The sequence below is a fragment of the Rattus norvegicus genome, chromosome 13 (genome assembly GCF_036323735.1).
Source record: "Rattus norvegicus strain BN/NHsdMcwi chromosome 13, GRCr8, whole genome shotgun sequence".
Classification (NCBI taxonomy): domain Eukaryota; kingdom Metazoa; phylum Chordata; class Mammalia; order Rodentia; family Muridae; genus Rattus; species Rattus norvegicus.
Genome location: NC_086031.1, coordinates 103,164,249 through 103,236,337, shown reverse-complemented (window position 1 = coordinate 103,236,337; position 72,089 = coordinate 103,164,249). Strand labels below are relative to the sequence as shown.

General features: G+C 42.2%; 1 protein-coding gene and 1 long non-coding RNA gene across 3 annotated transcripts; one reads left to right on the top strand and one right to left on the bottom strand.

Annotated features, from left to right (window-relative positions):
• Nucleotides 1–13,095: 13,095 nt before the first annotated feature.
• Nucleotides 13,096–58,586, top strand: LOC102548648 (uncharacterized). 2 transcript variants are annotated; one of them, XR_359199.5, is made up of 3 exons: nt 13,096–14,194; nt 14,799–14,908; nt 56,874–58,586. It is a non-coding gene; the product is annotated as an uncharacterized LOC102548648 (long non-coding RNA). The 2 variants fall into 2 exon arrangements; XR_005492737.2 differs by lacking the exon at nt 56,874–58,586 and adding an exon at nt 18,619–19,019.
• Tmem14cl1 (transmembrane protein 14C like 1) lies at nt 47,895–49,007 on the bottom strand. Its single transcript, XM_039091500.2, has one exon. The coding sequence runs from the start codon at nt 48,365–48,367 to the stop codon at nt 48,023–48,025; it is 345 nt and encodes a 114-aa protein (XP_038947428.1). The 5' UTR covers nt 48,368–49,007; the 3' UTR covers nt 47,895–48,022.
• Nucleotides 58,587–72,089: the final 13,503 nt, after the last annotated feature.

Here is a 72,089-nt window from a genome sequence, read left to right as displayed (position 1 = left end):
TCCTCTGTCTGGGTCCCATAGCTGACATGGTGGGTATGGAAGCTATCAAATGGGGCAGGGAAAACATTTGCTGGAAATCTTACTACATTGGCATCTTCTGATTGGCAGTATTGAGTGGGGGTGTGCCTGCAGTCTCAGGCGTAGGAGGCCAGCACCCTACCTTGGAGTTACAGATCCCACCCTCGACAATTATACGTCTATAAATAAATCCAAAATAGTGATGAAAAGCAGGGAAGGATATTAAACTGCATGGAGAGAGAGGGGAGGGAGGTGAGGGAGGGCAAGGTCCAGCTAGACTCATAGTTTTATGGTTCAAAGGCCCAGGAGCCTCTTCTACTTCTTACCTGCATACTTTTTCGAAACAAGTTCATTCCATGTTGCGTGCATCCTCTTCTCTCAGTTCCCCTCTCGTGAAGAACTTTTGTGTGGCTGAAAAAGCACCTGAACATGAACGTTCCTTTTCAAAAGGCATGCATACTGTGATGCCTGTCATTTCAAGGCACGTCAAAGGGCTGTATACCAATACTTGGTTGCTAAGAACAATCACACACACACACACACACACACACACACACACACACACACAGAGTCACAGTCACAGTCACAGGGAAGAGGCTTGGTTGCCTGCTCAGAGAGCACATCGGCATGTGCGTGCTTACTAACGTCCAGCCAGCCGCATGGGTCAAATGGGGACTGGAGGCAGGCTGTGAGCAGCCCTGTACACGCACACCACGTTATTTATATGTGCGCTTAATAACTCCGCGCTCCTCCAAAAGAGACCTAAGGCATCATCTTTATAAATTGTTATTGTCGAGATGAAAATTCCAATCTGCGAGACGAAAAAATAAAACATCCTTTCCAAATCCATCCATCTCTGAAATAGCTGAGAGGGTAGCAGCTGCTAGGGGGATGAGAATCATTTGGGTTTGGGATCAGCTATTGTGTTTCGGGGCCGACATTATCTCCTATCAATGGCTGTGGCAAAATTAGTTTTATTAGCCAGATAATGAGCCCAGAGGCAGACACTGAAGCAGTCTCGGAGAGGGTGCTCTTCTGCTTCGGGGACTATGGCTACGGAGGAGGGTTTTGTCCCGGGGCGAGGTCAACGTAGGGCACAAAATAGCTTTCTGTCTGTTCTTGTCTGGAAAGCACACTCCAAGTCTACGGCTAGGCAGGCTCGCTGTGTGACGTTCTCAAGGGGAAAAAGACAGGTATGTTCAGAGAAGCTACTTTAAGAAACAAACAACACGTGAACTGCTGTGAAGTCAGGAGACTAATGCCAGCATCACCTTTTGAATTCTTTACTGCTAGTAATTCAATTAATTGTATAGTTACCACTGTTTGGGCCTCAGAAGAATTCTGTCCAGTGTGATGTGGTTGGGTAAGTCCATTTCCCACTGTTAGCCCAATGGCCTTTCTTACCTGAGTTATTTGTGGAATCAAAGCTACCTGAAATACGCACAGAGGCCAACTGAAAGTGAATAAATAAAATTAACGGGCTATTTCACAGAAATTCATCTTTAACATAAAGCATGTCTTTTTTTTTCCCAGTTGTGCTGAATCACAGAACTCAGCGATTAACTTAGTGATGGATCCACAGTCACATGGGAGGGCTTTCTTCCTAAGTATAAGTGGGTGCCTCTTTTTTTTTTGTTGAAATGTTTATCTTTTTGACAAAAAAATGTGGTTGCACACCCATTGACAATTGTGCTGACAGTCTTGTAATAAAAAAGTTATTTGATTATCAATATATCTGCATTTAATAAATATATTGATAGCTAGAAAGGTAATGTGCTGAGGTAAATTTGGGACTGCAGCGCAGGTCACTTAACGCCTGCTCAACCCAGACTCTTTTTCCTTATTGGTCACTGGTTCCTACCAAGGTTGACTATCATTGGTTTTAATGGGATACAATTATGTAGGGAATACAATTATGAGATTTTATATCCGGCTGGAACAGAATAGTGTGAGAATTTGAACCGGCAAGCAAACAAGCTTAAAGAAGGAATTTTCAGTGGCAAAGGACGCTGCTCGAGAGCAGGGTTCAACCCTCAGCACTTATGACATCTCAGAACCATCTGTACCTCCAAACCAAGGGATCTGCTACCTTCTCCCCATATCCACAGGCACCAGGCAAACCATTCCTTCACTCAAAATGATAAAAATAACCTGTAAGATTAAAAAAGAAACACAAGACAATAAAAATAAGAAACGTTTTTAAAAAGAAAAATCTTACTTATTTTTGAAAGAAGGCAATTTTGGATGAATATAGCTACATTGAAAATTTAGCAAGCCAATAACAAGCCAGTGGGGTAGGGAATGTCTTAAGGAAGGACACTGAGGGATCTGGTTTTAAATAGTTAAGAACAAGGAAGTCCTCCCTGAAGAAATGTTTATGTGACTGGTCTGTTTAAATTAACTGGTAATATGGTTCATTGTATACGGAGATGACAGAGAAACAGGCAGTGGAGAAGGAAGACAGAAGTGCTGGGTGTTTGTCATGGCCTGAGTCTTCACTGCTTTCCAGCTGGGATGCCCAAGACTCAGTGTTGGGCTGCAGACCTTGAGAGGTAATAGCAGCACGAAGGCTTGCTAATCTCCCAGTCAAGGATAAGACCACTTCCACAATTTAAATCCAAATTCGAAGCAAACTTAAATTAAATACTGGCCAGGTGGATGTCTGACCAGGTCCACCCCTGGGTTCCCCGGATAATAGTCACGAGTCATGTTTTGCAGTGGCTTAAAGAGCCAGACCTACAAATCCCACACTTCTCATCAGATCCAATCAGGGGCAAGCTCATCCTGACGTAATTCCTCCCACCCACAGGTCATCCAGTGCAACCTGTTCAGGGGATCCAACAAACATAGGACACAGGGACTTATTCTCAACTGCAAACAGAACCCTTAAACCTGCAAGGTCTCACGGGATGTGACCTCAGCAGCGCAGTCCTCTAGTCGAGGGCTCAGAGCTGAAGGTGACTGGCACATGGAGGACACTTTTGAAAGTGGCCCTAGCTGATGGACATAGGACACTGGGGCGAGCCTTTAAAGGGCATATTTGGTCCCCAGACTTCTTGAAGGATGTACTTTGTATATTATTTTTCCCTAGTGGAATAGTCTCCCTCCTTTCCTTTCCTCCTCTCTCTCTCCCTTCCTAGTTGCTTTCTGGCCAATGTAAAGAGAAGCTACAATCCAAACACACCCCTCCTCCACAGAGTGTTGCTCATGTCTTTTGTCACAACAACGAAGTGAAATGCTGGCTACAACAGAATCCTATGTGGAAACAGTTATCTTTTGTTTTGTTATTTTAAAGTCTCCATTTTGGTTCCAAAAGAGGCATATTCAGAGGAAAGAGTATTGACAAAAGACAAAAGGAGACCACACACACATACACGAAGATGTGACTGCTCTCCACACTGAACGGTGAGAATATGTTTGCCCATTTCACAATTACATCTTAAGGGGAACTCCAAGGACTGACGTAGAACACTGTACCAAAGAGATTCTCTGTAACCCAAAATGGAGATGAACTTTTCTTCATCGTGGGGTTTTCAGGCAAAGAACCAAAGTTCTCCAAATAAATTGTTTGTTTCCTTTTAGCTGATTTCTAAATCTTGTAAAACAAATCAGAGTTATAACCTCAGAGTCAGGGACGACCATCGATTCTTCCAGGAGGCTCTGCTTGCAAAACAGACAAAACAAAACAAAAGTCCAGGTAAATGTTTCAAAGGAGAGCCCACCCGAACCTGTTCTGTAAGCTGTAACTGGAAAAATAAAGACATTGACATTTCCTACCTACATTTCACCAACACTAGAACTGAAGGGGTTTGTGCTAGTGTTCCTTACGCTAACAGTCAAATACGCACATTAATTATCTCCCAAATGAGTCACTTTGACTTTAAAATTTTGTAGACACTGGAACTGTTCCCACTGGGAGTAACAATAAAAGGTTTCCAGATTTAATATTTTAAAGGATTTTATTTATCTGTATTGTATGAGACTGGGTGTTTTGCCTGCATTTATGTCCATGCAGCACATGTGTGCTAGCTGTTCTTAATCACGCAGCCACCTTTAAACACACAAGTCTATTTTAAAAAAAAAAATCTATTACCATTATATATGTGAAATTAAAAAAAAAAAAAGAGGGATACAGGGTAGCAAAGTCCAGTAGAGTTTCTATAGAAGAGTTCCTTAAACAAGTTAAAACTCAGCCCTAGAACTAAATGTCGAGAGATTATATGTTATAGAAATGATAGGCACGTTAGTGTCAAAGGGCAGAGTCTGGCACCAGAAAGCATCAAAGGAGAATTCTTGGATAGAATCCAAGGCTATTTTCCTGAGACAGTCGCATGTAGCCTAGGCTGGTCTTAAACTCCCTATAGAGTGGAGGGCGACCTTCCTGCCTCCGCCTCCCAAGTGCTGGGATGACGGGTGTGTGCGTTACCACACCCAGCTAGGACTCTGATCTTTCGATGGAATCTTTGATGACTATACCTAGTGTTCAAAGATGTTTAGAAAATGGCTTCATTCTCCTGTCCTATCTGCTACTTGCCCTCTGGTCCCCGCTGTGTTTTGTCTCTAACTTTACTCCCGTCCCACACTACCCCCACCCTCACCCACACCCCCTGCTGAGGTTCCCCACCTGTCTCTGAGGACACTGAATGCTGGTGGATTTTATTCCTGACTGAGCTGCTGATCACCTTGGAGCTTCACTGAGTACAAGAGCCCCAGTCTTATTCTCAGAGACTTTGGTATAATTTCTCTAGGGAGGAGACCTGATGTGGGTATTTTTAAAACTCTCTAGGATATTCTAATTAAAGCACAGGCAAGTCTGAGATGTGATCTTTAAAATTAGTGTGGCGCTTTCGATGCATGTCTCTTGTTTCTTGCTTTCTTGTATGAAACCTGGTGTGATCTCAATGATATGAAGCACAAATCCTGTTCGGTGTTGTTAATCTTGGGTTAAAGATCTAAAACAGAAACACACGCAAGAAAACCAAGCTGCATAAATAGGCTCTGTTTCAGTTTGGAGAGATTATTTAAGAGTGACTTGGCCTTGCGTTTTTGTGTTAGACAGGGTTAGATCTCAGTGTGAGGAAGACAGGATTCTGCCACTCCTGACAGGATGCTCTAACTAGTGGGTCAATCAGTAAAGGGAAAATCATATTATTGGAGCGTCCACACTGAGAAGTACTAGGGAAATAATTAACACCCTCTCTCTGCGTGGCATTGGTCCAAACATTAGCCAAAGGTCTCCAGGTTTCCAGACAGTGTTCGAGGAAACAGAAAAGTAAACTCATTTTTCTAAGCGTGGGAGGAATAAAGGCTTGGAGTCACAATTCAGTGAACCCTACTAAGCATGCCCAGAGTGAGGCTGAAATCCAGTTGTAACGCATTAAGTAGCCATACTAAGTAATTTGTTAAAAATAAATGTCCTGATTGAACAAAGGCAAACTAAAAGCCTCTACCCGGCACAGGAAAGAAAAAAAAAAGGTTCAATATTCTTGAAAAGTTTAAGGGCAGCTTAGATAAACCCAGCACAAGAGTCTCCACCTCCAGGGCTCTGCTATTCCTTTGCCTGAGAAAAGCAGCCATGGATTTCCTCCATGACAGCAGCCAGTCCCCTCCACCAACAAAGTTAGAGAAAAGAAAGGAAAGGAAAGGAAAGGAAAGGAAAGGAAAGGAAAGGAAAGGAAAGGAAAGGAAAGGAAAGGAAAGGAAAGAATAAGGGACACCCAAAATCAAACCACAAGAAAGCTAAGCATCAACAGACGTAGGAAAAACTAGAGACAAAGAAAAACTCATCACCCGAGTAGAGTCATGCTAGCATGCTAGTGAACACGCGTGGTCCCTGACCTGGAGGCTGAGTCGGGAAGACCTTGAGGTTGAGGCCAGTCTGTGCTGCATTCAAGACCCCACCTCAAAGCAAACAGAAAAATGGAGTCAGTTGCGCAGATCCACTGTTGACAAAAATGCATGAAGTCAAGGATTCACAGAAGAGGTCCTCCTGGGTGGTAACATGACCCTAGCCAAATGTCCTAACCTTTGCTCTGACTTGTATCCTGCTTACACTTCAAAGGTGTGTGTGTGTTTGTGTGTGTGTGTGTGTGTGTGTGTGTGTGTATGTATATATATGTGTGTATATGTGCACATGCATGTGTGCATGTGTGTATGTGTGTACATGTGAGCATGTGTATGTGTGTGTATATGTGTGTGTATGTTTAATCAATCCACCAATAGACAGCCCAACATACAAAATCACTCAAACTGAGAAATAGGCAAGAAAGATGGGGTAACAAAGACCCTCCAAAAATGGACCATAAAGAATTAAAACTGCTCCAGGAAACACTTTGGGGAGGGAAGTGTTTAGTTAAAATCTGTTGCTGAGGAACAGGGACTGAAGGTCCTTTGACAATTGATGTCACAGCAGAATCTGAGTTTGCATAGCCCCAGCTTTTTCCCTTCCATGTTTCTTTCTTTTTTTTTTTCTTTTTTTTTTTATAAACTCAGTATGCCCCAGCAGGAAAACCTGCTAAGACCAAAAACTTTTATACCCCTCCTCCCAATCCTAGCCCAATTTAAATGAATTTATTTTCACTTGCTAGAATAAGTCCTAAAGTTGAATCACTGAGAAAGTGCTCCCAGTAGCCCTATTAAGATATAGTTAATAAAAAAAAAATAATCACAATAATCACGGGTAACATGGTTAGAGTCAGTGATCTTAGGGTTCTAGGAGTGAAAGTCAGCTGTGACCTTGAGTGCTGGTCTTCTCAGCAATCTTCAGACTATAAACTTACGTTTCCAGGTTATCCTCATACTCTTCACAAGCCACAATGATCCTGAGCTCGCTCCCTGATCCTTGCAAGCTGCAACAGTCCACAGTCCCAGCAGCCAGAACTCTGGAAGCCACTGAGGGTCAGAGTAAGGGCAGAGCTCCCTGGGGAGCCATTTCCAGGTAATTGCCATAATCTAACGTTCCCTTTCATTCCCCAGAAGAGCCAAGCCTCCTCCTGGGCACTGTCTGTATTTGATTTGTCTTGGGGGCTCCTGATTGGAAGGGGTTTTTCCCTGGGGCATTTGTGGACGGAGAGAATTGAGCATCGATGCCAACTGGCCTGGCAGATAGACAGTGAAAAGGGAAACCGTCTATAAGGGAAGACATAACGAGCTGCCCACACAGGGCTCTTAAGAGTCCTGGGACTCTAGAGGGCCTTAACTGTCCCTGACAATCAGTCTGAGGCTCTGTGTTGGTTGGCAAGAAGTGAAGACTTGGGCAGAAAACTTCCGGGGGTTATTTTGTTGTGACAGTGGTGGTAGGGTATGGGGTGAGTGGATTTCAATTTACTTTAGGTTTTCTAAATTGAAGTGTGTGTGTGTGTGTGTGTGTGTGTGTGTGTGTGTGTGTGTGTGTCTATGTGTGTGCATCTATTATGTTGTCTCTGTGTGTGTCTATGTGTGCATGGGCACATTTGTGTGTGTGTGTGTATGTGTATGTGTCTCTGCATGTGTGTGCGCACATGTGTGTCTACATGTGGTGCTCAAGGACACACATGAGTGTGCATTACAAATTGTATTAGTAGCTAGAGAATGTGCTGATATCCCGTACCATTAGCATCCCTTGGTAGTACAGCATCTTTGTCACTAATATTGGTAATTACCATAATCTAAAACCTGTGGCTTCACATTTTCTCACTTCTCACCTTATATTCCTTTGGGAAACCCTCGATAAACATAGTCAACATGTGACCTTAGCACTTCCCAGTTATGACTTGTGATGCCCTTGATGGTTTTAGGGATATAACAGATGCCATAGACCATGCCTCACTTTAGCGCTTTGGAAGTTCTGAGTTTGGAGGAGGACGGTGCTGGAGACACAGACGACCCCATCACATCCAGGGAACACACAGTCAGGGGGAAGCTTCATTGCTGGTGCTTATACTGACATAAGGGCCTCCACACATTTCTACCGTGGGTCCCCGTTTTCTCCCTTTCCAGATAGTTCCCAAGCAAAGAAGCAACAGCATGCTGGGCATACTCATTATTTGGGGAGCAACCTTCCTTGTCCCCCACATGAGTCCTCCTCTTCTGCACAGGGGACATGTCTACTGCTCCTCACATAGTTTCTCACAGCCATTAGTTGGTATCAGCATGCTTCATGCATATTTTATTTTATACTCTTATTTTCCTGTATGACTTTATTGTTCCGAATCATCCCAACTTTTAATACTGATAACTGTGTTGATTTTTTTTTTGACCCTTTGAGGTATCTCAATATTGTGCTTTTGTTTGTTTTGGAACATTTCCTGCCTTCTGGCAACATCCTGTACTCCAGGGACCGTCTCACAAGCTTCTGTCTAGAAGCAGCCATTTCTCCCAAGAAAGCAGTGTTCAAAGATTTAAACACTCACGATGGAGCTCCTGCTCCTCACCCTCCTGCTTCTGATGCTTTCCTCATGGTCTTATGACTAAGACTGAAGGCTGCACACAGTAGGAGGTTCTGACAGTAACCAGGTACACACAGTAGGAGGTCCTGGCAGTGAACAGGTGCACACAGTAGGAGGTCCTGGCAGTGAACAGGTGCACACAGTAGGAGGTCCTGACAGTGAATGGGTACACACAGTAGGGGGTCTTGGAAATGAACTTGGTGCAGAAACCAGACTCCATGCTACCATCCCTGGCAGCTCCAGATGGGCTCTGGAGGATGTCTGTCTTTCATAGTTTTTCCTCTTAGCTTATGCTGTTGAAAAGAATTGCAGATATGAGAAGTGACTTTGTGCTGTCTTCATGCTAGACTGCCATGTTTTGTCGTCCAGACACATTTTGTAGCGTTGCTTCTTTGTATGGTCCACTGTGAACAAGTCGGTTTAAGGTACACCAATGAGAAAAAAGATTAATCTCATCATAGGCATTCCTCAAGTGGACATCAATCCTTTGGGAGGCTACGTCATGTAGTCCCTTGGCCTGGATTGTGTGGGACTGTTGGACAGGCCACAGGTGCATTTCTTCATGCCCTGGCTGCATGCAGCTTGATCTCATCCAACAGCATCTTCTATCCTCTCCAGTTCTTCCGCAGGCTTCCGTTAGGGTGTATGTGAGTCTTAGGACATAGGCTGTCATCTTGTTCCCAAAAAGGGTATTTAAGGCCGCTGGCACGAAGAACACTGCATCCCAGAGCCTCCCATCCTCGGCAGGAGGCCATCCTCTGCTGGTGTAGGTGTGTGTTCTTTCTGAGTAAGGATTCTAGAGGTTGCGTTCTGTTTCCTTTCTCAGAGGGGTCTCGTGGACTCTGAATCAAGCTGGTGGTCCTCTGTGTCCCTGCGCCCAGTAGGACCAAATATCAGTGAATTCTATCCTCAGGTTCATTTTCTCTTTTATTCCTTCATTAATTGTAGAAAAATGCACTGTGTTTTATATAAAGACAGCCTAGTGGTTTATGTCCTTTCTGAAGTGCGGTCCAAGCATTAGATAAATATTATCAGATGGTCTTGGATTTATTTGGAAATATAGTAAACCCCACATAATGGTCCGTCAGGCCTTCCTTTCTCCAGCTCTGTTCTATCTTCCTTATAGTGAATCCTCCTCATTCATGCATATTATTCTCATTGACAATGAATCATGGGAAGTCTGGTGTTTAGTGGTGTATATACTTAGAGCTCATTTTCCCACTGAATCATGGGAAGTCTGGTATTTAGTGATGTATATACTTAGAGCTCATTTTCCCACTGAATCATGGGAAGTCTGGTATTTAGTGGTGTATACACTTAGAGCTCATTTTCCCAATGAATCATGGGAAGTCTGGTATTTAGTGATGTATACACTTAGAGCTCATTTTCCCAATGAATCATGGGAAGTCTGGTATTTAGTGATGTATACACTTAGAGCTCATTTTCCCAATGAATCATGGGAAGTCTAGTGTTTAGCCATGTGTATCCTTAGTGCTCATTTTCCTTCTTTGTTTTGTTCATCAGGGCTCTGAAATACAGGAACTACATTCTCTCAAGCAATGAAACATTTTCCTCCCTCTCACTAACCCGGGGGTACCATCAATTTCCCTGTTAGAGTTTTTCCTTGAATTTCATTTCAAGCCAATTTAAAATCTCTCTTATATTTCAATGAGAATAAATGACTAGAAAGCCCAGAATCCAAAGGTCAGCAGATGGAGGTTTACTTCCAACGTTGAACCAATATCACAGTGTATAGCATTATATCTGATTTCTGCCTATGGGCAGCCACACTCCTTTCCATTGCTAGTCATAATCCGCACTAATCATCGATCCGTGTTCTCAGTCCCAATTGTTTTAAATCAATTGATTTAGTCTCAAAAGTAGATATTGAATATTCTTGCCACTATTGTTGTGACCATATGAAGAATATAGTTTATAGTTTAGATAGCATTCAAGTACGAGGTGTCCATGTACATAAGGCACTGACTTCTCAGGATTTTAAACAATCATCATGGCTTTGACAAGCTGATTGATAAGTTTATTTACATTTTGTTTTGTCTTCCTCAGCTTATTAACAAAAATTTCTAACTCATTTTTCTTGCCTACTATTTATAAATAAAACCATTTGACTTTTGCATATTAATTTACCCGGTAGATAGCCTACCTTTTGTAGTAGCTTTAGTTGATTATCCTAGGTTTTACATTTATATTTAGTGTGGGGAGTTCCCTGTCAGGTGATCTAGGGAGGAGTTTGGCAAGTGGTAGAAGATGCATGACTCTATGTTGTTGTTGTAAAAATGATTTAATCCCAATCCTGGATTTCTATACCCCCTTTGATCATTCAGTCCCAGATAAGAGACACACACCCTTTATATTTACAATAAGCCGTAATCAGTATTAGAGCAGGGCAAGTATCTAACCTTTTGCTATTAGAATCTATTCGCTCATCAATAACCTAAATTATAACCTGCCAGGTCCCATCTGGGCAGCTCTTAATTCTAGTTAGCCATGTTCCTCTCTTCCTCATGGTTCTCCTCAGACCCTGAGCCTGGGAGTCCCAAACCCCTCCTATCTCTCTTCTGCCCAGCTATAGGCTGTAGGCATCTTTATTCACCAATCAGGAATAACTTGGGAGCAAGGTCACATAGCATCACTTGGGTCTACATGCGGATTCTCTCATCCCTTGGGGAAAACCAGGGCTTGGGAATGAGCGGTTTGCACAACAATACAAAAAAAAGACCAAGCCTCCACATGTTACTTATATTTTGTTTTCATAATCCAATCACCACAGTAAATTAACTACTTCCAGTTGTTTAAATTCAGTAAAATAGGCTGTTTTCATACCTTCGCCTCTGTCAAATGTGACCATGAACACCTATGATGGAGGCTTCTGAGAAACGGAGGCAAAAGGGGCAGGAGTTCCAAGTCCAACCTTGGCTATATTGTGAGTTTGAGGTCAGCCTGGGCTACATGAGATCCTGTCTCAAAAATTAAAAACATAAAAGTAAGCTTGAAAGTTTCGTGTTTTCCTTGACTTTCCTGAAATGTAGCAGCAAAGACACAGTCAAAGCGGAGGGAAAGATACATAAGCCATGGACTGAGAAGCCCAAGTCTGGTGTCACTGTGGAAACCCCAGGCCTGGCTCTCTGTAACTGTCAACTGTGGCCCTCAGGCAGCACTTGGTTCATCCAGCCAAGCTTGGAGGAATTTACCTCAGGATGGGGCTCAACCTGCTCCTGAGCTTCAGTTCTTTCTTGTAAGTGATTTAGTCTTTCAGTTTCTCTTCTCATTAATTAGTATTGACGAGTGTTGTAATTATGGACTGTGTGATGTAAACGGATGGGCACTCTGCTCCTATTTTATGGAAAGGATGGTGGAGATACCTGAGGGCATTTGCCTGTGCTCTTGGGTGGGTGGGGTTGGGGGAGGTTGGGGGGTTGGGGGAAGGTTCAGAACTGAAATTAATTAAGGTCTAGGATTGCAAGTGCTTTCCTGTCCTTATGTCTCATGGCTTCTATGGATGTAGGTGAAATCAATTTCCTTTCTCACTCCAACAAGTCTGCATACCAGCTCATGTTAAATTATAGGAAGGAAGGAAGGAAGGAAGGAAGGAAGGAAGGAAGGAAGGAAGGAAGGAAGGAAGGGAGGGAGGGAGGGAGGAAGGAAGGAGTGAAGGAGAGGAGGGAGGAAGAAGGAAAGGAGAAGGATGGAGAAAAGGAGGGAGAGAGGGAAGCAGCAAGCTTGTTTCCGGAGCCATCATAATTAGTAATGTCCTTTGCAGTGCGCTCAGCTGCTGTTTACGCACATGCTTTTATTTAAACATGTGACAGTGTTTCCTAAAAACCTACTTTTCTTGAAAGTAACAGCAACTCAACTGTCAGATAAACAGTGTAATTCCAGTAGAGACATTGTAACCAACAACGTCAGACCCCTTGATGAAGACATTTGCCCCTCCTGGCATTTTTATTTCCTTGGAGAGCATAGCAAATTGATTCCCTCTGAAGAAACTGTTTCAAAGCCTGGGTCTCCACTTTCTAAAGTTTCTGTTCCTTCCTGCGGGAGTCAGGACTGGGTAGTCACAGGTGGAGTCAGGTCGATGGTTTTCTGGTTAAAATGGTGGCAGCAGTTAAGATCCAGAATAACCTTTTAAAATCTCCTGGTTCAAATCTCTTGTTCATGGGTAATGACGAAAGCCATGGAGGTGAAAGCCAGTGACTGCCTAACAGCCCTGAGAGATGCAGGCAGCTTTAGCAGATCCTCTTCCCAAGCCTCTCTAAATCTAGCATCCCGTTCCAGGTCTTCTGTTCCCTGAGTCCTGCTTCTCTGTTGGAGACCTCTGCCTCTGTAGCAGCGGTGAAGAGAAAGGCTCAGCTCCCAGCAATGCAGGACTTCATCTCTGCTGCAGGAATACACACACCTGAGAGAGCAGAGCAGCTGCCAGGCAGAGGCCTCCAAACACACACCTGAGAGAGCAGAGCGGCCACCTGGCAGAAGCCTCCCACTCAGGAAACCTGTATCTCCTGCTCATTCAAACAGCTGCAGAGAAGACTGGATCACTACCTCAGTGATGACAGGTGGTTTCTTGGAAATGCTTGACACGAGCTAGCTCCGGGTTGGGTGGGGGTGGGGGGATAAAATGCTAGTTGTGATGACAAACAGCCCTGAACCAGCTTCAGAACCCAGGACCAACACAAAGCTAAGTAAGGAAAGCACCTGCCACAGAAGCAACAGAAAATGCAATTTGGGACCAGATGAGGGCAATCTGTCTGGGACAGGTGTCTATTTCAAAAGAACTTACTGGCCTACTTGTTTATTGGGTGGACTGTGTAGGCAGGGAGTGGGCAGCCAGCACTGGCTGTAATGCTCCTGGGGCAGAAGGTCAAATCATTGCAGTGGTTTGAATATGGCCCAGCACTCTAAACTTGGAGTGAAGGCTGTGAAATGGAGTCCTTGTGACTTACATGGCCAGAAGAACGAGGGTACCCTTTCCTGCTTAAAACTTTCCTTTTCCAAACGGTAAATCAGTATTTGGAATTTGCTGCAACCTGCGCAGGGATCCCATTTAGGAAGCAGGTCTGCGGTGACACCGACTTAACCTGACCAATCTGTTACCGCTCTTCATGGTCACTGCATTCTACTTTCAACACCCCTCCAGATCTACAAGGACCTGCCTGTGTTTGCAGAAAGATGCCCCTCTTCTTGCCTAATCCATTCCCCTGACCCCTTCAAAGCGAGAGCTACAGGTTAGCTTCTTCTCACCAAACCTTTCCTGTTGCACACAGCTCATTTTCACAAAGACCCTTCAGAGACCTGTGATTTGGCTGACATGGCAATTTTTCTCATTAATGTGTATTTTGTTGTGTAAAGTCCTTAAATTGCTGTTATGTGTTTTAAATGCATCGCCCCCAAAGAGGGAAACATGTTTCAAAGATACTTTCCGTGACTCTGTACTTTAACACAATACATAGCACGTAGCTTTGCATTCGTTGAACACCCAACACCGGGTGTTGTGGATTCGGTCCTCCAGGCACTTCTCAGGGACGTTGGTCTCTTTAACTCTCAGCAGCTGTGATTATTCAGACCAGCATAAGACTGGGCCCTTTAACTCTGATGCTCTGAGGTGGTGGAGTTTATGAGGCCCCGCCCCTTATAAAGCCCCACCCCTTATGAAGCCCCACCCCTTTGAGGATTTATAGATGTTTCCAGAGCCAGACACCTTTCCCTGGTGAAGCTGCTTTGCCCGTTGATCGGTAAGTAACTCCTTACTGTTTTCCCAGGCTAAACATGGGCGGAATTGCTTTTCCCATCTTTTCTTGGCACCGTGTCTGGGGTGGATAGATTTTGTGCCTGTGGACTCAGAACAAGTCCACACAACACTGGACTTCGGGAGGTCACTTACCTACTTTTACCTGTTTTGTTTCTTGGCAATCCATGCCATGTCTGGTGTCTCTTCTTTTCCTGCCATTTCTCCTGTAGGCAGACAGGCAAATAGTTTTGAGAAAGAATAGAAAGAACAAAGCAAACGTTGGTTTTAGTATTTTTGCCTTATCGGGTTATTTTGATTTTTATTTTGGAGTCATTTTGGTTGGGGGGGGGTAGGTGTCCAGAGGTGTCGAGAGGACAAAAACATGCTGTAAGGTAGGCAGAGAGGTGGGGAGAGTCTGAAAGGAGCTGAGGTAGGGAAAGAATATGATTAAAATATATTGGACAAAAAAGAGAACAAAAGAATATTCTTTATTAAACTGATTTCAGAAGCAGTGTCCTTATTCTTCATAAACACGTTAACTGCTTCTACTTGACTTAGGCAGAAAACTGACGTGCTAACCAAGAGAAACCATCTCTTCTACTGTGCAGAACGCCTGCCATGGTTTCTGGCCACCCGTCCTCAGGATGTCGGGCACACGTGTCTCCCTCAAGCTCTCTGCTGTAGATGGAGTAGAACTGTGTTACACCAGAAAACAACAGTAAGTGGTCGTTCAGGAGCTGGCGGGTCTGGCCAGGTGTTTCCAGCTTCTTGGCATCTTATTCAGTGAATTGAAACATACTTGCACAAGTTACAAAGTAGCAGGGAGGCTTCGTGAAATGCAGTTATGCAAGTCAGATACAAGATACAGAAACAAGAGTGACAACGGCCATGTGCATGAAAGTACTCAGATCATTTTCTGGGACTTGCTTTAATGGAGTTGAAGAGAAGGAGTTTGGTTACTAGTAGCATAGTTTGGATGGTTCTCCTATTTGAGTGACAGGGTTGGATTACATAAGCCTTTACCTTTCTGTAAATGCTTGCCCATAATGCATCTGTTCATGCATCCCAACCAGCCTAGACTGAAAGGGCCTAATCTCTTGGCTTCAGGATAGCCTTGGGCTAGCACTTGCATTGTCAAGGGATGCTAAGGGGGCTAATTTATTTGTATTGCTTAAAGCAGGTGTGTCTGCAGCCTGCTGTAGCTGGAGGCCCTATGTGCATTGTTAGGGAAGGAGGGTGTGCTTAGCTCAATCTAAATGGACTCCCAGATTGCTAAGTATCTGTAGGGTTGCCTGCCTTGATCAGTCCTTAAGCTGCAGCTTTACAAATGCTTAGCTTACCTGAAGACAGACAAAACTTTAGAGCAAGGGAGGGAGCCTGGGAGGGAGACCTCGAATGCTGATTGTTCCTCAGGGCATATGTCTGAGCCTGAGTAAGACTGAGCTTTCCACACTAGTCACCTTTTAAAGCTGAATTTGTTAAATGGAAGTCTCATCAATTAAATGCAGCAGGGTATAAGGTCAGGCTTCTTCTGTCTCTTTTACATTTTATTTCTGTTCTCTGTCCACCATGTCTACCGCCCACTCTCCCTCCTAGTCTCACGTTCTCTCCCCATTTCTCTTCCTCACCCCTATATGCAGCAGGGGATTGTCATTCATTTTGTCTAATGTGAGCTTTAGGCCTGTCATCTTGAGCCTAGCCCACATCAGGTACCTAAGCTTTACTCTGGTTGTGGTTGTCACTCTAGACAGAGAATGACCTGATTTTCAGTCTCATTTCTCTTCCCCTCCCTCTCCTTCCCTCCCTCCCTCCCCTCCTTCCCTCCCCTATACCTCTCATCTCTTCCTACTTTTCATAGTTTGAATCTCAAATCACTTCACTACACAGATCCTGTTTTGGGTCCAGGTCCAGGTCATAAGGATTTCTGGGTCCAGGATGGGACAGGATTGGACTTGCTTCATCCTTGCTACAAGCCTGGGTCCCCACTCTGCTTGTGGCTCTTGGTACTGCTCTGCTCAGTTTGAGAGTACCCTGAGCATGGCTCTCCTGCACTGAAGTGCCTCCTGGTCTAACACATGGAGCAAGACCACCTCTCCTGTCCCTGTTCCACCTGTGATGCTTAACCTTCCCCACTTCTCCTTAGCACCTCTCCATTTCTGGAACTAAAATGAGCATACGCTGCTCTGTTAGGAGATTCCTGCTCATTTTTAACTGCAATAGTTCTGTGAATTTAAAACAAAAGCCTTTAGACTGTTTACATGTTCTTGCCTGTTGCTTATGTAACGTTACATAGTAACAAAAGTTACAATTTACATAGTAATAAAAATCCTCTTCAGGGTACCCCTTCATTCCCAAAGGGGTCTCTGCATAGTTAAAATGATGTCAGTCACATTGAAGGGACTCAACCTGACCCACTGATCCAAATTTCTTGTGCTAATCAGGGGAGGCCTGACAATCAGTCCTGCTAGGGAGCGACTCTTGATCAATGGAATGCCAAACTTCTCCCATTTTAAAAGGAAAAGCCCCACCAAACTCTCAGAAATAGTTGCTGAAGGCAGTTTTTGTTTGTTTGTTTTTAAGGAAGTTACAAACTAGGCAAACCTGTTTAAAAGTTTCCAGGGTGTCAGTCAAATTGCTAAACCCATGAATATAATGTGGATGACCAGGTAGTGACTCTTCTTGCCTCCTGTCTTCACTGCTGTGGCTATAAGGTCTAGACAATGCCTGGTCCTGGCTAGGAACCCCTCCACCATGGTTTATAACCCAGTGGATGTTTTCCTCAGGCACTGCCACCCGTGGCTGGCTGAACACAAAATCATTTGTAGATGAGCCCTTATGAAGACTGGTGTAATGAAGCTGTTGTTGCCTTTGTGGGAAAATGGCTAAAGGTGGAAAGTACTAGAAAGGGGGTGGGGATTGGGGTGGGGACATGATCCTGTGAGGGAATGAGAAGACAGGTCTCTGCAAGTGATAAAGAATTCAGTGTCCACTCATAACCCCAGGGGACCTGTTCAGATGCTGAGGGCCCTCAGGCTTTATACTGTGGTGGAAAAAAGGACAGCTTCTGTAAAATCAAGAAAGGAATTCCATGCTTCTGGTGGAAGGCTCACTCTGTCCTCCAGTCTGAGGAGGGAGGCTGCTCTTTCACCCCAGTCTGAGGAGGGAGGCTGCTCTTTCATCCCAAGCCCGTGCATTTTTCCTGCTCTGTTTATTGCTCAGATCTGGTAGCTCTCGTCCCTGGCAGCTCGTGTGAATCAGTAAATTAAATAAATAAATAGAGTAAAATGAAAAGGAACCCCTGATGCCCTAACGCCCATCTCCGACCTCTACTTTGAACTGAGCTATCATGAAGGACAGGCACTAGAGGGTTTTATTTTCTGTTGTGTTTTTAAGATCACAGAAGGTTTTAGTAGTTCTCTGAAGATGAGAGATTTTGCCTAGTCCCACATCTCAGGAGTCTACGTGTCTACTGGAAAGACATTCGGTCGTTTTTCCTGGCTCTAAGCACTCTCTGTATTGTCTGTCTCCCATATCCTGATCTGGTCTCCATGTCCTCAGTGGTCTCTGTGAAGGCACCACCTGATAACCTTTTTAATGTGCTAGCAGAACATTTAAAAATAGCCCTTTGCAAAGGACTCCAAAATGTTGCTTACACACATAAGTATATGCAATGTAGATGTCCAATTTTATTCTATTTTGGTTCAGAAAATGACTATCTCAACCTAGAAAATATGTCAACAAGTGGTCCATAAACAGCAAACAGGGCTAAAATTATGTCATTGGAATGCCAGCACGGGGGAAGAAAAGAATCCTCTCTGTGTCCTCAAACAAAACATCCTTTTATTAAAAACAATCTGTTTTTAGAAATCATCTCTGTAGAATCAAAAACCAAGGTTCAAAAGCCATAACAGAGTAGGACACTATTAACTGAGGAGAAAAAAAATATTTCTATTTAAAAACACAGGCAACTTAGCCTGTCTATAGCTCACCATTTCTCTCTGGGAAACAAACAGAATATTCTGATCCTAATATTTCACAAGATGCGCTGAACTGTTCGCATCCCAATCGCTTGTTTTTCCTAACTAGATGAGGATTGAAATTGGAATTTTCAAAGCCCAGTGTTGCTTCTGAACCAGCTACACAGACTAAAATACACCCACCTCCCGCTCAGAGCTCAGAACCAAACAGCTAGTCGCAGCAGGACCCGAGGCAGCCCTGTGAACCTTGGCTCCGCCCCCTGCGCCCCCAGTCCCGCCCCCGCCCTCGTCTGCCACTCACATTTAGTAGGTATACATTAGTGAGCTATAAACCACGTCCTCTTCCTTCATATTTGGAGAAATACATGATTTAAAATACACGGCGATGACAAATTTGTGGGAAATGTCAGCCCACGGATTATTTTGACATAATGTTCTGCCTATCAATTAGGAACGCACAACTAAAATTAAAACCTCCGGGAGAAAGAGAACGACTGCCGCCCGGCCAGCGGCCAGCGTTACTGGGACTTGAGATGGAATCATTGATCCTTTGAGGAGGAGAACCGGGCTAAACAACTCTGGAAACTCGGCAACAGCGACGTAAAAATCAGTTCTGGCAGGGAACTGCTTCCATTTTCAAGGCACAATAAATGCTTTCATGGCGAGAGTTAGCTTCAGAAATCAGGACTTGGGAATGAAGCCATCCCTTCCTTGATTTTATTTATAAGAATTTTTCATATGTATGAGAAAAGGAGGGTGAAGTCAGGAGACTGTGCCGAAGAATATTTTTACACCCCTTTGCCTCAGCAGCACTACTATAACCAATAAACGTGCATTCATTATGCGTGGAAAGCAGGGGGTTCTAGCAATGAGTCCTGCGTCTGGAAATGCTGTGGGCGGGCGGTCATAATACCTGTGAGGGCCCACTGAGGGAGCTGAGTTTTGCATGATTGAGATTGAAGATGCTCCACTAAAGTAAATTAGGTTTTAAGTGTCTGTGTGTAGATCAGTAAAGGAAGAAAGGGTGAATAAAAGCTAGCTAGCCATCTTAAAATGAAAGCATGGCAGCATTCGAAACTCTTTATTACCACGTATTATACGACTCGACTGCCGGCTTAGCATTTCACTTGGCTGACTGGCAGGCACCTCAAAACTGATGTGTCAGGGGTTGGGGATTTAGCTCAGTGGTAGAGCGCTTGCCTAGCAAGCGCAAGGCCCTGGGTTCGGTCCCCAGCTCCGGAAAAAAAGAAAAAAAGAAAAAACAACAACAACAAAAACAAACAAACAAACAAAAAAAACCTGATGTGTCCTAGAACCTGGCCGCCCACCTCGCCTTCCCCGCGTCTTTCCCAGGCACACCTTCCCAGGTCAAAATCTTTGTGGTCATTGGTGACTTTTCTCTGTCTCATCTCACAGGGTCAGTTTCACTTCCTGGCATGGCTGTGCTGCTGGCTCTCACCAGCAGCCATGCAGCCCTCAGAACTCTTCTGGCTCTCCCCTGCCAAGCTCTCACTATCACCCTCTCCCAACACAACAGCCAGGTGACCCTATTAAAGAGGTCAGATATTTATGTCCCCTCTCCTTATTATAGGTGGCTTCCACTACACCCAGATTGAAAGCTAAAGCATCCCATTAGGTCACAAGGCCTCCACAAAATCCAGACCTTGCTACCCTTCTCATACCTTTCCCCTTCGTGTTTCCCCTCTCAGCAGCCCGGCTCCCTGGAGTTTCTGGAATATTAGGCTCCAGCTCAGAGAATCTTGAGTGTGCTTCCTCTGGGTCTGCAAGCCTCTGCCTCCCCTAGGCTCATATTTGGAAGGAGTCCCCACGAGAAGACCTTCCTGGCCAGCCTTACCCTGTGACACATGGGAATTCCTGGACGATCCCATGCTCCTCTGTGGTCAAACGCAGACGTTGGTGGACTGGTTGGATTTGCTCCGACACTGCTCAGAACGGTTTATTCCTGACTCGCACCCATTCCCATTCCTCTTTCCTTCATTGTCACAGTATTCATTCCTTGAGACCTAGCACCCGAGCCTATGTTCTGGGTTCTTCGATGTCTTACTTAACACAAGTTTGACTGTTTTAAGCTCACAGTCATATACTCGGTCCATTGTTCCTTCTGTTTTGTGTTAAGCTGTCCCCCACAGGATCCACTGAGTTCGATACTCTACCTTTTAATGGCTGTGATGTAGACCCTAGACTGGGTTCACATGTGTGTTAGGATCTTCGCACGGGAGCAAACGTGCTGTCTACCATTGCTACCACAATACAAACGCTAACATAGATGTCTGGATTTCACCTTTAACAAAACTGAACAGACATGAGTCTTCAGGTCATACCCTAAACACGGACTATGTTTAATGAAGCCGCCTTCTAGCCTTTGAAGACACTCATGCACATGACACACACGTACACACACACACACACACACATGCACACACGTAATAAACTATTTTAATTGTGAGCGTGATGAGCATTAGGCAAGGAAGGCAGCTGAAATGCCACAAATGCTGGTTGACTACGTGTCGAGACCACTGCTCTTCTGTTCCTATAAGCTCGCCTTTGTCTGCCTTGTGTTCTGCTTGCTGCCATGACAGAGCCAACGTGAACCCTTTGAGAATTTCCCACGGCCCCAGCTTCGATTCTGAAGCTGGCAGTCTACACAGAAGAGAGTTTTCTCCTCCCCTCTTAGACCACTGCTCCGGTTTCCGTCTATAAATAAATTATACATGTGTGAATATATTACTAATTCAGAAGATAAACCTCAACCATATTAAGATGGGTTAATACCACATCACCACATCGCAACACTCACAGGACAAGGCAGTTCTATCACACGTCCCTCGCTGTCTCACTTTCACGTACTTGAAGTCATATGCTCTCTTTTGCAGTCTGTATCATTGATTACTTAATATTTATTAATTTCCCCATTAGCTTGATAAATTAGCATACGACACCAATTTGTAACACAGTAATTAAGAGAAGTAATTTCACTGAACAGAGGAGCTCAATATTCAAAGTTAAGCATATGGAATTTTTTTTATCTACTGAAAATTATATTTCAAAAATAGCATTAAATTACAAAACCAAGCCAGTTTAATCTTGAGAGAATTATTAAGCCATACTCACAGGCTTAAGTGCCTCATTTTAGATTATTTTAATGGTTGTTGCAGAATGTTCTTTTAATAGATATTAGATTTTTATGTCAAGAGGTAACTTTTAGAACTCTACAAGTTTCAAATGTGCTCATCTGGTTGAGGTGGCAGAGTTCCAGTGTGGGATGGGTCCCCTCAGCCATTGTTCCAGGTCCAGGACTGCATTAATAACTCTTATCTTTGCTGGGACAAAATGCCTCATAAAAGCCAGTGTAAGGAAGAAGGGAAGGGTTCAGTTTGGTTCCGTCTTGGCGAGAGGAGCATGAGGCAGCTGGTGGCCTGGTGTCCGTCCGTAGTCAGGAAGCTGAGGGATGTGAACTCTGGTGTTTAGCTCGCCTCCCTTTCTTGTTCAGGACTGTTATCCCCATCCCAGTTTGTCTTCTCTGGAAACACCTCACAGCCATGCCCAGAGGTGTGTCTCCCAGTTCTAAATCCATCATGTTGACTTTCAGAACACGATCCAGGAATGGAGTCCTGTGAGACTTCCGAGTGCTTGCAAGAAACTCCAAGAAAACAAGACATGAGCCTTTTGACCTTAGTTTCTTCAGAACACAGATGGTCTTAGGTTATGCTTTCGTGACCCTCCCGGGTGTAGCGGGTAGAGGAATGAGTTTACTTCCAGTTCATTATGATAGTGATTGTTACTTGTTTATGTGCTTCTATGGGAAAGACACACTTTTGTCACGTGCGGCTTGTTCTGTTGTTTAATTTACTCAGGCAACTCTCTATAACCCTCAGTGTAAATTGTCTCATGCTGTCGGTAAAATTGGCTAACATCTGGGAGTTTAGCCCACCCCATTTCACGCCATCATGGAAAGCACTTGACAATCAAGATTAATCATCACAAGGGTCTTTGTCAGGTGGGGAGCTTTGCTTCTGGTGTACAGAGGTGTTTCCCTGTAGGCTACTGTCTCCCAGGCGCTCTATGAGAACACGTAGAAACAGAAAAATCACAGAAGCCCTAGCTGTGCAATGCCAACATCCTTGGTCTTAGAGATTCGGGAGCTTTCTAAGGCTGCTCCTTGGCAGCACCTTTTAGTCACGTATGTTTACCTCTGCAGGTCACTTCCATGTTTTCTATAAAACACATTACTTCTGCATTGTGTTTAAGCAAACCTGGACTCTGTCACAACTCTCCATTTATAATGTTTCCTTGAGAGTGCTTAAACTCCTTCGTCCACACATGCACCAGAATCACAATGTGCACACATATTACACACAGAGTTACGACGTGCACACACATACCACATATGTGAGCATTTGTCGCCTATGTGCCCATGTGTTCATGCATGTGAGCATGCGCATGGTGTATGTAGAGAATGATGGCAGAGGTCCTCCTTAGTGGCTCTTTTTTTTTTTTTTAATGGGATATCTCAAATGTTATTCCCCTTTCTGGTTTCCCATCCATAAGCCCCCTATACCATCCCTCTTTCCTTCTTCTATAAGAGTGTTCACACTCCCCAACTACCCCACTTCCCACCCCTGACATTCCCCTACACTGGGGGGATGGGGGGGGTTCAGCCTTGGCAGGACCAAGGGCTTATCCTCCCATTGGTGCCCAACAAGGCCATCCTCTGCTACATATGCAGCTGGAGCCATGGGTCTGTCCATGTATAGTCATTGGGTAGTGGTTTAGTCCCTGGAAGCTCTGGTTGGTTGGCATTTTGTTGTTCTTATGGGGTTGTGAGCCCCTTCAGCTCTTTCAATCCTTTCTCTAATTCCTCCAATCGGAGTCCTGTTCTCAGTTCAGTGATTTGCTGCTAGAGTTCGCCTCTGTATTTGACATGCTCTGGCCGAGCTTCTCAGGAGACAGCTATATCAGGCTCCTGTCAGTATGCACCTCTTAGCTTCATCAATCTTATCTAGTTTTGGTGGCTGTATATATATGGGCTGTATACCCATGTGGGGCAGGCTCTGGATGGCCATTCCTTCAGCCTCTGCTCCAAACTTTGCCTCCATATTCCCTCCTATGAATATTTTGTTCCCCCTTTTAAGGCTCTCCTCTTGACTTCTTGAGATGAGGGCACTCACTGAACCTGGAACTTACAAATCCTGTTATGCCGGATGACCAGTGAGCTCCAAGGGTCTGTTTCTCTGTGCCTTCCCAGTGCTTGGCATGCTGACATATGACACGGCACCCAGATGTGTTCATGGGTTCTGGGAATTGGACTCAGTCCTCTTGCTTGCATGCCAAGGTCTTTACCACCTGATACATCTCCTTAGACCCAAAGAGTATAAAATTTTATACTGTACATGTTGTCATTCCACTAGACGGCTTCATCCTTTCAGAGTCGTAGACACTTTTTTATAAGAAATTCATTATAACCTTCATTCATTACATCGAGGCAGAGAAAGTGATCGTAATTAACGGAGAATTATAATTGGAAATAGTTTCAACACTTATGGCTGTCTGTCAAAGTCAAAATTCAGCTAGAGTTTTTGAGAGCGAGCCTCCCGTCTTGAATCATGAGCTGTGGGGCTGTAGCACTTCAGATACGACATATACTAGATACTAGGTATTCAGGAGGACTCCCCATATCTGCTGCTAGTGCTGAAGTCTAGCTCATCGACACATGTTGCCTTAGACAGCTGTGGTCTAAGCATGGGTCCAACATGGCTGCATAAGGGGAGGTGTAGCACAGTTCCCGCCCCTGGAGTGTCACCAGGCCATTGATCCCATGATTCCCACGTGTGCTGTTGGATGCTGTTGCCCTGAAGCTGATCTGCTGTCTTTACAACTCTCTTTTCAATCCTCCTTTCCGGGAATATACTTCCTCCATTACTCAGAGCTATTCACACCACAGTAAATGAAACAGATGCGATTCTCAGGAATGAGGAATGGGGGCAGTCATGAGGCTGGGGAGGACAAGGAACAGACCTTCCTCTTGGCCTTTAGGGCCACGGGAAAGGATCTAGACAACATTACCACCAGGCCATAAAAGCCTACATGGTCTTTGTAGAAAGAGTGCATTGCCAGACTTGGCCTTGAATTTGCAGTCATGAGGAGACCCACGTACCCTCTGGCCCAATGACTGCTGCATTAATCAGCAAGGGTGAACTTGGGGACATCAACAGAGAGAGTTAAAGTGGTCCAAAGAAAAGGCAGGGATAGATAAAATATAAGTGAATGATAGATGGGTTTATCTTATAGGAGGAAGGCTTGTACACGATTTAGGAATAAACAGTATTAGAAGAGAGGACATGAGGCTATGGAATTTCTAGGATGAAGAAAGAAAGATTAGAGAATTAAAAAGTGACCTATAAGCACACAAAAAGTTGGTACCTTGTCCTCCTAGCTACTTGCAGGATTAGAGATAACAATGTCTAGAGAGAGAGCAGAGAGAGCTAGGTGCTTTACTTGCATAAATTTTAAAACCTTGTAAGAAATTAATTTAGCCTTAGTCTGTCACGTTTCTGTTCTTACATGAAAACAGTCACTAAAGACTTCTGTCTGCTCTGCGGGGAAACCACAAGAGCTGTGCCCGGGTGAAGGACAAACTGTGCAAACCTATGAGGAAGTGTGCTCTGCTTTGTGCTTAGTTTCTGTTTTAAGGAAGCAGAGGTTGGAACTAATGACCTGGGTGGGATTCATAGAATTTATGTAAACCTTAAAATTTCTAAAAATATTACCAATAATGATCAAAGCTTTGATGATATAACTTTGGTCAATAAAAAACCTGGGTCGGGTACCAGAACTGATAGCTTGCATCTCCTCCTGACTCTGAGTCGTTATGGAATCAGCACTGCCGTTCCCATTCTTGTCTTAGGTCCCTCTTCATATGGCAGCTGGCCCTTGGCACAACGTGGGAATCATGGGATCAATAGCCTGTTGGAAGTACACAGAGTTGCTGGTATTCATTAACCTTGAAATACAAACCTAAGTGTGTCATTTTCCTCCTCAAATCATTTGTTAAGCCTTAGCCCTGATGTACAGGTGGTTGCATTTTCCATTTTACCGGTGGGGGAGTTGAGAAAGGGGTTACATAACTTTCCCGAAAGCGAGGAGCCAAGCAGAAGCTCAGAGCCAAGATTTCAACTCAGCCCTGACAGTGTTGGTGAGAGCTGGTGGTGGAGTCATGGCAGAGGAGCAGGAAATTCTGAGATTTATTCTGTTCCTACCACGCGGTTTCTTCATTATTGTTGCTGTAAAAATAAACGTGAGCATGAGCTGGAGAGGGTAGCACAGCAGTTAGTGCTGGCAAACAAGCTTCCAGCACTGCCATCAGGAGGTTCGAAACCAACCGCCTGTGTTTCCAGATCCAGGGAATCCAGCACTCTCTTCGGGCTTCTATTGGTATGCACTACTGTGAATTCTCATATTCTCTCTCTCTCTCTCTCTCTCTCTCTCTCTCTCTCTCTCTCTCTCTCCCTCCCTCCCTCCCTCCCTCCCTCCCTCCTCCTCCTCCTCCTCTTCCTCCTCCTCCTCCTCCTCCTCCTCCTCTCCCCTCCCCTCCCCCTCACTCTTCCCACTTCCCCCTCTTTCTCCAACACACATAATACACACAGTATCCAATCCCAGCACAGCGTGTGGAAGTGCAGAAGGAAACATTTACATTTACATAACTATCTTCAGGAGGCTGTACCGCCAGTGATTAACAAGGTTTCTTTCAACCCTCTCGACAATGTAACAAACAGCACCTAGTACCTCATGCTATGGGCTCCAGATCCCAGTGGTCTAGATGCCAGCCCTGCACCTTGCAACATCGTTGCAAAGATGATACATGAAAAATTCTTAGTCCAGGTCTAGAAAATACTAAGTCACCCCACCAAAGAAGCTGTTATTAGGTGAGATTTTGTCAATCTTCCTGTAAGATTATTAGGTTCAAAAGAACAGCTCATTTTAGTAGCGGGGTCCATGCATAGTCCCTTAAATGCCTGGCCTATACAGTATCATAATGTCTCAAACCGCCTAGAGAGTATCAGGTCAATAAGTATGACTGTGAGAGAGGGCACTGTGTCTGCCAAGGGCATGCAGAGGCAGCACAAGGAGATGGGGCTGCGTTGAGCCAGCTGTTGAGTATGGAAGGGACGGTGGAGGAAGCCTAGGCTGGGAAGGAAGACAAGCAGTAGACCCTGAATCAATCACCTTGGAGTCCCTGTTAGGAATTCGAACATCATCCTGGGCCAGGGAAAAACAGACAAGGCGTGCTGTGCCTACCCAGCACAATCAACCCTGCAGATCTGAAGCCCAGACACTGGACGGAGGCAATATCAGGGGTTCCTGTTGGGAGGCCTGGGAGACAGTCGAGAAACAAGCAAGAAGCAAGGACTAAATGGGGGAGAGAGGCCTGCAGGGCAAAGATCACGGGGACAGTGAGGGAGTGAAGGGTAAATGCTCTCAAACTGTGAGAGCACTACACAGGATGGTCCTTCTGCGTATGCAGTAACTACTGAGTGTCAGTGTTCTGATTCACGCAATCAAAGTCACCTGCAGAGCTTGTTTAAAAATATGGGTTTTGGTCTGGGGAGAAAGGCTCAGTGGATGAAGTGTTTGCTGTATAATCATCATGTGGGGTCTTGATGGCCTGCACCCATATCCTTAAAACCTGGGCGTGGTAGCATGTGCCTGTGACCCCAAAACCCATGTAAAAGCTGGGTGTGGTAGCATGTGCCTGTGACCCCAGCATTGAGAGTTAGAAGGGGGCCAGTCCTAGGGGCTAAATGAGCAATGGAAGAAGATGCCGGACAATCACCTTTGACCTCAACATGCACAGCTAAGCCCATGCACACCCACACTCAATCCCACACATGCAGGGAGGTCCGGGGCTTTAAGAGTCTAGGTAGATAGAGTCCCTCCAGGGCTCTGCTTGGGTTGGGTGAAGGTTGAGCCTAGAGTACGCTCAAGCTTGTTGTGGACCAAGTAAATTCAAGTTGTGAAATGCCTTAGGACATTTGTCTGGCTTTTCTTGTTGATTTGTTCAACTTTGTGGTTTTGAGGCAAGATCTTTCGGTGCAGCTCAGGCAGACCTCCAAATCCCAATTCCAGGGATCAAATATGTCCTCGATGAAGCCCCTAACTGACGCTGACTATTGCTAAGTTCAACGCCTTGTAATTTGACCGAGATGATAACGTTGACATTTATGAAACAAATAGAGACACCCTAACTTCACCTGGTGATCGATGGTGTCGATACTGTGGAGATGTGAGCTCATCATCGGAAACCGGCGTAGACGTAACCCAAATGGGCTGTAATGGGGAGAGAATTAGATTAAGAGCTTATATCGCAGCTAGGATGTGAGCAGCAGATACTGCACTGGTCACGTGGAAAAGCTCGGCACAGTGAGAAAGTAGGCAGCAGCCTGCCGAAGTGGTCGGCCAGACGGTCTCACCACGCAGAAGCTCCAAGGTCAGGGATTCTTAGGACATTGGGAATCCCCATTAGTGAGGTGAACTGAGGAACAGAGAGGAACTGAGGGTGTGGGAGTGTCTGTTTTAATCATTTTGGGCATGAGCTGATGAGACTTCGTGATTAACACATCAGTGCTGGAATGGAAGCCGCAGTGACTAATTTTATGAGTCAGTTTATCAAGGATGGTCCCCAGTGGCTTGGACAAGCACCCTCTAGATGTTACGGTACAGGTAACGTTTTAGATGTGATATTGAACAAATTTAAGTACGTCCCATCTTGTTGTATGACCTCAATTAGTTTGAGACACTCTGGCAAAGACTGAGTTTCCCTAGAGAAAGACATCTCAAGACTATCACAAGAAGCCCTTACAACAAAGCTTTTCAGCTTGGGTACAGAGTTGTCCTGATGCCCACAGCACTGCCTCTCACCCGTATTGCTGGCATTGCCAATCTACTCCTTCAAACAATCGAACTTTCAGTTGATCAGTTGGTTGATCTATTGATCTCTCTCCCTCTCCTTTCTCCATCTCCACAGCTCCCTCCATCCCTCCTTGATCCTTCTCCCTTTCAGCGTGTGTGTGTGTGTGTGTGTGTGTGTGTGTGTGTGTGTGTGTGTGTGTGTGTGTGGTCGGGCTATGCTGTCCTTCTAATGATCTGATTTCTTGTTTTGCCTACTGGCAATATGACTTAGACTTTCTTCTAATTGCTTAATGCCTTCTAACTTTAGCATGTTTCAAATATCCCCTTAAATGGAAACAATAGTAGCCTTAGAACCTAAGTTTTGGCATCACCTATGTAGTATCTAAAGGGAATGGTGCGAGCTATTCCCACAGCTGGGACTGGAAGGTGGACCGAGAAGTCAGGGTGCTTTCTCTGCCTTGATGCTGCTGAGATAGTGACCCTGGAGAAGGTAGGCAATTCTTCCCCTCAATCCAGGTCTTCTCGAACTGCATTCTCCCTCAAAACCCTGAGTATATTTTCAATTCACTCCCATCTCAAGCTGACCTATGAGGAATACATTTTTTATGATACAAATCAAAGAAAAAGAATCTCAAAAGGCTTACATGACGTTGTCAGCTTCCTTCAGTGGAGAACTCTGCCCAGAGAGGACGCTGTAGAGTGCTCGCTTCCTCTCGTTCACCACCTGCTGGAGCCCACTTCCGCTGGATACTTTGTTATTCTCAGTTCAGTCCAGAGAGTCCAACATAATTCCATGGACCATCTATACTCTCTGCAACAGTAATGCCAACAAAGCTAAACCATGAGCACTGGGCCAATAACTTAGTAATTTCCACAACTCATGTAACACAGACAGCAGGGATATCCATGGAATTGCAAAGTTGAAGTTGTTCAAACCCATTGACTAAGCAGCATTTCAGATTTATCCGTTAAAGATTCATCTGTACAGTCATATGAAGAGAGACACAAAAAATATTTTTAGTTGCATGGTATGTAATTGCAAAAATTTAGAAATATCTACATTGGCTACAAACTAACTATACAGGTAGGTTGTAAAACACTCTATGTTGGTAAACAACTGACCAAATTATTGACAGATAAATTTTTGAATCATTTATAGTACTTTTTGTTACATTATCACAGTAGGTTGTTTAGAAAATTAAAAATATGTTAGATGCTTTCGTATGTGGCAAAATTAAAAAAGAAATTAGTATGTGGCTTAAGAACACCTAAGGGTCTATGAACCTGTAGGAGTGAGACCGAGGCAGAGTACACAGGCGGCCCAACAGCGGAAGACTGCTTTGTTAGAGCTGTTCCTGAACCATAGCTACCTTAGGATGTTCATCTTGGCTGTGCCCAAAACTCTTCTCACCTAAAGGAAAAAGGGAAGCAGGCAAGACGCAACCCTTCTCTGCATCAGAAACCAACAAAGAAATGAGAATGTGGATAATACATTGTAGCAGAACCTTCCCATAATGAATAATCATGTCAGGGGACCAATCACTGGGCGAGGAGTAGGCAGGACTTCTGGGTTGGAGAGGGGAGGAGAAGAGGTGGGAAAAGGTGACTTGCTTTTGGACAGGGGGAGCTTAGAAGACAAGATGTAGCAAACAAGAGGCCCCCCGGTTTAGATAACTTAGAATAGCTTACAAATTAGGATGATAGTTGATGTGCCCAGCGATTGATGTGCTACCTGTTGGTTCTAAATTAAGATTGTGTGGTGTTTTCCTTCATGCCTCGACTTAGCTGGGATCCAGAGAGAAAGGTACAGAGAGGCAAAGCGTGGGTTTGCGAGAAGCGCAAACTAGCCATGTGGATTTGGATGCGTGGGGCTGGCATGGCAGCAACTGGCTATAGGAACGTAGTAAGTCAAGTGGAAAGATTTCAGATCTCCAGGTCAGAGAGTCTGCCAAGCTGAGAACAGGCCAGGCCAGCCAGCCTGCCCACCAGAGGTACCATGGTGGCCTTTTTATTAATTAATGTAACAATATATAGTTCTAAAATCCCCAGGTTTTAACAGAATTAATGACAGAAAAAAGAGATAATGTGGCCAGGACTCAGAAAATAAAAGAATCAAACAGATAGAAAAGAGAGTTCAAGAGAGGCTAGTCCAAGATATAGCAGTGACTTAAAAGCAGTTATTCTAGCTACAGGCAGAGAATGAGCCAAGCTGTGTTTAAAGGATTAAAGGAAAGTATTGTGACAATAACTCATCCAAGTAACTCAGTAAGGAAGTAGCAACTACCAAAGAACAAACTGAACTTCACAGTTGGGATATGTAGTAACTGTCCATAGCAGCAGTTCTATTCTAGCACATGGGAACTGGAAGATAAATCAGTATTTAGCTGAATAGAAAAATAAAATGAACAAAGCCTCAGAGGTTTACAAAACAGCAAAAGACATGCCCAGGGGAGCCCCAGAGTTAGGGGATACATGAAGGAATAACTTGCTGAAGGCTCCCCAAACACTATGAAAAACATATCTGGCAAATACAGGTCCAAGAAAGGTCGTGAGACCCAAATAGGAGTACGTTGAAGAGAGGGACATGTAGGTAAAATGTTCATGTTTTCAACCACAAGCAATCTAACATGTTCAAGTAATCTAACCACAAGAGGTACGCAATGGGAGCATAAGTCTTCCTGACATACAGAGTACTCAAGTTGCAGAGTGAGAGGCAGTGTCTGAGATGTAATGTGTCGCTTCTCAGAAGCCCAAGGGGACAATGTGTCGCTTCTCAGAAGCCCAAGTGGTTAGTGAATATCTGTCCTATCACTTCTACTCAGCTGTGAAGAACAAAAATGTGTTCACACTGAATACAATCAGATCTATAACAGAACTGTTGCTTTAAAGATGCATAAACAAGCAAAGTGTCCACCAGAGGATGCATAGATAAAGAAAATGTGGTCTAGCCCAACAATGGGCTATTACTGAGCTATCAAAAGGAATAAATATTAATGAAGCATACCTGGTATTTGGGTGAAAATAGAGGTTACCAACACAGAGGCTAGGTGAACATCTTTTTTGCATGATAGAAGTGTTACACGATATCTTTTGATGATTGTAAACTACACGTGTGATGAATACTCACTATAGGTTTGTCAGTCCATCGTAATCAAGCTCTTGAAGCAGGCATGCAAATAGGTTTATCTAAAGCCAGTGTTTCTACCACTCGAGTGTTGAATCGTAAGTGGCTAACTGAAAACTTAGCTTAATATTCAGCAAACTGCTGAGAGTATTCAACCACAAAAGGAAGCTGACTGCCTGAAAAACAGGATTAATAACTAGACAATTATTCATTTTTGACTCCAGTTTCCTGTTGACAAAAACATTCTTCGAAAGATCATTCATTATTGGCACGGTGTCTCAATATGAAATTACTTCACTACGGCTCCTTTCTGACAGCCTACATAGAGTATGTAGTTTCTTCCATTTGACATTAAAGAGACGGCATAAAGAGCACAAGGTAAAGTAAAGACACAGTCAGGAACCCAGGCATCCCCACCTGCCTTCCAAAGGGCCCTTGCTTCTGTATCCTAGGTCTGTACTCGGCAGGACTTTCCACCTTAACTGCTTTTTTAAAAAAAGTAACTGTGTTAAACATCTGAACATGTTTTAGAACCTTTTACAGTGTTTAATTTATTGTGTCTTAAAATTACAACATTAAGTGCAAGGCCCTGGGTTCGGTCCCCAGCTCCGAAAAAAAGAACCAAAAAAAAAAAAAAAATTACAACATTAACAGAAACAAAGTAACCTGATTAATTGGAGCTAGTTAATAGTTTTCTTTTTTTAATTGGATATTTTATTTATTTACATTTCAAATGTTATCCCCTTTCCCAGTTCCCCCTAACAAAACCCTATTCTATCCCCCCTTACCATGCTTCTGTGAGGGAGCTCCCCCACCCACCTACTCCTGCCTCACCTCCCTAGCATTCCTCTACACTGGGGCATCAAGCTTTCACAGGACCAAAGGCCTCCCCTCTTATTGATATCAGATAAGGCCCCTTCAGCTCCTTCAGTTCTTCTACTAACTCCTCCATTGTGGTCCCTGTGATCAGTCCGATGGTTGGCTTCGAGCATCCACATCTATATAGGTGAGGATCTGGCAAAGCCTCTCAGGAGACAGCTATATCAGGCTCCTGTCAGCAAGCAATGTTTGGCATCAGCAATATTGTCTGGGTTTGGTGTCTACATGTTAGATGGATCCTCAGGGAGGGCAGGCTCTGGGTGGCCTTTCCTTCAGTCTCTGCTCCGCTCTTTGTTTCTGTATTTCCTTTAGACAGGAGCAATTCTGGGTTAAAACTTTTGGAGATGGGTGGGTGGCCCCGCTTCTTCTAAAACGAATCCTCCTTAGTAAGTTCTAATTGCTAATTGTTCCAACACGATGTCAGCCTTTCAAGATTTAAAAGACAGTAAGGCAGAGATGGAATCAGAAATTTGCTTCTTACTTTAAGCTTGTCTAAAATTTGGGGTTGAAATTCATTTATGAACCTGAAATTATTTGTATGTAAGAACCAAACCATGCTGTAGTTTCACAACAGAAGAAATGTTTGCATGGGCCAGCAAGATGGCTTAGTGGGTAAAAGTAGTAGTGGGCTGCTGTCCTGAGTTCAAGCTCTGGAACCCACATAAAGTGGAGGGAGACAGGTGACTACCAAAGCTTTGCTCCAACCTCCATGGGAGTACTGTAGAATGATGTGCACACGTTTGCACACTCATCAACATCAGATCTTCATATCTTTACCATTATCCTTTAAATTTTTTAAGATATGCTTGTCACTATGCATGGTGAGATACAATAAAATTGTTTACAGCTTCAAAAAATAGATATCCTAGAATATAGAATACAATGACTTACTAAAAATATTTAGCAACTTTTGTTTTTAGTTCGTGTTGGGATCAATTATGGGTCCTTGTGCATGGCCACATCCCTAACCCAGCAAGTAGATCTTCAAGGAAAAAGAAGTTGTGCTTTGCAGTAATCTCCAGCTTCTGTTATACAGACATACTGTAGTTATGATGTTACACAGGTTAAAAACTCCCTTCCTCTTCAGTAATAAGACCTCAGGAGGGAGCACATGGGATCGTGAACGTGCACATCCAGGAGAGGCCTTCACTGCTTTGCTTGAAGATGCAGTGTGTGGACATGTGCTGTCTTGATTCAAGAAAGTGTATCATGTTTCCTTGTTAGAGGGCAGGCTCCTTGAAGCAGAGATTGCATAGGAAATTCATCCCAAAGAACTCATTGCCTTCAATTTGTAAGAGGCACAGTCAAAGACAGATCTGTGGTCAGGCACAGTTCAAAGATCTGGTTCAGTTCTTATTGTCAGCCTCTCTGCCCAAGCTTTCAGCTTAAGTCTGGATTTTGACACGGAAAAACTGTCTTTATAAGAATCTGGAAGATACCAACATATTTCTACAGGAACACGATCTATTCTTAAGGTTCATCTGGGGTCTTGAACAGTCACTTCTGTGTCATCCATTTACCCAAAAACAGCCCATCACAGCCCTCCTCTCAGTCACCTGGCTCTCTTTCTAGCCCCTCCTCTATATCTGATTTCAGATTATACGTTAGAGCCATAGTAACACAAACAGCATGGTGCTGATGCAAAAACAGAAAAACAGGATCAAGGACGCAGATGCCCGTGCAACTGCAGTTAGGTGATCTTTGACAGAGACGCCAAAACTACAAGTTGAAGAAAAGCACAGCATTTTGAATAGATGGTGATGGAAAAACTGGGTTTCAACCTGTAGAAAACACAAAACTAGGTCCTCATCTGTTTCACGCTGTGCACAAAACTCAATTCCAGATGGACCAAGCCTGCTACAAGACCTGATACCCTGCCACTGTTAAGGGAGTGTAGGGAGTATCAGGCTTACAAGCACATAGAACTTACTGAATCTGGTTTAGCTCAGGAAACAAGACCAACAATCAACAAATGAGATCTCGAAAAGCTGAAAAGCTTCAGCCCAGTAAGGAAGGCATCAGATTAGTGCTGACTATGCTATGGAACATAGAGCTGGTGCAAGACAATGTTGTTTGGGGTTCCTATGTCCAGAGACAAGTCCTTGTGCTTTGAATGTGAATGCCAAGATTTCCTTTTCCCACGTGTATGCAAGATTGTCCATGCATGATGGACATGTGGAGGTCAGAGGTTGGTCTTTGGTGTTGTGCTTGCCTTCATCCTTGCTTGAGGCAGAGTGTCTCTCTGTCCTGTGTATGTTCATGCTAGGCTGGCTGGACTACCAGCTCTAGGTAGACTTGGGGAATATGAAATTGGGTCTTCACGCTCAATAATTGACAAGATTGCCATGTGAATTATTTAGCAATAGATTGAATTTATTTTTTCCACATGAGAGATGTTTATTGTGGGGGAAGGGGACAAAAGGGCAGCAGAGACAAAAAGGGAAAAGAGAGAGGGGGAAAAAGAAGAAAAAAATAGATTGAATTTATGTAGTGGGAAGGCTAAGTGGAAATTACTAAGACTACCTCTTCCTGCTACATGTAATTTTCTTTCTGATTTTTTTTGGAAGCTTTTGTTTCTTTTCTACTTAATTTTTTCTATCATCCTTTTTTTTTTTTTTTTTGCCTGACAGTCTTCTTTGGATCATTTGCCTATATTTTGTACATCTACTTTAGCGTTTTGTCTTGTAATTACTAGGGAGTTTATATATAACACCTTGAACTTAAAATAGGAAGTCTAAGGAAAATAACAACTTTAATTACAAACAAAAGAAAAAAATGAAAATTATATTTACACCTTCTTTCATGTCTTATGTGTATGTGGGTGCAAATTTACCATTTTTGTAATTTTTAGATTATAATAACTCCTTGTAGTTACAGTTATTTTAAATATTTGGTATTTAAAACTCATAGTAGATAGAAACTTCTTTTGCAAACCTTAGGGTGGACGTCCTGAAAACCACTACACCATTTCACATTTATCCAATATGTTGATGATATCATGCAAATAGGACTCAGTCCACAGGATTCAGCAAGATTATAGGGGGGAAACCCAAAACTACCATGGCTGATGCCTCAGTGAAATTTCTATATTGACCTAGAATAGATCAAGACATTTCTCTAAGGCTAAGGACAAATGGATGTGTCTAACGTGCCCTTACTAAGTTCCAACCATAGTATAGTCCTTTGGATACAGAGAACATCACAACCACAGTGAGTGTCCTGCCAGGGTTGACTGTAGCACAGGGCAACAGGGACTCTGTATCTGTCCTAGGCTGCCACTACAACTACTTGGCCACTACAACCTCATAGTCCAGCAAATCTAATGGTTCTTTAAACATTTGCAGCAGAAAGGTATGTTAAAGAGATTCTGAGTGAATTCCTAAGGGCGAATCTGAGGATAAACTCCAGAGAATTTGGAATAGTTTCACGAGTTGACAGATATTGTGGGATGCTCCATGTTCTGAAGGATTCAGAGAAAACCCACCAGCAGATATGCACAATGCATATAAAACTGGGCGCGGGCAGGACATAAAAGCTATTTGGATGAACAGCTGGGTCAAATTAGTAAGGTTTCTACTCCCACCACATTGCTGCTTCTCCCTGAATGCATACCAGAAAGTTCCCTGTCACACATCAATTGGTATAAGTAGTTTTGTTCTTGTGCCACACAATAGAGTAGCACCACCAGTGTAGACAGCCGTGGCATTACGAGCTCCCCTCCGGTTAGCCTTGCAAAAATGCATGATGGGAAACCTTTTAGGGAACAGAATTCAAGCAGTGTCTTTGAATGCCCCTGTTGCCCCATGAGAGAAGTGTCTAGAGACAAGAGCTGATCCAGGGTGGACTCAAAGAAAATCAACTTCAGTGAGTTGGACAGATGGTTGAGACCTTACAAGATTAGAAAATGGAGAAAAGGAGAAGTTAGGAAATCCTGTGATTTAACCCTCAGAGCAGGCACAGAAAGAAAAAATGGGCAATTTCAATAGACTATGTCTTTAAAAATCAAGATTTACAGACTGAGGCTGATCTGCACGATTGGGGTATAGCTCAGCATGAAGCTCTCGCTTCAGTCCTTGGGGTTAATCCATGACATAACATGATTAAAGCAACATATATAAGACTGGTTGCCGACAGAAGCTGCTATGTTCCTCGGCTTTCAGCCACAAAGTAGCATGATTAACCATGGGAATCAGTCATAGGCAAGAGGCAGTTACCTAGCAACCATGTGACTATATTACAGGCTGACGAAATGATGTTATTGCCACCATAGAAAGGTGGGCATTCTCCAACATGAGTTTGACACTGTGAACATGTTTCTTTTTCTGTCAATGCTGCTCATTGGCAACCTTATCTGGGGACATATAGATGTCTCACCCACCACAGGTTTCCCCAGAACACGGAGTCTGGCTGAAGAGGGCATTTGCTTTGTATAGTTTTCAGTGCCTCGAAAACTAGGAAATAATATTTAAATATTTAATTAAAAAAAGAACTTTGTACATGAGTACAAATTCTCATAGCTGGAGAAATCTGATTCTCCCTTTCTTGGCAGCCGTTGATTGCCCATAGCTCAGCATCTATGGATGCGGCCTTGTGAATTTCCCCCTTCCGTATTACAAATCAAAGACTGTGATTCTTCAGGTCTTATGTAGGCAGCCATTTTTTTTTTTGAGATTTCGTGGGTATAGTGTCCCTGTCACATATGACAGACACTATGTCACAGCAGACTTTTTGGTCCTGTCACATATGACAGACACTGTGTCATAGCGTTCTTCCTTGTCCACTAGCACTTTGTGCTCTTCCACCCCATTTGTCTGCAGTGTTGCTGGAGCCTGAGAGTTATGTTGTAGATATCTGAGTTGAGATTGGGCACCAATGGTCAGTTGCTCTCTACATATTTTTGCAAGAAAATTGGCAAATAATTTTTAAAATATTAGGTATTAATTGCTTCTGTAATTTCTGTGGTCCTTGTTTTCATAAAAATTCAAGTATTTGATTAGCTTTTTAAAATTCACCTTACGTTCTGATTACAGTCTCTCCTCACATGCCCCTCCCCATTGTTCCCTCCTCTCATCCTCAGAGAAGGGGAAGAAGCCCCCATGGGTACCAACCCTCTCCGACACATCAAGTCACAGAGGACTAAACACATCCTCTCCCACTGAAGCCTGACAAGGCAGCCCATTGATTTAGAAGAGCTCTGGGACTGGAAGAGCCCAACAGTGTACAGAACAGTTACTGTCTTTATGTCACCAGGAATATCAACTGTCAGTGATTTTTGTCTACATCTCGCTCTTCCTTTGCTGCAAATGGCTGACGATATACAGTAACCACCCACGCTACATTTAGTCATTTCCCTGTATATATTTCCATATGTTTCCAATATTTATGTATTGAATACGACAAGAAGCAAGAAACTAACATTTGCCCATTCTTTTTGTTCAATAATAAAATTAACTATGTAGTAGGTAACTCAGCAGTACCTCCCAGCATTTTCTGAAACCCAGGGAGCTGTTCATGTGTTCAGACATCACCATGAGGACGCCAGGTAATAACTCCATGCCTTTCATGGAGCTGGCAATATACCTGCCTTCTCTGAAGGAGAAATTCTGAGGTACTCACCACATTCCGATAACTTTAACTACATTCTGAGTATCTCTGCCCTCTTAGAGCATTGGTGAGCTGTAAGACCTTAGAGATAAGACCCTGGGAATCTTATCCCCGTGCCTGAAAAATCTTAAGTGGATGTTCAAGGCCACTCACCCATGGTATCAGGTTAGGTGAGTCTGGCTATGCTGGTGAATCCTGTTCTTTTTTCTCCATGTCTCCACAGCTCTGTGTGCTGTCTATTCCTCTACTCCACAGACCTGTCTGCTGTTCACTCCACAGTCCTGTCTGCTGTTCACTGCACGGTTCTGACTGCCATCCATCAGTCTCTGGTTATTTAAATGTCTTTAATATTTTAGCCTTGCACTAGAATGCTTTATGTGTTTTCAAAGGTCCAGGTTGTGTCCACTTTGTAAACTTGACCTGCGAATTTATGAGGCAGACTCTTAGGAAACTGGTGGATTCTCTGCCTCTTAATGGACATTGTCAGAACACTAACTTAGCTTCCTGGGGAAACTCAAGTCGGACTTGCTCTTTTTAAAAAGACGCTCTCACGCAGGTGAGTGCACTGTGTTCTTGCTGATTCCTCAGAGTTCATGTAACAGATTTTCAATGGGGCGGGATCAGGAGGCTGGGCCTGCCATGGCCTAGCATCAGGAGAGCTTCAGCAGAAACCAAACAAAGGCTGACAGCCTATTCTTAAAGTCCCAATTTCTACAACAGTCAGCCCAAATAAGGTTTTGATGTTTATAGTTACAGTCTTAGGTATTCTGTTATAGCAATGCAAAATGGATTAAGACAACCAGAAATTCTAGAGTCTAGAGTCTAGGTAACTGTGGCAATCTATAAACACGGCCAGGCACAGCCAAGGGGCTTCTAGGCTATACCTGGGCGAACTTAAATGTCAGTAATGTAAGGAGCTTAGCAAAGTGAGGCAGGGTGAGGATGTATATACTATGCAATGACAAACTGCTGCCAAGGGGCCCCTGTGACAAGAATGTCTACAGGGTGTCAGGTTCTGTGTTGGACACTGAAAATAGGAAGATAGAGGATATATTTCCATCCCACTGAGAAATCAATTTGATGAGAAAACCTACGTAATGAAACCATAATGGAATAATAATGAGGTTACTGTCTGGCAGGATAATACCTAACAACATAATGGAAGGCTGCAGAAGTGGCTGGGCAGTGACAGAGTGCTTGCTTGTGCTGGCTTGCTCGTGCTGGCTTGCTCTTGCAGTGCACCCGCACTTGGTTATCCACAACCCCATCTGTCACTCCAGCGCCAAGGGTCCCAACGCCCTCTCTGTTCTCTGTGGTCAGTGCATGAATGCTTTGCACCTATACACATGTAGACAGAAATCTAAAAACACAACAATACCCCTTAAAAACAACAGCAGAGGGATGTATTGGATGGCGAACGTGTGGTTTCTAATAGGGAAACTGAGCCTGGTTATCATCACTGCGTCTCTTTGAGTAGAGGCCTGCACACACAGCTTAGAGGAGTCCAGAGAGCACCCCGAGAAAGCAATCAGTCCCCATGAAGAAAGGCTTTCAGTGGAGAATAAGTTGGGATTGGGAGCATGGGGGTGTGGGGGTGGGGGATGAAGGACGGGAACAGCCAGGTTTTCTTTTTCTGTTTTTAGGCATTTGTTCTGTTGGAAACAAGAGTTTTACTGTGTAACCCAGGCTAGTCTAAAGCTTACTGTGGAGGCGAGGCTGGCCTTAAATTCATGATCTTCTTGCAGCTACCTCCCAAATAATAGGACCATGTCAATGGGTCACCATTCTTGGTGAGGGCAACCTGTTTAAGGCAGTGTGATTTGGTTGAGTGGTGTCCATTTTTGAAGGAGAGCCTTGCAAGTGAGTGGCAAGAGGCCGGGATTATGGTCTCTGGCCAGAAATGAGCACATCCTCCTATTAATAATGAGACTATCTGTCCATGGGGATGAAAACTGACCCTGCCTCACTCAGCATCCACAAAACTGTGCACCTCACACACTTCAGAACAGACTTTCTCATCTGTAACTTTCATCTCCTTTGGAAGAATAAATACTCTAAGATTGGTGGTTCCCCAGTGCCTATGAAGGAAAGCCAAAACACACAGTGTGGGCTTTGATTAATTTATTAACAACTGAGAAAAGTTTATATGAACTCACAGAGACTAAAGCAGCAAGCACAGGGCTTGCATAGGTCTGCAAGCAGGTCCTCTTGTGTATATACTGTAGCTTCCAGTTTAGCATTTTTATGGGGCTCATGAATGTGTAGATGAGTGAGTCTCTGATTTGTTTGACCTTTCTTGTGTTTCTTTTCCTTCTGTTGGTTTGCCTTATCCAACTTCTGTGTGAGGGCTTTTGTTTCATTAATTTTTATTTTTGTTATGTTTGGTTATCTCTTAGAAACCTGTTCTTTCCTAATGAGAGACAGAAAGGGAGTGGATCCAAATAGGAGGGGAGGAAGAGAGGAGGGAAAGAAGAAAGGAGGGGAGGAAAAACTGAACGTGGTAGACTGAGGGGAAATTGTAATTGGGATATAAAAGAGAGAAAGGAGGGGAGGGAGAGGAGCGGGAGGAGAGGGAGAGGGGAAAAGGGGAGAGAGAGAGGAGAGGGGGAGGGAGGGAGGAGAGGGGGAGGAAGGAGGGGAGGGAGGGGGAAGAGAGGGAGAAGAGAGGGAAAGAAAGAGAGAGGGAGAGGGAGAATATGTTTCCAGGACTGGAGAAGAGCACTTACTGCTCATCCAAAGGACCAGAATTTGGTTCCCAGAACCTATATGAGATTCCACAGTCACCTATAATTCTTGTTCTAGGGTATCTGACACCCCCTTCTGGCTCATTTGAGTACTGCATCCACATAGTGCACATACAGACAGGCAGGCACACACATATACATACATACAAAAAAAAAAGTACAATCTTCACAAACAAAATGTTTCCCTTGAGAGTCTCTGGTTCAGAAATCCACTTGGCACAATAATCTAGAAAATTAAACTCTTTAAGTGGCTTGAATAAAAATAAGATTTATAAAGCTACACTTTTTTGAATCTTTAATATTTCATTCAAGATGGACTTTTCATATTGCTGGTTTTTCTTGTTCTGACAGCTCTTCAGTGACCATAAAGGACACTGACAGGGGAGTCCAGGAAGCTTCCTGGGGCACGATGAGACATACATTTTGACATCTTATTGCTGAAATCTTGTGTTCTGCTCAGAGAAATGATGCAATCATGAAATTCTTGGCACAAATATGTAGGTCTGTGGTCAAAGCTAAAATATGTTAATGTATACACTGAATAGCAGGAAGCAGAAAGGTAGTTAAACTAGCCTTGCACATGCTCAGTGAAGTGCATTTGTTAGAACCCAGGCAGAGTCATCACATTGCGCATGCTCAGTGAAGTACATTTGTTAAAACCCTGGGGGGTTCATCACATTGCGCATGCTCAGTGAAGCGCGTTTGCTAGAACCCAGAGCTAAGAGTTTCATCACATACCCATGGCTTCCTTGTTTTCTATTGCAATATTCAGAGCGATATTGTTCTGACAAGAGATTGTCCTAAAGGTTCTTACCTTAGAAATCCTCAGCCTCTCATTCTCACCCCAACCATCAACTACCTCTGCTAACTCTGGACTTGTGGTCTCTTCTGCACCTCCAAACCCTGCTGCCATTTCAAGAACCTTAACTTCACTCTTGACTCATCCAACTCCCCATGTTCTTTCACGTTACTATTTTGGCGGACCTCATTTCTGTTCTACTAGATATTCGTGGAAATCCTGGGGCCCTGCTGTGGTCCCTCTCACTGACCACCATCCTGTGATCCTCACTGACCCACTGACCAGCATGCTGCTCAGTTGAGACTAGTTGGTGTCTCCTTACTTGCAAGTGTCTCAGTCCTTTGTTGGAGTATCCCGTATGTCCATCATAAAAACGTTACAGTTCAAGGGAATCAGCTTGTTTGCCTTCTCCATACTTCTGTGCCTACATGTGGCTAACATGCCTAACATGTACACATGCACTCATCATGCCTAACATGGCTAACACACACATGCAGTTAACATGCATATACATGCAGCCAACATGCCTAACATGATAACATACACACAGCCAACATGCCTAACATGATAACATACATACTGGATAACATACATACAGCCAACATGCCTAACATGTGACTAATATGCTTAACATGCAGCTACCATGCTCAGCATCCAACAGAAAAGCACATAAGCTTGTGTTGCTGTAGTTGATAGCATTTGTTAAATGTTTATGTTAAAGTGTTTATTAACGTTCTTCCATGTCTAGCTTCCCACTTTTCGATATTATTACCCAGTGTGTGGGATAGTTTTATGTCAACTTGACACAGTCTGAAGTCAACTGAGAGGAGAGAGCCGGCCTCGCTTAAGAAAATGCCTCCATTAGATCAATTGTAGGCCAGTCTGTAGGGCATTTTCTTAATTGGAATTAGTGATTCGTGGGAGAGGGCCCAGCTCACAGGTGTGTCCCCTATGAGCTGTAGGGCGGGGACCACCCCTGGGCCGGTGGTGCTGGGTTCTGTAAGAAAGCGGTCCGAGCAAGCCATTGGGAGCAAGCCAATAAGCAACACTCCTCCATGACCTTTGCAGCAGCTCCTGCCTCCAGGTTCCTGCCCTTCTAGAGTTCCTGCCCTGAATCCCTTTGAGGAGGAACTGTGGTGTGGAACTATAAGCTGAATAAACCCTTCCTCCCCACGTTTCTTTGGTTATAGTGTTCATCGCAGCAGTAGTCACGCTGACTAATTCCCTCATAAAGTCCAGATCCAACAGTTTTTTCCTCTTTCCTCTTAGCCAACAGCAGTGCACCTTTCCAAGGGAACCAGAAGCTGGTTCTGCTCAACAGTTACATTTCAACACTCTAAAACCAGCGGGCATTCATCCCACAATGGAGCAGAAGTACTCCATGCCTTGGTAAAAGCCATCCTTTGTGAGTTATCCATATAAACTATGGATAATTAGCAGCCACTCTCTCATAGGTGTCCAGAGGAAGCAAGTAGGGACATATATATATGATTGCTTATCTCATTTCCATGCACACTTTAATCCAGTCGCGTGCTGAATCGCGACTATGTATGGTCCTGTCTACAGCTCATCTTGTCTTTGGATTTGATGCCTCCTTTTCTACACATGCTGTCATCAAATCGAGTTACCTTTGCACCCCCGGGGCTGTTCAAAGCCACTGACTGAGATCCACAGTACCCTGACTCAAACCATGCACCATCCCTCTGCCTCAAATCCAGTCCTCCACTCTACTCTAAAGCTTCCTCAGTTGCTTTCCAAGGAGTACCAAATCACCCTTCAAATGTCACAACACATAACATCTCTTACAAGTACTCAACTGGCTCTATTTTTGCTACAATTCTGACTCCTTGGTGAGTGTTGATTCCTCACGGCGTTAGTTTCCTGCACGAGATCATTACGCTGACCACGGCTTTCAATCCAATTCCTTTCCTTACACTTAACCAGTTTCTCTCATCGGCAAGATTTTTGCATGTGACTGCCCCAGGTCTACTTTTCCCCTCCCTGTATCCAGGCATAGTTGTGAACTGGGCTGGACTAGAAGATGTGAGGCTTGCCAGGGGTGGGGTGGAGTGAAGGGTTGAGGTGGTGGGGAGGTGGGATCTCAGTCAGTGTGAGTGCAAGAGAAACAGCCTTCTTGCCTTCTCTGAAGACAGCTTTCAGTGCAACAGCTCCCTTTATTTGGGGGAACAAGGGAGTGGGTAGGCGTGTTGAGGGTGAGCGTACCTTATTGTCTGGGCTGGGAATACTTCATTTGTATGAAGAAGAATTCCAGGTCCTTACTGGAATTTTAAGGAAGGAGGAATTTTTTTTTTTTTTTGGTTCTTTTTTTCGGAGCTGGGGACCGAACCCAGGGCCTTGCGCTTCCTAGGTAAGCGCTCTACCACTGAGCTAAATCCCCAGCCCCGAAGGAGGAATTTTTAACCTGAAACCTGGCCACTAGGGTAGGTGACCACCTCACAGAGAGCAGAAGTGGGGGTTAAAAGGCTTCCATGTGCCAGGACACTCAGGATCTAAGCCAGAAGGAAATAGTCCATCCCTGCTGGTCTCAGGACAAGATTTGGGGGGTTCAGGCATGTCCCTACCTCATTCCTGCTCCAAACCAGCTTCCCCAGATCTCCACACGTTTTTAGAAACTAACTACATTTCCTTTTAAATGTACTTGGTGTTCATGTGTAGGCATGCGCTTCGTGGTTACTAGTATGTGCAAGAATGAGTGTGCCCAAGGAGGACAGAAGAGGCTGTCAGCTCCCCCAAAGCTGAAGGGAGCTTCTGGAACCAAACTCAGTCCCTCTGCAAGAGCAGACACCACTGAGCCACCTCTCCCTTTTGTGTACCAGGAAAGTTCATCCACTCTACTTAATTGCCTATCTGCAAGTTTTTCTTCCCAGCATCAGCTTGATGGCATTCCGTGTGGCACTGGCTCTGCGGTGTGCTTACGGGAAGCCTCGGCTTACTTGCTTGGCCGTTAGGCTTCAGAGAGTGTCACGCTGCACTTACTATAACTTGCTGCGAGTGCATTTATCACGTTCTATGGTGGCCGTCTTATCTATGCAGTTGTTGGGCTCCAGGCTCTTTAGAATTAGGGCTGACCGTATCCTTACCCTCCCATCTAAAGCTGCATAGTTGTCTCTGTATAATAGTTGTTAGGACAGACAAGCAAACGCATCTGTTTCTTAAAATGAACCTCCTTGTACGGTCACCAGGGGTTCACTGAGGAAGAAAGCTATAAGCGTTAGTGCTCATAGGTAATATAGACACTAAGAGCCGTGAACTTGTGGGTGCATGGAAAGCAAAGAGGAGGGTTCTCTGGCTAAAAATGGCAGTTACTGTTGGGCCAAAGCTGGATGTTTTGTGGCCAGACACTGAAGCTGTTAGAAAACTAAGAGGTCAGATCATTTGGGAAAACCTTTGTCTGAGTAACAGTGATTTTAAAAGTGTGGGGTTGTGTAGTACAGACTCAAACCCAGGGCTTTTATGGCTGTTGGGAACAATGGTGCAGAGAGGGAAGCCACTAAAAATCTGTCTCTTGATGGTAAACTTCTGTAATTCCTGCACTCAGGAGGTTGAGTCAAAGGACTGTCATGAATTCTTGGCCAGTGTAGGCTCTATGGCAAATGCCAACCCAGCTAGGGCTGTGGAGAGAGACCCTGGCTCAGCCTCTCCCACCAAAACAAAGACAAAACAAAGGGTAGTGTTTCCTTTTCTATTTCGCCAGGCTTGTTCCCCACCAGGCACTTGCTGCTGACTTTACTGTTTATTTGGTTGGTTCTGTTTACCCATCTTTTTTTAACATCATCACCCGTTGCTTTTTGACAGTAGGGTGGCAAGCAGTTGTGAACCGTGGTAGAATCCATGATTCTCGTGAGCGCGCAGATGTGCGCACACAGAACGGAGAGAGCAGCTAGGGCCTGGATCACTGGAATATTCTAATGGTAAAACCTCATGATATCTGAATTCTAGAATCTTCCACCAGGACCACACATGGGCCATCATACCGCAGTACAGTTCCAGACCCAAAACTCGCCTCATTTTAGATGTCAGGCCCAAAAGGAAAATAAACCAAGAAGATAGACTTTGCGTTCCTCTGCGGGTTCTCTTTAAATAAAGGTTTTCTGGGATTTCAGAGTAATGTATGTTCTAATTACTTCTGGTATACCCAGGCTTGTCCCAGGATTAGGCATCAAGTCATAAAAAATTTGAACAAGGCATTTCCTGGAATATTTTTTAAAGGACCAGTGGAATGCTTTGGCATGGATAACCTCAGATCTGTAAAGAATTAATAATACAGAACTGAGGTTTGAATCCTGAGAAAAATATAACAACAACAACAACAACAACAAATAATAAATAAAAACAAAAAGTGAAAAAACAAACAAACAAAAAACAAAACCCCCAAACCCACTTAGTGATAAATGATTCTGTTTGTTTAGTTTCCCTTCTGGAAGCCATTGGCATCAGCTACTTGACGAACACATTGGGGAACAGATAGATGAATGGTGGGCTAACGAGGTGATTTGGTGATTGAAGCACATTTGTCACTGTTCCAGAGGACCTGAGTTCAGTTCCCAGAACCCGTATGAGGTGACTCACAACCTTACAGGCTCTTCGGGCACTGCCCCGCAGGCACATAAAGAATGTATAGATGGAAGAATGAACAGAAGGGTGCATGGGGGGCTGTTTTCTATCTCTAAACTTGCTGTTGAAGTAATTAAGAGCATATGTCCTCTGGCTACAGCAGCAGTTCCCGACCTGTGGGTGGCTACCCCTTTGGCCAGCCTCTGTCTCCAAAGATATTTACATTACAACCATAACAGTAGCAAAATCAGTCATGGAGTAGCAAGGAAAATAACTTTATGCTTGGGGGTCACCACGGCATTAGGAACTGTGTTAAAGGTTGGGGAGGTTTAAAACCACTGGTCTAGAGTATGCCTTAAGCATCGTGATTCTCAGGGTCTCTCAGTGTTAGGTGGATTTTAAAGCAAGGTTCACCAGTATTGTTTTTCCCTTTGAGGCATTTGATTAGCAGATACCTATTAAGCTCTCCTCATGATAATCAACAACATACCTTGTTTTATGGTTCATGGGATTTCCTCCCCAGTGTGCTATCTCTCTTCCATAAAGTGTGAAGTAGATTTAAATTCTCTCTGTCAAACTCAACTTTAAAGAAGCTAAAATAATTCCTCAAGATAGTAAACTGATAAGCAGCTCAGTCAAGTTTAAGTTTAGGTGATTATATCATTTTCCTAGTGCTACTGTAACACCCTACACACACACACACACACACACACACACACACACACACACACACACACACACACAAGCTTGGAGGCTTATACTATTATACTATACTGCAGGGATAACTTTGACAGAGTTAAGAGGTCAGAAGTCCAAAGTCAGTGAGTCAGCAGGACCTCAGAAGGTTCTAGGAGGTCTCTCCCCCAGCCTTGACCAGATAGTTAACCCCCTCTTCCTGTGCCTGCTCTGCTCTTATAAGGACATCATCAGGTTAGATTTAGACTCAGTCCCACCTCGTCTAGCAAATACTAAATATCCAATAAGTGTCAGGTGATAGCTTCAAAGGAGGAAAACAGCAGAGGTGATGCTTGGTTTCAGATTCTCTGGCAAGAAGCTGTGGTGCATATTTTTCAAATCAAAGAGCAGACCTGGCCTCCAGGTTCTCCCAGCATCCCTCAGGCCCTACCTGGCATACCCCATCCCTAACTGTGAACTTTCCAGCTCAGAAGGACTGGGCTGGGCTGACCTTCCTGAGACCTCTTTGCTATATAAGTCAGACATTTTGGTTCCTCCTCCTCCTCCTCCCCCTCCTCCTCCTTCTCTCCCCTCTTTTCTTCTCGATGTGCATGTACTTTCTCTCTTGCTCTTTCCCCTCCCCTCTCTCCCTTCCCATAGCCACTTCCCTAGCCTCCTTCCTTGGGACCAATGAACTCAATAAACCTGTACTTATAAGCACTTTAATCTGGCTTGAATTGGCTCATTTTACCAGAAGAGAAATAACTTCTCATGTGACTTACTGTAAAACATGCATAATGCAGACCCCACGGACTGTAATGCTGAAGACATGGTTTTAGGCTGGTATTGTGTAAGTGAACAATGAGTGACCCAGCATTAGCCACTTCTCCCCTTCAGTAAGTTCAGGAACAGAAAGTGTGGCCTCCTTTAGTGTCCTTATGTCTCCAAAGATCCTACTTCCAAGTAAGTTCACTATCACACACCTGGAGTTAGAATGCTGATGTATTTGGGTAGAGGGCACAGTTCAAGCCACAACAGTGAAAACTCAGTAGCATCCCTTAGTGTTCCCTTTACTGTTTTGAAACCACACCCTCCCTGCTGTCTTCCCCTTCCCTCCATGCTTCTTTTTTTTTTCTTAATAGAAAACTTTATTTTCACCGATAATGTTGCCGTAACATAATTTCATAGCAGACCTGTGCAAAAGATCCCACATCACAAATGTCACCAAGAGATTTCACAACTTCCCGGCAGGACGTGTAGCTCTGGGCCCCCAGTGTTGACACCCAACATTTTACCCCTTTATCTAGTAGTACAGAGAGTCGAGACATCATGACACAAGAACAAGCCGCATGAAGGCAGTGTGAGCTCTGAGGTCAGACACTCGCCGTCTCTGAACGGTCACTATAGTAACCACGTCTTCGCCTCCATGTGCTCAGTGTAGGTCTTGGCTGTTCTTATCTCTTCAGCGTGGTAATGTGGAGGTCTGGAGAGTGTCAACTCATCATGAGTCCACGCAGGGCTATGGCTACTACGGATGGGATGAACTCAACATACTAAGTCCAAGTTTGGCAACCATCAGCAAACTGGTTCCCGCGATCAAACCTGCAGGCATAAATTTCCCAGAGTTGTAGAATCTCATCCCCATAATGCCAGCCAAAGTCCCAGACGTAGCTAGGAAAACCCACACGTTCCTGGGATCCTGAGACAGCTGGTAGGCACCCAGGCCTGCCAGGCCCCCGAAGAAGAGTCCAGCAGCCAGGGACGGCACACTACCTGCTTTTGCATAGCCAATAATCCCACCAGTAGCCACCAGGGCCGCATAGCCGAAACCATAATAATGTAAAGGAACCAGTGGGCCACTGTCCTTCTGCATTGTTCAGTCACTTTGGAGACCACACCAGGCCTGCACCCAACACCGGAGCTGGAGCCCGGAGGCCTGCGCTGGAGGACGACGGCGGGAGCACAGGAACCCCCTCCATGCTTCTTACCTTAGGCTTTCTCCTTCTTGCTCAGACTTTCCTCTGGGCATATTATAACGTTCTCTTTACGGATAATTTCAATAAGATACAGTTTTGAAACTGAGGATGTAGCTGTCAGTAGAGCACTTACCTGGTGTGCAATACCCTGGGTTCGATTCCCAGCACCAGATAAACCTTCTATGCCAGCACCTTCTGCGATCTCAGCACTCTGGAAATAAGGCAGGAGAATCTAAGGTTCTCGACCATCCTTACTACACAGTAAGTTTGAGACCAGCCTGGAATGCATAAGCCCCGTGTCGCTGAGGTGATGGCTCAGCAGCTAAGTGTGTACCACCCTTGAAGAGAATCTGAGTTTAGACTATGTTAGGCAGCTCACAACTCCTAAAGCTCCAGCTTCAGAGACATCCAACACCTCTGCTCCCACAGATGGCGTGCACACATACATGTACCCTCCCCTGCACATATACCTTAATTTAAAATAAAAAAAAATAAACCAGTCCCCAGCTCCGAAAAAAAGAACCAAAAAAAAAAAAAAAAAAACCAGAAAAAAACCTACATAAAAGAGAAAATTAAAAGATGGTTTCATTTCTTTACCTATAAAAGAATAATTAACCAACTTAGTCAAACATAGATTTGTCTGCTCTGATATTTTTCTATTGATACTGTCAAGGAATGCAATTCATGAGTTAAAAGTAAATAAATAAAAACAGTAGACGAGTCACGGCTACAGTTCTCATGTCTTACACAAAGATTAGCTGCTAGGATTGGGTCCACTCAAAAGGTCCCACAGTCTGGCTGGAGCACTCTCCTGTTTAGTGAGGCTTGAGCTGTCATCAAAGCAATGTAAATGGTGACTGGCCATTAAGACTTGTCCCAGGCAGCTGGCCCCTCATGAGGTTAATGCAAACACATACAGAAATGGTCACTTTCTTTTCGTATTTGGCAATTACCGTACACAGCCTGCTGTGATAGATAGAAAAGATAAATTCTTCATCTACTTTCAAAGTTACCACTCATTTTCATAGATTGAAGAGTAAAGCAGTCCACTTGTGAACTTCAGATTGAGAATGCCCAAGGAGAAGCTGCTCGGGTGCTGACTCTCACAAGAGTAGCAGATAAGCATAAAATGTGAAATCTTTAGGGTGTTACTCTAACTGTATCTTAAAAGTGCACCAGACTGACTGCTGGCCATGTTGCAGCAACAGAGAGATTTCGTGAGCTGGTGACTTGGATATAATATGTAACAGTTTCACATGCTAGCAACAGGAAGTGTAGAGTTGTGGTTCATTAAGAATGGAAAGAAAATACCCTAGGATTGGCCCAGTTTGCTGCTTCCTGGTCAGTCCTCTAGGAGAAGAAGCCCAAGTAGGGCCTGGAAGTCCTTCTAAGCCTAGGAACAAGATCAGCATTTACAGTCTGAGCTTACAGAATTTAAGGGGCTGACTACCATAAAGAGAGCCATCACCCAGGGAGGGTGACCCAAGACCTGCACACCAACTCCTTCCGATGCTTAGCTGACCCCTTGAGTAAGCTGACAAGAGAGGAAACTTCCCCAGGCAGAGAGAGAACAAATGAGAGAGAATGCCTGTACCTGGCTAAAAGCGAGAATAGTTTAGGTATACAAACCCCACCTGCCAGAGAGTGACTGACTTGCCCACACGTCAGCTGTACAGGCCTCAGAGAACCGCCCAGACCCACTGAAGCAATGGTTTACTGTGTTACAATGTAGCTGGGGTGAGCTGCCTTAACTTGTTACAAGGAATCTGAAAAGCCTGCGGGTTTCCACAGACTTTAGAGTGAATGACAAAGTGCCATACTGTTGAACCCAGGAGCAGTGATGATGTCCCCTGTCATTGGTGTCCAAGACTCAGTATGTGCTGAATCATAAAGGAAAGAATGAGCATGAAGACTTATTTTTCTCAGTGCTGTGGCAAAATATCTGGAAAAAGCAATTTTAAGTGTTTGTTTTGGCTTGCCACATGGGGGTCCTTTTTTTTTTTTGATTTTTTAAATTTACATTTCAAATGCTATTCCCTTCCTTGGTTTCCCGTGCATAAGCCCCTTATCCCATTCCCCTCCCCTTCTCCTATGAGACTGTTCCCCCTTTCTAACCACCTCCCCTTCCTGCCTCCCCACCCTGACATTCCCCTACATTGGAGAGTCCAGCCTTGGCAGGACCAAGGGCCTCTCCTCCCATTGGTGTCCAACAAGGCCATCCTCTGCTACATATGCAGTTGGAGCCCTGGGTCTGTCCATGTGTACCCTTTGGACGGTGGTTTAGTCCCCGGGTGCTCTGGTTGGTTGGTATTGTTCTAATGGGGTTGGAAGCCACTTCAGCTCCTTCAGTCCTTTCTCTAATTCCTAAAACGGGGACCCTGTTCTCAGTTCAATAGTTGACTGCGAGCATCCACCTCTGTATTTGTCAGACTCTGGCTGAGGCTCTTAGGAGACAGCTATATCAGGCTCAATATTGACTAGTTTTGGTGGAGATATATATATATATATGGGCTGGATCCCCAGATTGGGCAGGCTCTGAATGGCCATTCCTTCAGTCTCTGCTCCAAACTTTGTCTCCATATCTCTTCCTATGAATATTTTTGTTCCCCCTTTTAAGAAGGACTGAAGCATCTGCACTTTGGTCATCCTTCTTGAGCTTCACATGGTCTGTGGATTGTGTATTGGCTAATTCAAGCTTTGGGGCCAATATCCATTTATCAGTGAGTGCATACCGTGTGTGTGTGTGTGTGTGTGTGTGTGTGTGTGTGTGTGTGTGTGTGTGTTTGATTGGGTTACCCCACAATGATATTTTCTAGTTCCATCCATTTGCCATGAATTGATGTCATTGTTTTTGATAGCTGAGTAGTATTCCATTGTATAGATGTACCACATTTTCTGTATCCACTCCTCTGTTGAAGGGCACCTGGGTTCTTTCCAGCTTCTGACTATCATAAATAAGGCTGCTGTGAATATAGTGGAGCATGTGTCCTTGTTATATGTTAGAGCATCATTTGGGTATATGCCCAAGAGAGGTATAGCTGGGTCCAATATTCTGAGGAACCTCCAGACTGATTTCTAGAGAGGTTGTACCAGTGTGCAATCCCAACAACAATGGAGGAGTGTTCCTCTTTCTCCACATCCTCACCAGCATCTGTTGTCACCTGAGTTTTTGAGCTTCGCCATTCTGACTGGTGTGAGGTGGAATCTCAGGGTTGTTTTGATTTGTATTTCTCTGATGACTAAAGATGTTGAACATTTCTTTAGGTACTTCTCAGCCATTCGATATTCCTCAGCTGAGAATTCTTTGTTTAGCTCTGTGCCCCATTTTTAATAGGGTTATTTGGCTCACTGGAGTCTAACCTCTTGAATTCTTTGTATATAGAACTTTGGATATTAGCCCTCTATCAGATGTAGGCTTGCTAAAGATCTTTTCCCAATCTGTTGGTTGGTGTTTTCTTCTAATGACTGTGTCCTTTGCCTTAAAGAAGCTTTGCAATTTTATGAGGTGCCATTTGTAGATTCTTGATCTTAGAGCATAAGCCATTGGTGTTCTGTTCAGGTGTGTTCAAAGCTTTTCCCCACTTTTTCTTCTATTAGTTTCATTGTATCAGGTTTGATATGGAGACCCTCGATCCACTTAGACTTAAGCTTTGTACAGGGCGATAAGAATGAATCAATTTGCATTCTTCTACATGCTGACCTCCAGTTGAACCAGCACCATTTGTTGAAAATGCTGTCTTTTTTCCATTGGAAGGTTTTAGCTCCTTTGTCAAAGATCAAGTTACCATAGGTGTGTGGATTCATTTCTGGGTCTTCAGTTCTATTCCACTGATCTACCTGCCTGTATCTGTACCAATACCATACAGTTTTCTTTTATCACTGTTGCTCTATAAGATAGGTTGAGGTCAGGGATACTGATTCCCCCAGAAGTTCTTTTATTGTTGAGGATAGTTTTCACTACCCTGGGTTTTTTGTTAATCCAAATGAATTTGCCAATTATTCTTTCTAACTCTATGAAGAATTGAGTTGGAAATTTGATGGGGATTGCATTGAATCTATAGATAGCTTTTGGCAAAATGTCCATTTTTACTATATTAATCCTGCCAATCCATGAGCATGAGAGATCTTTGCATCTTGAGATTTTCTTCAATTTCTTTCTTCAGAGACTTGGAGTTCTTGTCATACAGATCTTTCACTTGCTTGGTTGGAGTCACACTAAGCTATTTTATGTTATTTGTGACTATTGTGAAGGGTATCATTTCCCTAATTTCTTTCTCAACCTGTTTATCCTATGAGTAGAGGAAGGCTACTAATTTGTTAGAGTTAATTTTATACCCAGCCACTTTGCTGAAGTTATTTATCAACTGTAGGAGTTCTCTGGTGGAATTTTTGGGGCCACTGAAGTATACTATTACATCTTCTGCAAAAAGGGATATTTTGAATCTTCCTTTCCAATTTGTTTCCCTTTGATTTCCTTTTGTTGTCTGATTGCTCTGTTGAGGACTTCAAGTAGAACATTAAATAAGTTGGGAGAGAGTGGGCGACCTTGTCTAGTCCCTGATTTCAGTAGGATTGCTTCAAGTTTCTCTCCATTTAGCTTGATGTTGGCTACTGGTTTGCTGTATATTGTTCTTAATATGTTTGGGTATGGGCCTTGTATTCCTGATTTTTCCAAGACTTTTACCATGAAAGGGTATTGAATTTTGTCAAACACTTTCTCAGGATCTAGTGAGATGATCATGTGGTTTTTTTTTTTTTCTTTGAGTTTCTTTACATTGTGGATTATGTTGATGGGTTTCCATATATTGAACCATCCCTGTATTCCTGGGATGAAGCCTACTTGATCATGATGGATGATTGTTTTGATATGTTCTCAGATTTGGTTTGTGAGAATTTTATTGAGTATTTCTGCATCAATATTCATAAGGGAAATTGGTCTGAAGTTCTCTTTCTTTGTTGGGTCTTTGTGTGGTTGAGGTATAAGAGTGATTGTGGCTTCATAGAATGAATTGGGTAGTGCTCCTTCTGTTCCAATTTTGTGGAATAGTTTGGACAGTATTGGTATGAGGTCTTCTATGAGGTCTGATAGAATTCAGCACCCATCTAGTCCTGGGCATTTTGGGGGGGGTTGGGTGGGAGACTTTTAATAACTTCTTCTATTTCTTTGGGAGTTATGGGACTGTTTAGATGGTTTATCTGATCCTGATTTAGTTTTGGTATCTGGTATTTGTGTAGAAAATTGTCCATTTCATCATCAAGATTTTCCAGTTTTGTTAAATATAGGCTTCTGTAATAAGATATGATGGTTTTTTTGAATTTCCTCAGTTTCTGTTGTTTTGTCTGCCTTTTCATTTCTGATTTTGTTAATTTGGATACTGTCTCTGTGCCTTCTGGGTAGTATGATCATGAGTATATCTATGTTGTTGATTTTCTCAAAGAACCAGCTCCTAGATTTGTTGATTCTTTGTATGGTTCTTTTTGTTTCTACTTGGTTGATTTCAGTCCTGAGTTTAATTATTTCCTGCCATTTACTGCTCTTTGGTGTATTTTCTTTTCTTTTCTTTTTTCTTTCTTTCTTTCTTTTTTTTTTTGTTTCTAGAAATTTAGGTGTGCTGTCAAGCTGCTAGTGTATATTCTCTCCAGTTTCTTTTTGGAGGCACTGAGAGCTATGATTTTTCCTCTTAGCACTGCTTTCATTGTGTCCCATAAATTAAATTTGGGTATGTTGTACCTTCATTATCATAAAATTCTAAAAAGTCTTTAATTTCTTTCTTTATTTCTTCCTTGATCAATTTATCATTGAGTAGTGTTGTTCAACTTCCTTGTATAAGTGGGCTTTCTATTGTTTTTTGTTTGTTTTTGTTTTTGTTTTTTATTGAAGATCAGCCTTAGTCTGTGGTGATCTGATAGGATGCATGGGATTATTCAATCTTCTTTTATCTGTTTTGTGACTAATTATATGGTCAGTTTTGGAGAAGGTACCGTGAGGTGTTGAGAAAAAGGTACTTTTTTGGGGGGGGATGAAAAGGTCTATAAATATCTGTTAAATTTGGCTCATAACTTCTGTTAGTTTCACTGTGTCTCTGTTTAGTTTGTGTTTCCATGATCTGTCCATTGATGAGAGTGGGGTGTTGAAGGCTCCACTATTATTGTGTGAGGTCAATGTGTGCTTTGAGCTTTAATAAGGTTTCCTTTATGAATGTGGGTTCCCTTGTATTTGGAGCATAGATATTCAGGATTGAGAGTTCATCTTAGTGCATTTTTCCTTTGATGAATATGAAGTGTCCTTCCTTATCTTTTTTGATAACTTTTGGTTGAAAGTCAATTTTATTCAATATTTGAATGGCTACTCCAGCTAGTTTCTTGGAACCATTTGCTCAGAAAATTGTTTTCCAGCCTTTTACTCTGAGGTAGTGTCTGTCTTTGTCTTTGCTTCCTGTATGCAGCAAAATGCTGGGTCTTCTTTAGTTATCCATTCTGTTAGTCTATTTCTTTTTACTGGGGAACTAAATCCATTGATGTTAAGAGATGTTAAGGAATAGTGATTGTTGATTCCTGTTATTTTTGTTGTTAGAGGTGGAATTATTTCTGTGTGGCTCTCTTTTGGGGGGTTTCTTGAAGTAAGATTACTTTCTTGCTTTTTCTAGGGTGTAGTTTCCCTCCTTGTTTTTGAGTTTTCCATCTATTATCCTTTGTGGTGCTGGATTTGTGGAAAGATATTGTGTCAATTGGGTTTTGTCATGGAATATCTTGGTTTCTCCATCCATGTTAATTGAGAGTTTTGCAGGATACAGTAACCTGGGCTGGCATTTGTGTTCTCTTCGGGTCTGTATGACATCTGCTCAGGATCTTCTGGCTTTCATAGTCTCTGGTGAGAAGTCTGGTGTAATTATGCTAGATCTGCCTTTATATGTTACTTGACCTTTTTTCCTTTCTGCTTTTAATATTCTTTCTTTGTTTTGCGCATTTGATGTTTTGACTATTATGTGATGGGAGGAGTTTCTTTCCTGGTCCAATATGGTGGGAAGGTATGGTGGAAGCATGGGCAGCTGATCATACTGCATTCTGGGAACATAGACGGGGGGGGGGGAGGGGAGAGAGAGAGAGAGAGAGAGAGAGAGAGAGAGAGAGAGAGAGAGAGAGAGAGAGGGAGAAGCAAGCTCAGCTCTCTGTCTCCTTTTCTCTTGAGTGTGGGACTATATCCTGCTGCCGACATTTAGGGTGGTTCTCCCAACATCTTTTAAGTTGGTTTGTAAGCTCCCTCATAGACATACTCAGAGACTTGTCTCCTGGACTCTGTCAAGTTAACAGTAAGTTACAGACAATTCTGCTAGGCCCTGCCCACAGCTACCTAGCAACAGCTTGCATAGTCACCAGCCAGGTGTATAAAGAGGTACCTACTCACTGCCCCAGCTCCCTCTCCATCTTCTCTCTCTCTCCTTCTCTCTCTGTTCCCACATGTTCCTGGCTGGCCTCTCTTCCTCCCTTCATTTCTTTCTCTCTTTCTGTCCTTCTCCCCCCCCCCTCCTTTTCTCTGCCTCTACCCCTTTCCAGGCCTCCATAAAAATTATCTTTATACCAGGCCTGTGCATGGCGTGATGCCTTAGGGGGACACCTTAGCATGAGCCTACCAAGGTACTCCTTCCCAACACATTATACCTCATTATAAAATATGGTAATTAGAAAAGAAAGTGTAAAATTCTTCATAAGAAATAGTTATACATTTAAAAACTACAGAAAAGACACCAGGAATAATTAGCAAATAACAAATTTATAGAACATAGACTCAATATATAAGATCCACACTTCTAGATATAAGCAATAAATAGAAAATAGAATTAAAATACCATGTAAGATCTGGCTTTTATTATATATATGTGAGTGTTCTGCCTGCTTCATGAACGTACATCATGTACATACAGTACCTTTGAAGGCTACAAGAGAATGGTGGATCCGTTGGGACTAGGGTCACAGAGGACTGTGAACCACCATGTGTGTGCCTGGCCCAATGCAAGAGCACCATGAGCTCTTAACTTGGCGGAGTCCCTTTCCCTGATGAGCTATCTCAGCTAGCTCCTGCCTTGCTTTTTCTGGTTTTGTTTGTTTGGTTGATTTGGGTTTTGTTGTTTTGTTTTGGTTTGGGTTTGGTGCAGGATCTCTTATTGGACCTGGGACTCCTGGCTGTGCTAAGCTAGCAGGTTACCAAGCCAAGGCTCTTTCTGTCTCTGCTTCCCAAGCACTGGGATTGCAAGCTAGTCAATTATTGCTTGGGTGTCGGGGATGAAATCACATCTTCAGTGATTGCATGGCACATACTTGACTGACCGAGCTATATCTTTGATTCTGTAGAAAGGTTTCCTATGTATCTGAACAGTTAACAGCAGTGAGAACTGCTCTTTGCAGGGGACCTATGGAAACAGAGGTAAGAGGAATACAAAGAAGGAACGAAGATGCCAGCAAAATGGCTACAAACGTTGAGATGAATGTGCACCAAGGGACTGCAAAGGTAACAGATCCCTCTGAAGGTGCCCTGGGCATTTGCTCTGACTCAATCATGGATAAGAACGTTTGGCCTGTCTCGATGATGGTATTTAATGCCTTGAATTTCCCTGACTCAGTAACCCTTTGACGTATGTGGAAAACAAGGCAAACATGAAATGAGGCAACATTCCAGTTGTTCAGGAAGTGCCTGCCTTTGAAGAGAACCAGGAAGTCACACCCTCAACGCCCCTCAGTTTTTCAGGTACGAAAACAGACTTCTTGAAGGAAAAGGAGGACCAGGACTGCAGCAGGAGCATCTTCTAATGTCTGGGCTTCTGCTCTGTTCCTCAGTTGTGGTCACAGTCACTTGGGTGGCACTCGGTACCTGAAAAATGCCGTTGTTACAATGAAGTCATCTCTGTATCAAATTTAGATGATATAAACATTGCTCTAAGGGTTTAAGAAGACACTTGGATTTTTGCTTAATTTTTTTTATTTCACCTCTAGCAATACAGGTAAAATTCTTAACGGGTTATTTTCAGAATAACATATTTCTCTCTTAGCGTCTCACAGTGCAAATGCAGATGGTTCACTGTTTCTGGAGATGGTGGAAAGAAACCTGGCTGCTAGGTTCTGCCTCTAGCTTTGTTAAGTCTCCCCTCCCCCCATCGATAACCTTGAGTTGTTGTGAGGAGACATCTAGGAGAGGCTAAAGGCTAGCAGGTGACTTTCCTGAAATGGTCCACCAAATGCATGGACGACAATGGAAGAGCTCTGGGAGGCAAGGCTCGAGAAGACTTCATCTCAGGATTGATTCTTGCACCTACTATGCCTTTCCTATCATTGTTAAATTAGTATAATAATCCCTGGGCATTAGCCCACCCAATTGGGAAGATTTTCTTCAGATCCACAAAGATGTACTCTTTTGTGCATCTATGTAGACAAATAGATGATTTCTTCATTCCTGATAATGATTCTATAGAATTCCTAGATTTTACACATGTAATTTTATGCCCTCTGTAATTTGAAAACCGCAGTTAGGATTCTGTTATCCTTCATGTATCACAGGCTGTTTACACTAAGGCAGGCACAAAAGGGATTTACAAATAAGGAAAACATTCCTTTAGGCTGTAAAACCATTATCTGATAACTAAAGGTCATAAAAGGGGATGAACAGTTTATTCTATGTGCAAGGACAGAAGATAAAATAGTAAATGGATTTATCTACACAAAATTTCAATACTAGTGAGATAGTAGGCAGATGATGGGCCTCTTGACCTATAGTGTTAACTTAGACATAAGAATTATAGCTTTTAACTTTTAATGAACCTGTGGGGGCTAGTGATAGATAATGAATACTTAGATAACTGTTCTTAATGGAAACGTATGTAAACATCTTTGTTGTTTCTTCTTATTTAATGCATGATTTGAATTTATGTTTGAACTTGTGAACTTTTGAAAAAAGGATGCCTGGAATACCATGTGATGTATCCTGAAAAAGTATAAGTATTGAGAACAAAGACAACAGTCAGACAGGTTTTGTTTTTCTTACAATCAAGTTTTTCTTAAGATCAATACAAAGTTAGTTCCCCCATTTCTTTCTCTTAGAAATAAAGATGAGAGTCTCTTCTCAAAGTCCTTGCTTCTTTCTGTGGCTTTCTCTAGCTGTCAAGGAGTCAGTGAACTCCCAGCTTCAGGGCTCCAGGCCTGGGAGGCCCAAGGGGACAAGAACCAAGAACTGCTTTACAAAATCCCTGTTGTTGAACAATTAAGTGTTAATTGCTAGAGGTCTGAAACTTCTGGTCTCAGAATAACTTAAGTGTCAAGACAGGTAAACGTTATTTAATTATAAGCAAATTTACTCTAGCAAAACCAAGTTTTGCCCCCTGTAACCACACCCACTGATGCTGTACCCGCTCTGCTGCCTTCCAAAGAGAACCAGTGCTCTCAGATAGGCTCCTGACAAGTTGTGAACTTTAGCAATGCATTCTACAGATGATTTACTCACAAGAAATTTGGAGCATTGCTGAAATGTTTTTACACATAATACGTTTTGAGGATATAACTCCGGCTCACCTCTGTTGGGATCTAATGCAAACCCCAAGAACTGTGCTGGAAGCCTCTGTTTATCTTGGCTCATTGTTCTCCCCAAGTGCCTGAAGGCGCACATTTTTACAACTACACAGGCATAATCCCAAGTTCTGATTTTAATATATTCCCATTATATCTTTGTCTCTTCAATCAAGTCCCCAAGTGGAACAAACCAAGAGCTCCCTTAATTCTTCATTTTGTTTGGAAGATACTTTATTAAAAAGACACAAAATATATAATGTATAAATGGTATAAGCAGGAAAGACTAATGATTAAGACTCAATCCTGTGTTCTATCAGTGAGCTACTGGGCCCTGGGAAGTTTCCTGAGTTAAGGCCTTGAGCCTTAACTATTTCATCTATGTAATTGCCTTGGCTACTTCTTGGCACTTCTCTCTGTGCCTCACAGGCAGATTCTAAAGCAAAAAAAAAAAAAAAGTGTTAATGGTAAACACCCACAATTCAAAAGCAGACACAAATATGTTCTTGTCTTAATGTTTATTATTTCTGTTATTTCTGAGATTATATCACACCCCCTCCCTTTCCTCCCTCTGAACCCTCCAATATTTCCCTCCTGGCTCTCTTTCAAATTCACAGACTCTTTTTTTCATTAATTGTTGCTACATGCATTCTATATACATATATCTTTCTAAATATGATCTGCTAGTCTGTAAAATGTTACTTGCATATATGCTTACAGAGCTATTTGGTTTTGATAGCCAATCAGAATGGCTTAGCTGCTGTAGTTCTTTCTGTAGAGTTGAGCCCTCCCTTCTGTTACTTTGGCTTCTCTGTTGGTACCGTCCTTGTTCAGCCCATGTTTGGACAGTAACGTTGTTAAGACTTCGTGGGTTTAGCTTTTGACATTACTAGGAGACTCGGTCTCCCTGATCTTCTGGCTCTAGCCATCTTTCTGTCTCCTCTACATTGTTCTCTGAGCCTTGGGTGTGGGAGTTGATTTGTAGACAGATCCATTAGGACCTGGCTCCATGACCCTGTATTTTGATTGGTTATAATTTTCTGTGATTGACTCCATCTATTACAAAGAGAAATTTCCCGGATGAGTGGTAAGGAGTATATGTACCTGTGGATATACAAACAAATGTTTAGAAAGAGGTTGCAGATTGTACTGATTTATTTGAGTAATAGTTATAGGTATTCCTTAGTGCTGAGTCATTGGCTAGGTTTCTAGTACCAAGAATGATTTCCTTTTTATTGTGTCTTAGGTCCAATTAGATAACTGTTAGTTGCCTCCAGATATGCAGGCCATGACTTAGGGTTAGCAGGCCATGCTGTAACCGTCGTGGGTCACAGGCAGCGCAGCTGGGTGGGATTGATTGTCCTTTGACTTCTCTTAGAAGTTTGCATGGTACCTTCAGGTACCATAAAAGCTGGTCCTCAGGGAAGAGGCATTCAGATCAGTTCTAGTTTGGGGACTCTTGGCCCATGTGTCTGAAGTGTATGGTGACTCACCTGCCACCACTGGGTGGGGAGTGGGGGACATTAGCAATAGTCTATAGTTTGGGGAGTCTCTTGGACAAGTCTGACCAACAATTCAAAGGGGGCTTCTCTTGCCTAATGTTGGTGTTTTGGTTACATAGACTTTGTCTCTTAGAGGGAACTCTGTCAGGCCAGATGAGAGATTTTCATTGAAAAAATATATATATTTAAATATACATGTATGCATGTATGTGTACAGACTTACATGTATTATAGGTTTTTATTTTTACCCCTTTCCCTCCGTCCGTATTTATCTCCATCCCCTCCCCTTTTACCATTTCCTCGATCAGATTACGTGTACCCTACGATTTTCTTCTCTGTTACTCTCCTATGCCCTAACCCAGCAACGTCCCTTTTTACTTTTCTGGTTTCTGAAATCACTCCAGGATATGTATTCGCATCTGAAGATACAGAGCTGGAAGCCTCTGATGAAAGAACACATGTGACATTTGTCTTTCTGGGTCTCAGTTACCTCACTTGGTGCATATTTTTCCAGTTCTAGCTATTTGCTTACAAAACTCATGGTTTCATTTTCTCTCTCTCTCTCTCTCTCTCTCTCTATATATATATATATATATATATGAATAGTATTCCATGGTATATGTGTATATATATATAGATGTGAATAGTATTCCATGGTATATGTGTATATATATATATATATATAGATGTGAATAGTATTCCATGGTATATGTGTATATATATATAGATGTGAATAGTATTCCATGGTATATGTGTATATATATATAGATGTGAATAGTATTCCATGGTATATATGTATATATATATATAGATGTGAATAGTATTCCATGGTATATGTGTGTATATATATATAGATGTGAATAGTATTCCATGGTATATATGTATATATATATATATAGATGTGAATAGTATTCCATGGTATATGTGTGTATATATATATAGATGTGAATAGTATTCCATGGTATATATGTATATATATATAGATGTGAATAGTATTCCATGGTATATGTGTATATATATATATATATAGATGTGAATAGTATTCCATGGTATATGTGTATATATATATATAGATGTGAATAGTATTCCATGGTATATGTGTGTATATATATATATATAGATGTGAATAGTATTCCATGGTATATGTGTATATATATATAGATGTGAATAGTATTCCATGGTATATATGTATATATATATAGATGTGAATAGTATTCCATGGTATATGTGTATATATATATATAGATGTGAATAGTATTCCATGGTATATGTGTATATATATATATAGATGTGAATAGTATTCCATGGTATATGTGTATATATATATAGATGTGAATAGTATTCCATGGTATATATGTATATATATATATATAGATGTGAATAGTATTCCATGGTATATGTGTGTATATATATATAGATGTGAATAGTATTCCATGGTATATATGTATATATATATAGATGTGAATAGTATTCCATGGTATATGTGTGTGTATATATATATATATATATATGAATAGTATTCCATGGTATATATGTATATATATATATATAGATAGATATGAATAGTATTCCATGGTATATGTGTGTGTGTATATATATATATATAGATGTGAATAGTATTCCATGGTATATATGTGTATATATATATATATATATATAGATAGATAGATATGAATAGTATTCCATGGTATATGTGTATATATATATAGATGTGAATAGTATTCCATGGTATATGTGTATATATATATAGATGTGAATAGTATTCCATGGTATATGTGTATATATATATATAGATGTGAATAGTATTCCATGGTATATGTGTATATATATATATAGATGTGAATAGTATTCCATGGTATATGTGTATATATATATATAGATGTGAATAGTATTCCATGGTATATGTGTATATATATATATATATGTGAATAGTATTCCATGGTATATGTGTATATATATATATAGATGTGAATAGTATTCCATGGTATATGTGTATATATGTATAGATATGAATAGTATTCCATGGTATATGTGTATATATATATATAGATGTGAATAGTATTCCATGGTATATGTGTATATATATATATATATATATGAATAGTATTCCATGGTATATATGTATATATATATAGATAGATATGAATAGTATTCCATGGTATATGTATGTGTATATATATATATATAGATGTGAATAGTATTCCATGGTATATATGTGTATATATATATATAGATAGATAGATATGAATAGTATTCCATGGTATATGTGTGTATATATATATAGATGTGAATAGTATTCCATGGTATATGTATATATATATAGATGTGAATAGTATTCCATGGTATATATGTATATATATATATAGATGTGAATAGTATTCCATGGTATATGTGTGTATATATATATAGATGTGAATAGTATTCCATGGTATATGTGTGTATATATATATAGATGTGAATAGTATTCCATGGTATATATGTATATATATAGATAGATAGATATGAATAGTATTCCATGGTATATGTGTGTGTATATATATATAGATATGAATAGTATTCCATGGTATATGTGTGTGTATATATATATATATATATATGAATAGTATTCCATGGTATATGTGTATATATATATAGATGTGAATAGTATTCCATGGTATATGTGTATATATATATAGATGTGAATAGTATTCCATGGTATATGTGTATATATATATAGATATGAATAGTATTCCATGGTATGTATGTATATATATATAGATGTGAATAGTATTCCATGGTATGTGTGTGTATATATATATAGATATGAATAGTATTCCATGGTATATATGTATATATATATAGATGTGAATAGTATTCCATGGTATATGTGTGTATATATATATAGATGTGAATAGTATTCCATGGTATATGTATATATATATATATATATATATATATATAGTATTCCATGGTATATGTGTATATATATATATATAGATGTGAATAGTATTCCATGGTATATGTGTATATATATATATAGATGTGAATAGTATTCCATGGTATATATATATATATATATATATATATATATATATAGATGTGAATAGTATTCCATGGTATATGTGTATATATATATAGATGTGAATAGTATTCCATGGTATATGTATATATATATAGATGTGAATAGTATTCCATGGTATATGTGTATATATATATAGATGTGAATAGTATTCCATGGTATATATGTATATATATATATATATAGATGTGAATAGTATTCCATGGTATATGTGTATATATATATAGAGATATGAATAGTATTCCATGGTATATGTGTATATATATATAGATGTGAATAATATTCCATGGTATATGTGTATATATATATAGATGTGAATAGTATTCCATGGTATATGTGTATATATATATAGATGTGAATAGTATTCCATGGTATATATGTATATATATATATATATAGATGTGAATAGTATTCCATGGTATATGTGTATATATATATAGATGTGAATAGTATTCCATGGTATATATGTATATATACATATAGATGTGAATAGTATTCCATGGTATATGTGTATATATATATATAGATGTGAATAGTATTCCATGGTATATGTGTATATATATATAGAGATATGAATAGTATTCCATGGTATATGTGTATATATATATAGATGTGAATAGTATTCCATGGTATATGTATATATATATAGATGTGAATAGTATTCCATGGTATATGTGTATATATATATAGATGTGAATAGTATTCCATGGTATATGTGTATATATATATAGATGTGAATAGTATTCCATGGTATATGTATATATATATAGATGTGAATAGTATTCCATGGTATATGTGTATATATATATAGATGTGAATAGTATTCCATGGTATATGTGTATATATATATAGATGTGAATAGTATTCCATGGTATATATGTATATATATATATATATAGATGTGAATAGTATTCCATGGTATATGTGTATATATATATAGAGATATGAATAGTATTCCATGGTATATGTGTATATATATATAGATGTGAATAATATTCCATGGTATATGTGTATATATATATAGATGTGAATAGTATTCCATGGTATATGTGTATATATATATAGATGTGAATAGTATTCCATGGTATATATGTATATATATATATATATAGATGTGAATAGTATTCCATGGTATATGTGTATATATATATAGATGTGAATAGTATTCCATGGTATATATGTATATATATATATAGATGTGAATAGTATTCTATGGTATATGTGTATATATATATATATATAGATGTGAATAGTATTCCATGGTATATGTGTATATATATATAGAGATATGAATAGTATTCCATGGTATATGTGTATATATATATAGATGTGAATAGTATTCCATGGTATATGTGTATATATATATAGATGTGAATAGTATTCCATGGTATATGTGTATATATATATAGATGTGAATAGTATTCCATGGTATATATGTAGCCCATTTTTATAATCCACTCATCAGTTGAAAGACATTTAGATTGTTCCCATTTCCTAGACATTGTGACAAGAACAAGCAGAGGACATGGCTGAGAAAGTGTCTGTGACGTGGGATTTTAAGTCCTTTGGGAATATGCCAAGAAGTGTAGATCTGAGTCACATGTGGACTTATTTTTAGCTCCTTGACAATTCTCCTCAGTGATTTCCCTGATGGCTGATTTCCATGGTAGGCTGTTTGCAGCCATTCCGTCTGAGAAAAGATGAAATGCCAAAGTTGTTTGGGTTTGCCTCTCATTTTAGGTTTTCTAGCATAACGGAGTACAGGTTTATAGCATGTCCCGTTATAATATTCTAAGTTTCTTTGGTGCCTGTTGTCATATTTCCCTGGTCATTTCTGATTCTTTTAACTTGGGTCCTTTTTCTCCTTTGGTTACTTGAGGCTAGCGTCTGACCATCTTGTTCATCTTCTCACAGGACCAGCTTTTCAGCTCGCTGATTGTTCGAACTGTTTCCTTTGTTTCTATTTCAATGACTTCTGCTCCGCTTTTTCTTCCTTCTTGATGTTGGCTGGGTTTGAATTTGGTTTGTTCTTGTTTTTCCAAAATTTTTAGTTGCACCATTAAGGTGTCTATTTGTGCTCTTTCTGAGTTTCTAAATATAGGTACTGGGAGCTATAAATTTTCTTTGTAGGATTGCTTTCAAGGTGTCCCAGAGGTTTTTGTTGTATTTTCATTTTCTTTCACTTCCAGGAAATTTTTTTTCCTTTTCTTTTATTTGGAGATGGGGACTGAACCCAGGGCCTTCCGTTTGCTAGGCAAACGCTCTACCACTGAGCTAAATCCCCAACCCCCAGGAAAATTTTATTTCTTGGTTTCTTCTTTGACCCATTCATTATTAAGTAATGGGTTGTCTAATCTCCATAGGTTTGCATATTTCCTAGGTATTTGTTTGCTGTCAATTTAAAGTTTTACTATGCTGTGGTTAATTAGGATATAAGAAGTTGTTTCAATCTTTTTGAACTTGTAAAGACTTGTCTTGAGTCTCAGGAGGCAGTGCATTCTAAAAAGCTCCCATGTGTTGCTGAATAGAAGGCATTTATTAGTGCGTGAGTGGAATATTCTGTAGATACCTAAGTCTATTTGGTGCATGTCAATTCATTTTGATAGTCCCCTATTTTTTCTGCCCACATGACCTGTTTATTAGAGAAAGTGGAATGTTGAAATTGCCTACTATTAATGGATTGATATTAGTCTGTCTTTCATCCAATAGTACATTTCTTTTTAATGACATTGATTGTCCCAGAGTTTGGTGCATGCATATACTTAGGATAGTAATATCCTCTTGTGTTGCGGTAAAAATTAAAAAGGAACATTTTCTATCCGTTCCTGCGAGCCAGATCCGGCTGCTACTCTGCCATGCGGTCTGCAAGCCACCCACTCCCGGCTGTTTCCCTTTTATCCACCCTCTCTACACAGTCCCCTAGGTAGTAGTTACCATGCCTGGCGCGCGAGCATGCGCGCGCGCGCGCGCGCGCGCGCGCGCGCACACACACACACACACACACACACACACACACACACACACACACACACACGCATCTACCTCATTCTGCAGGCCCTTGGATGTTCTCACTCTGGCAGGCAACAGAACCAGATCCGCAAGCTCCAGCTGCCTCTCAGCCATATTTCTTTTACACACTGTCCTCTTTAGCCCGGTAAATCAAAGTTCCAGAAACGTGTAATCTAGCAATTAGATTTATATGTTAAATACTCAATCCAAAATACATCCACATAGTAAATTCACTGCCAATTAATAAAGATTTAAACTGCCCAAGATGAAATTGACCTAGTCTGGATCATCCTGCTCCCGTCATCTCCATCTTGATTTCCCTCGCTCCTCCTCCTCCCTCCCTCCTAGACTTTTCCCCGCCTACCCTTTCTTTTTATCCAATGATAGGCTATGCCTTATCCTGCACCCGCCTTGCTGCACAATGACATCATCTCACACTCTTGTTTAACTCTTCTCTTGGTTAGAATGAGTTGTCCCCTTTTTTCTCTTCTGATTAGTTCTAGTGTGAAGTCTATTGTGCCAGGTGTTAGGTCAGTGATATTTGGTTCCTCCCTGGTCCCGTCTGATTGGAGTACTTTGCCCCGGCTTTTACTCTAAGGTGGTGTCTATCTTTAAAGGCAATGGTGGGTTTTCTGTTGTTGTTGTTGTTTTGTTGTGATCAACAGGCCAATGAATTTTGCTTCTTAATCCACTCGTCAACCTGTGTCTCTTAATGGGAGAACTCAGGCCCTTGATATTTAAAGCTTTTACCGAAATGTGTGTGTTAACTCTGGCCGATGTGTAGGTGATTTTTGGTGGTGTGGTGTTCTCAGTGGAACTTTGTGTTTTATAGTTACAGCTTAATATTTATCTCTCTGCTAATTCCACTCCTCTCTTCTGCTCAAAATATTGCCTCCTGTATTTTCCTTGTGTTCAGTGTGGTGGATAACAGTTTTTTGGACTGTTTATATCATGGAAAGTTTTTCTTTCTCCTCCAGTTATGGTGGATACTTTTACTAGTTTCATGTTTTTAGTTGAATACATCACTCTCCCCTCCCTTTCCCCCCTTCCAGCCCCTCCCAGCTACCCTTCCTTAAACCCCCTTCCATGTGCCCTACCCTCTCAAGTTGACAATCTTTTTCTTTCATTATACTGTTAGACACATGCATGTGTGTGCACAGACATGCATGACTAGATCCTACTGTGTCTGTTTTATTTGTGTGTATATGACCACTCTGCACTGAACAACCAATAAGGGGCTCATTTCTGGGAGAGGCCGTCATTAGTTGCCTGAAGTTCTTTGTCTAGGCGTGGGACCATACTGGGGGAGGAGCTGATACTGAAATCTGGTTCCCTAATTGATGCTTGATTTGGTCAATAAAGAAGGCAGAAGCCAATTGCTGGGCAAAGGGAAAGGTGGGACTTCCGGATCCCAGGAGGAAGAGAAGGGACACAGGGAAGGAGGAGGTGCTTTCAACAAGGCTTTAGAATGGGAGGCACACAGCGACCATCTAAGATCTTGAGTATCTGGAAATGGATGGCTGAGATAGGTTAGCCGATAAAGTTAGGGCAGAGGATTCTTTGCCCAGCGTTTGTGTTATCTGGCAAGTTCTAAATTGCTAAAGCTGTCTAGTGTTTTTCTTCCGAAGAGCTTAAGGGGGGTGGGAGAAAGAGAGAAGACGTTGATGGAAGCTTGGTAAAGCTGGACAGGAGGAACAGGTAGCCGACAGGCTGGTGGGAGTGTGATCTCAGAGCTGAGCTGGGAATGTGGCCCAGGACAAAGGAGGAAGCATGCATTTTTAAAATTACAGACAACAGGACCACTCAAAACTCCTCCTTCTGTATTATAGTGTCCATTGATACTACAGTTGTTCTGTTCTTTCTTGTTTGTGCAACCCTTTCTAGAAGAGACCTTCACAGCAGACTTCCTGGTTATGTATGTGTGTATATATGTATTCATATGTGCATACATATACATATATGCATACACATGTGTATAAGCATGTATATATGTAGTTGGCTATATCCATTCATATATGTATATATATATATGTATCCATACACACATATGTGTGTATATATATGTATCCATACACACATATGTGTGTGTATATATATATATATGTATCCATATACACATATGTGTATGTGTATATATATATATATATATATATATATACATGTTATAATTGTAAGTAAATGTATAGCAATGCAATTCCTTGAGGCTTTATCAAACAGCCTTGGCATTGGTGTTGTCCCTCATCTCTCCTCCTCCAATGACCAACACAGAAAGCAAAAATATTCTAATTGGGAGAATAAATTAATTTTACTATCACTGGGAGCTTTTATAAATTCAGAACATTCCATACAGTTTAGAACCGGAATCATAACTTGAACAGATTTTAGTACCCTAGTTTTTAGTATCTGAAATTGGACATTATCACTGAGTTTATCATTCATGGTCTCAGAACTCTATCCTGTGGTGTAAAAAAGACTTCCTTCTGAAATGAGCTCGAGTTTTAAAAGCAAATGTCTCAAAATTCCAGGAAAAAATTCTCTCCTACAAAACACATCATAAAAGTAGAAGTCCCAGAGATACCCTCACTCTAGAGTCTTCCATAAGCTTAAAGCTGTGCTCTGGGGAACTAAAACCACATAGGTACAACTGAGGCTAGGCCTGGAAATATTGATATAGGGTTATTATAGTCATTGCTGTCATTATTATGTCATACAATGGTACAGTGTACTCAGATCATAGCCACCCCTTCTGCCTACTCCATCTCTTCCTGGACAAGCCCTCCCCACATCCTCCTCCCAACACCCTCATTCCCTCCTCTTCCTCTGATATCTGAGTAGAGTTTTCTGGGTCATTGCTGTGATGAATTAGCTCCTTGAGTTGAGTTTGTGACCACCTACCCCTCCCATTTTTAATTCACAAAGCCAGAGAGCCTTTGAAACTATTGTCTGATTTGAGTCAGAATTCTGACAAGGCTGAGTTGGCTCTTGTGACCTCCTTGCCCCATGTTTTCCCTGGCATCAGCAGGAGCCTCCTTTTGGAACTTCAGGGTTGCCATATCACTGACTGCAGCTCATTTCTAACACTCTCTGGTGTCATGCTTGCCGTGGAACACTCCTGTATCCAGTCTCCGGAACTGTACATCTGAGGTTTTTGTTCTCTTGGGGTTGTGGCCTAAGAATAAAGAGCATATTGATTTATTGGATGTTTTCAAAACATTTGTACAACTATTTCTTTACTCCCCCTCAAATTCATTCTGTTTGCTTTTGTTCTCTTGAGACAAGTCTGCGTAGTTCCCAGTGATGGGATTATAAAATTCTCATTCGGCATCAGAAACATCATCACTCAGAATTTCCCTTCTGCATCCATTACATTCCCCACCGCTGTGGTCAAATGCTTGACAAGAAGCAGTGTTGGGAGGGGAAGGGAGTATTCAGGTTCCTGGTTTGAGGATGCTGTCTATCATGGAGGGGAAGACATGGCAAAGGGAGTGGCATTAGCTTGTGGGGTAGGGATGTGTTTGCTCACACCTTTGCAAAACAAGAAACAGAAGAAACAGCCTCAGGGCACTCAAGACCAATCCTTCCATGTCCTCCAGCAACGCCTCACCTCCTAAATCTTCTACAACCTAACAAATGGCACCTCCATCTGGGCTTGAGCATGATGTCCTGGAACAGAACATTCCCAGGAGACACTTGGGCGAAGAGACAGAAGCAAGGCCATTTTTAAAACAGCTTCAGTAGTTAGCCTGTCTCCAAGTCTTTTCTCACAAGCCAAAAAGAAGTGATTTTGGTTATACTGCCGACTCTGAGCGTTCAACACACCAGGCTGAGAGACATGTCAGACATGTCAAAGCTCCCATGCCCCATCTATTAAGCTTCTGCTACAGACGCAGCTCTTGCTGTCACTCAAACTCCCCCAGATCTATATCCAAGCCCCTGTGATCACATGGTCTTCTCTATCTACAGTTATTTCTCTGCTAACCACTGCCTGCCAATGACTTAAGCTCCAGGAAGAAAGGAAGCATCAAACTCCACCATATATATCTATCTTTTGCACTCAAGGTAGCCCTCAGTGGATTCGTATGTGCTCTGATTTGTAAGACAGGAAAGGAAGCCTTAGCATGGCTTTAAGTGACTCTGTGCTAATCATACACAGAAGCCTGCAAAGAGGTGAAACTGAGTTCACAGCCCCCAGATGGAGCTTGACTACATGGCTCTAACAATAACCAGATCTGAACCCTTCCTTGATAGATCCAACATGGGGAAGTTGAGCATGGAGAGATTTTTTTTACAGTTGCTGCACTGGAAAGCTGGGAAGACTCCCTCTCATAAAACTTTATTTCTCTTTAGACCTTTATTTTCTGGGAAATTGGGAGCTATTGTTTGTTTGAAGGTTCCTTTCCCCGCACCCTAAGTACCCACCATGGGCTTGAGCATGATGTCCTGGAACAGAACATTCCCAGGAGACACTTGAGCAAAGAGACAGAAGCAAGGCCATTTTTAAAAAGCTTCAGAGCCTGTCTCCAAGTCTTTTTTCAGAAGCCAAAAAGAAGTGATTCAGGTTACACTGCCGACTCTTTTAAGTGTGACAGAACACCCTGCACACTCCTTCCTCGTTATTAAAATATAGAACACATAGACTCTTCTGTGGGGGAGGAGCTGTAAAATTAGCTGTTAGTGCGAACTACAAGTTACCTTTAAGATGCATTCAGCACAGAAGGATTCGCGACCCCCGACAGGCAATTTTTCCTAGGCATTCTTCGTTTCAGTAACTCTTGGGTTTTTAGATTTACTAGCAGAGGGAAGAACATCAATTCATTGAGGATAAAATAACTATATTAAAAATAAAAATGATGCCGTCCTTAGAGGACAGAGCTGGCCAGCACCTGCCGTGGCTATGGACTGAGAATATCGGCATGATGCTGGAACGATCCAGAAGGGTAAAGGAGTCAACGACGGTGACAAATAAACTCAGGAGCTTCATGTAAACAGGGAACAGTCATCTCGGAAAGAGGTGGCCTGGGAGACAGCAGGGCCAAGAACAATTTGACAACCATGTTCTGACTATCCCTCCCCACCGTCCAGGGAAAGGTCTGGGTGGAGCTCAGTTTCCTGAAGGAGGATTTTAGACCACCTAAGTTGGAAAGCCATATGGTCAAAGTGGAACACATCGGAATTCAGTAGTTGTCAGATCATCAGAACGTGTGTTTTTGGAAACTCGGCCTCACTAAGCGTAGACCTGTTTTTAAAGCCTATGATCTGTTTTTTTTTTTTTTTTTTTTTTTTTTTTTTTTTTTTTTTTTTTTTTTTATGTGTGTGTAGCCTACACTGGCCTTGAGTTCATGACGCAGCTCAGGCTGACTTTGAACTTCTGCGTCTTCTGCCTTCCTTTTCCCAGTGCTGAGATCTTAGGCGTGCAGAACACTTTAATCTATTCGGCCGGGTTCTGCACAACCTACATTGTGTCTTTGAGTGTCAGGCCATCTCTGAGGGCTGAGGAGC

Bases quoted from the DNA above. Each gene is read 5' to 3' on its own strand.
- Tmem14cl1 (XM_039091500.2), bottom strand. From the start codon at position 48,367: ATGCAGAAGGACAGTGGCCCACTGGTTCCTTTACATTATTATGGTTTC.